This window comes from Lampris incognitus, chromosome 5 (assembly GCF_029633865.1).
Source record: "Lampris incognitus isolate fLamInc1 chromosome 5, fLamInc1.hap2, whole genome shotgun sequence".
Classification (NCBI taxonomy): domain Eukaryota; kingdom Metazoa; phylum Chordata; class Actinopteri; order Lampriformes; family Lampridae; genus Lampris; species Lampris incognitus.
Genome location: NC_079215.1, coordinates 54,273,103 through 54,344,028, shown reverse-complemented (window position 1 = coordinate 54,344,028; position 70,926 = coordinate 54,273,103). Strand labels below are relative to the sequence as shown.

General features: G+C 47.3%; 4 protein-coding genes and 1 pseudogene across 4 annotated transcripts; 2 read left to right on the top strand and 3 right to left on the bottom strand.

Moving 5' to 3' along the window:
• LOC130113049 (uncharacterized) overlaps window positions 1–8,786 on the bottom strand; it is a 10,398-nt pseudogene extending 1,612 nt beyond the window's left edge.
• A 5,930-nt stretch (window positions 8,787–14,716) lies between these two features.
• trim25 (tripartite motif containing 25) lies at window positions 14,717–31,744 on the top strand. The gene is made up of 11 exons (XM_056281114.1): window positions 14,717–14,746; window positions 15,096–15,706; window positions 15,796–15,891; window positions 16,094–16,327; window positions 19,938–20,106; window positions 21,714–21,791; window positions 21,953–22,045; window positions 25,926–25,979; window positions 29,028–29,168; window positions 30,998–31,057; window positions 31,185–31,744. Exons 2-11 carry the CDS (start codon window positions 15,107–15,109, stop codon window positions 31,715–31,717), a joined length of 2,058 nt encoding a protein of 685 aa, XP_056137089.1. The 5' UTR covers window positions 14,717–14,746; window positions 15,096–15,106; the 3' UTR covers window positions 31,718–31,744.
• Window positions 31,745–38,623: 6,879 nt separating this feature from the next.
• Window positions 38,624–52,398, bottom strand: dgke (diacylglycerol kinase, epsilon). Its single transcript, XM_056281113.1, has 11 exons — window positions 51,510–52,398; window positions 45,418–45,577; window positions 45,058–45,177; window positions 43,261–43,404; window positions 42,929–43,086; window positions 42,746–42,794; window positions 41,920–42,033; window positions 41,621–41,692; window positions 39,862–39,989; window positions 39,551–39,662; window positions 38,624–38,845 (listed from the first exon to the last, which is right to left on the bottom strand). The coding sequence occupies exons 1-11, from the start codon at window positions 52,301–52,303 to the stop codon at window positions 38,624–38,626; spliced, it is 2,073 nt and encodes a 690-aa protein (XP_056137088.1). The 5' UTR covers window positions 52,304–52,398.
• Window positions 46,013–58,882, top strand: c5h17orf67 (chromosome 5 C17orf67 homolog). Its single transcript, XM_056281115.1, has 5 exons — window positions 46,013–46,131; window positions 54,740–54,956; window positions 56,927–57,027; window positions 58,017–58,144; window positions 58,591–58,882. Exons 2-4 carry the CDS (start codon window positions 54,809–54,811, stop codon window positions 58,131–58,133), a joined length of 366 nt encoding a protein of 121 aa, XP_056137090.1. The 5' UTR covers window positions 46,013–46,131; window positions 54,740–54,808; the 3' UTR covers window positions 58,134–58,144; window positions 58,591–58,882.
• Window positions 58,883–59,999: 1,117 nt separating this feature from the next.
• On the bottom strand, window positions 60,000–63,082 carry cbx8b (chromobox homolog 8b). The gene is made up of 5 exons (XM_056280135.1): window positions 62,928–63,082; window positions 62,767–62,810; window positions 62,391–62,456; window positions 62,206–62,272; window positions 60,000–61,430 (listed from the first exon to the last, which is right to left on the bottom strand). The coding sequence occupies exons 1-5, from the start codon at window positions 62,994–62,996 to the stop codon at window positions 60,531–60,533; spliced, it is 1,146 nt and encodes a 381-aa protein (XP_056136110.1). The 5' UTR covers window positions 62,997–63,082; the 3' UTR covers window positions 60,000–60,530.
• Window positions 63,083–70,926: the final 7,844 nt, after the last annotated feature.

Sequence of the window (70,926 nt, the reverse complement as noted above, 5' to 3'; positions counted from 1 at the left end):
TTTATTTGTCTTACACACTGAATCCCACCCGCAGGGAATGGTGCTGAAGAAATGTTTCCTCTGAATTTTCCCATCCTCGCTGTCCTTCCTCCAGGGGCAGTGGGTAGCCCTTCTTACTTCAGCATCAAGAGACCAATTCCAGGTGGATGTCCAATGTCATGGCCAGAGACAGGACAACCTTCTGCGCGTTTTATTTGGGTTCTTTTTTTGATGTTGGAGGAAACCCACGTGGGCACGGGGAGAACGTGCCAACTCTACATAGAAAGGCCCTAGGTCAGGAGATAGCCCACCTGAGCACAGGGAGAACATGGAGCGTACACATAGACAGCCGCCCCACACCGACAGGCCTGGGGAGAACATGCAAACTCCCCCAGTGCCAACCATGCCCCAGGCAGGGAATCGAACCGTGAGGCAGCAGTACAATCACTACCCCAGCCAAGCCACATGGTCAGTATTTGGTCAGGTCAAATAGCTTGGTCAGTCCATCTTGATGCGCCATCTGGAAATCTGGTGACTGGGCAGCCCACTGCATGAAACTGAATTCACTGTTGAAACTTCTGTAAAACTGTTCCTAGAAAACAAACCTAGTGGCTTGAAACCAGGAAAAAAAAACTATTTGCATACGGAGACACTGATGTCTTAAAATGCGCACGGTTGGCAGTGTATCTCAGATATCCTGTGGCAATGAAAGGTTTTCAGGGTTATCAATGGCCCAGAGGGGGACATGAACGCACACCCCACCTCATTACACCTCCACCACCAGGCAGCAATAAACACGGCTGTTTCCATAGGGTGCAACAGCAGGAAACAGAGTTCATCACACCAGGTTATCCTGTCCTGCATGTAGAGGTTTCATTCCTTAGCCCACTGCAGTCACACAGAGTTATTTTCTAAATAAATAAATGGACAAAAGAATAAATAAACAACACATTCCTGTCAAAGTGCACTCCTTTTGTATAAAAGTCGGTGTATTCTCAAGGGCTGGTTTTGAGCTGGACAGTAGCTGAGCTTATTGTTGACTTTCTATGACTGTTGGTGTTGCGGACGTCATATCCGGAGTATCTCACGCCCGGCAGCTATTTTAGTCAACTCGTCTCCTCCCTTCTTCTGCGCTGATTAAGGTGGCTTAACCACGGGGGGAAATAGCCTGTGATTATCAGAGCTCTCACCTGGGTTTCACCTGGTGACTCGAATTTGATTAGCCAGCAGGCGACGTGACGTCATACGTCACGCCACGGTGCTACTGGAGAGAGAGACCTCCTCTGAAGTAACTCCACTTTATCAACCATTCAGCGAGCCATTTACAAAAGATACAGCCATCTTCAAGACACGAACAAATAAATACTCAAATACAAAATAGAAAACAGAGAAACAAAATTAGACACAGCGCATGCGTGTGTGGAGTGGGCGCGACAGAGAGAGAGCGCGCACGAGAGAGAGAGCGCGCGCACGAGAGAGAGAGAGCGCGAGAGGGGTAAAACAAAACGAGACAGCGCATGCGTACGTGAGACAGCGAGTGAGAGGGGGGGGTAAAACAAAATGAGACAGCGCATGCGTGCGTGAGACAGTGAGTGAGAGAGGGGGGGGGCAAAATGAGACAGCGCATGCGTGCGTGATGACAGACGAGAGAGAGAGAGAGGAGCGCGCGCATGAGAGAGAGAGAGGCGCGCACGAGAGAGAGAGAGCGCGAGAGGGGGTAAAACAAAATGAGACAGCGCATGCGTACGTGAGACAGTGAGTGAGGGGGGGTAAAACAAAATGAGACACAGCGCATGCGTGCGTGAGACAGAGAGAGAGAGAGAGAGAGAGAGAGAGAGAGAGAGAGAGAGAGAGAGAGAGAGCGCACGAGAGAGAGAGAGAGCGCTGAGAGGGGGTAAAACAAAATGAGACAGCGCATGCGTACGTGAGACTGAGTGAGAGGGGGGGGTAAAACAAAATGTAGACAGCGCATGCGTGCGTGAGACAGTGAGTGAATGAGTGAGTGAGAGAGAGGGGGGGTAAAACAAAAATGAGACCCAGCGCAATTGCGTGCGTGAGGACAGACACAGAGAGAGAGAGAGAGAGAGAGAGAGAGAGGAGAGAGAGAGAGAGAGGAGAGAGAGAGAGAGAGAGAGAGAGAGAGAGAGATCAGGGGCTTCGACAACTGGTTAGACGTTACGTTGCTACAGACTCGCCTGTGTTTTAACAGCGCACGTCAGTGAATTAAACCTCGAGGGTGTCATGGCAGCCAGAAACGAGCGGGGGGTCCTGGGGTGTCCTTCCCCAGGAAGAAAAAACAAAAAAAGGAAAATAATGACACGACACTCTGCAATTCAAAGACTTTGGGGGGGGGGGTGTATTTTAAAGCTTCTCTAAATCGGTTTTGTAGCTCAGTAGTCTCCCACTTGATATGAGGCTAAACACTATATTTAATTAACACATTATTAACCACATTTTCCATGTCAATATTTGCGCTGTTATGGTTACTGAAAATGACAACTGCCACTTTTCCTTGAAAAAGAGGCAAATCCTTTCCGCTTCAGCAAGGGCATAAATTCATATAAAAAGATTGGTAACGCTTTTACATTAAGTGGGTGTAATAAGTGTTAGTGGGGAGGTAATAAGTCCATTATAATTCTGCTGTTCTCTTTCAGTGTTGTATTCTGCAAGTTGTGTAAACACAGCATCCATTGCACGTTGTCCGTCTTGGGAGAGAGACCCCCTCCTCTCTTGCGCTCCCCTGAGGTTTCTTCCTATTGGGAAGGGTCTAACGACAGGAGGTGGTCTTGCTTGTCCCCTGAGGCATGATTTGTGATACTGGACTATACAGATAAAAATTGACCTGACTTAAAAGTCCTTATATTTAAGTTTCCTCTGTTAATCCCCTTGGGGAAATTCATTCACTGCAAATTAAGGCATCCTAGCTCTGATCCGTGTGGGGCTGCCGCCTTCATGCAGCGCCCGGGACCAGCTCCAGTTCCTTCCCATTGCCTTGCTCAGGGGCACAGGCAGGAGTATTAACCCTAACAGGCATGTCTTTTTGATGCTGGGGGAAACCAGAGCACCCGGAGAAACCCCACCGCAGACACGGGGAGAACTTCAAACTCACACAGGAGAGACGACCTCGGGATGAACCCCCCCCCCCAAGGTTGGACAACTCCGGGGTTCGAACCCAGAACCTTCTTAACTGTGAGGGAACCGCGCTAACCACCGGGCCACCGTGCCGCCCAGTGGTTATAAAATGCTTATTAACATTAACGTGTGTTAATAAGACAACCAGGGTTAATACTAGCGTCAGAAACACGTCATTGGCCACTAGCGGCGCTTGCAAAGTTTACAGAACCTACTTGCCACACTTCTTAGGCTGTAAATCCAATCTGCATAAAACTTTACAAGTAGCATATTTAAACGTTATTAAACGAATTTTGATAGTCCACAAAATGTAAACGTTATGTCTTATAAGGGCTTTATTACCTATTAACTAAACACTTATTGACTGATTAACGCTTAATAACGTTGATAAGTATTTTATAAGGACTTATGAGGGCCTTATTACATATTAACTCATATTTATTACATGCACTTAAGGCAAAGCGTTACCAAAAGACTCTGTCCACAATGCAAATTAATTTAGAGAACATAGATAACAAAGCCACAGACGAAAGCAGCCCGCCAACAACCTTTTCAAACACAAGTGGCGTGAGTACAGATGGGACCGTGCTGACGTCACACAGCAGCGTCCGCGCCAGTGCCAGGAAAAGCTCAGTGTGAGCAGTGGTAACCCATCTTCCAAACTGCTTAGTCTCCTTGAACGATCCATCATCACCACCAGCCTAAGCACATATAACCTGTACAACTAGAGAGGGGGGGGTGACAGCCAAGTGTAGGATTTTGACGTCTACCTGAACGTCTTTCTGCAAGACTCCAAAAGGGATCCCCAACTCTCTCCATGTTCACCTCCCGGGTTGTCTTTCAGTGAGTGTAGATGCAGAGATATCTGGAGTTTTGCTTGTGTACAGGAACAAATCTATTTGGTTATGAAGAAATGTTACAAAATCGTCATTTGATAGCGAGCAGGTTTTCGAATGCCACAAAAGGGTGTGGGTTATCTACATCTCTAAAACGAAGATTCCCAATGAGAGGGGCACGGCCAGATATCAATATCGCATTGTATGAGCATGAGCTTACTGATGAGAAAACTCTGTCATCAGTGAGAAAATCGTCGATACCTGTAAAAGTGCGGTGTACTCGAGAGAAGCAAGAATATTTCCTGCTGTTAGGATTAAGGTGTGGCCAGGGGTCAGAGATAACCAATTCAGACTAAGTTCTTATGTCAACTGTCGTAGCCGATTTCAAAAGCGAGGTAGTCTCCTTAGAGGAGCAAGCCAACAATTAAAATTTCTTCCAAAATAAGGAACTGTGAAGACATATCAGGCAGGTCGGGGAACAGCTGTTTATGGACTCTGTCGTTATCCCCATTAGGGGCATAGACGTTTACAAGGCGAACATTACAGTCATCCAAAGCGACTTACAATAAGTGCATCATTTAACGTAGGAAATCAGGAGAACTACTAGTCATCAGAGGTCATAAGTGCATCTAAACAAGCATCCAAGAGCAAAACCAGTGCTAAAGTGAAAGCGCAAGGAAGAGATTTTATCTGTTTTTTTTTAAATGAGTGAATACAATAAGTGCTAAGAGCAAGCAACAGGGTAGCAGTTCTTGAAGGGGTGAGAAGAGGTGAGAGAACTGGAGAAATTATGGAAAATTTGAAGGTTTTATTGAATAAAGACTTGCTACGGGTTGTGCAGGAGGACCCAGACGACCACACGGAAGGCGGGCTGCTCCTAGTAACGTTTAATGAAAATTAAACAAAGGGAAAAAATAGTAGGGGAGAGAGAAATGCGGGATGTGTATGGTGCTCAGATAGTTGTTGTTAATGTTGTGTGTGAATATGCTATGTGTAGTGACAGGCGGTAATGTGTCTAGCTATGTGTTAGTGTAAATTATCCTAAGTGTGTGTAAAATGTGAATGGGCCGTTGTGTAAGTGTACCAGCCAAAGTGGTAGTCCAAGGAGGGAGGGAGGTTGGTTGGTTGGTTGGTTGGTTGGCCGGCTCTGCGCAACAGGTCAGAGGTATCCTATGGGGAGATCTGGAAATGAGTTTGAGAGAAGGCCAGGTTCTTGTAGGGGTAGACGTGATTGTAGATGGGGAACAGCGAAGGGAAGCCGTGCTGCCGGTCTGCCAGCAGATGGCATCAGTGGCGCCGAAGGGCGCGCCGTGCCGGTTGGGAGGTGCTGGGGACCTCAGGGTCTGGGTCCGGTGATGGGGAACGTGAACGCGCCCCAGCTCTGGTGGTGAGGAGTGGACACTCAGGCGAAGCCGAGCGCCGTGGAGGTCCAGGGGGAACGGAAGCGGTAGGTTGCGGGGGTTGTGAAGGTGAAACCATAACAAAGACTATCAGAAAACGAGAAATTAAAACTAATGCAACTCCAGAACAAAATAGATAAATTATATGTTGATGCTGCTAAAGGAGCCCTCACATGATCCAGGGCAAGATGGTTAGAAAATAGTGAGTAAAACGCCAGCTTTTTTTTGCATTGGAAAAATTTAATTGTAAAAGAAATAATATTTTGACATTGAAAATAAACAACAGCAGATTGGAAGATACATCCGAGGGTGCACTGGGACATACGTATCATCAGTGATGTTTCCTGAGGTCCTCAAGTGTTTCGGTTCTTTCAACTTCATACTCTTTCAACTTCATACACTCTTGCTCAGACGACACAGCCATAGTTGATCAGGCCCTGGCTTGTGTCCCAACAGCATTGGCCCACAGATCACCCCTTCTGATCCAAAGCCATCTGGAGGCCCTCTCTGCAGGCTCTGTGGAAGACTTGATGGCTTTCCTTTTTGCAGCCCCAGTGATGCCAAGTAGAGTGTAGACCTTGCACAGTGAGTGGCCAGCAAAGCCTCTACACCCCACTTGAAAGGGCTCACAATGCACCTTCCAGCCTCTCCTCTGGCACTGATCCACCAGCTCCTGGTACTTGGACTGCTTCCGCTCATTTGCCTCTTCCATCCGGTCCTCCCAGGGAAATGTCAGCTCTATAAGGAGCACCTGTTTTGAAGAGGCTGATGATAGCACTACATCTGGCCTCAATGAAGTTGTCATAATCTGGTCCGGGAACCTGAGTTGCCCACCAACTCGACTCACAGCTTCCAGTCTGATGCAGAGGTGAGGAGACCGGCTGCTGATCTGGGCTGTGACTGAGGCTTCTCACCAGCTCTGACAAAGGCAATGGTCCTCTGTCCGTGGACTTGCTTGTTGTTGGTCACGGCTTTGGAGGTGGCCTCTGTGACTGTCTTCAGTCAGCACCTAGTAATTTTGCCAGTGGTATCGGCCCTCCCCCAGGGCTGACGTGCAGCTGCTGAGGATGTGCTTGAGTGAACCTTTTCCAGGGCACAGAGGACAAGATTTAGAACCGAGCTTGGCCCAGAGATGCAGGATTGCTGGGCGAGGTAGAACATCATACATGACTTGTACCATGAACTTGATCCGCTGCAGTTCTGCCTGCCAGATATCGGCCCAGGATATCTTCCTCTCCAGCCCACCCTCCCACCTTGTCCATGCTCCCTGCTGCTGCATGCCCACCATTCTGCTGGTCCTTTCCTCCTTAACACCTGCCTGTACCTCCTCCAGGACTAGATGGCATTTGTCCTTGCCATGGGCCTTATCATAACAAGGTTGTGGGATGGCTCCCAGCCCTGCCCATCCAGTTGCCATCGTGCCCACCAAAGCCCTGTGTCTCAGCTGAGACTCTGCTATCTCCAGGCCTTCCTGGGCTCTTTACTTCCTCCCTGTCTGCACCATAATGCCTGCTGAAGCCACTCTAGAGTCCCTGGAGTCCCGATAGAGCCTTGCCTCTCTTGTGCAAAAAACCCCGACCTTCTTGTTGAGGCTGCTGATAGGGAGCTGGAGTATGTTGCTCCTCCCATACAGTGCTGCACTGCTAAGGCTACACAGCAGACCCAGCCATCTCTGGAGGTGGCTACTGATCTTCCTCTCCAAGGTCTCCACTGTCGACATGGTTACCTCATAAACCAGCAGAGACCAAAGGACTTTGGGTAAGATGCCCTGTTGGTAAAACCAAGCCTTGAACCTGCCAGGTAGGCCAGACTTGTCTACTGTGGTGAGCCAAGTCTCAAGCTCCTTGATGGTTGCTTGGATTGCCGCTGTATCCCTAAGGCTACAGTGAAATATCTTGTCTAGACTCTTGACTGATTTCTCAGTAATGGATGGGATTGCAATGCCATCTAAAAAGAAACAAAACCAGTCCACCACTTTGCCCCTCTTCAACACCATGACTCTGCATTTGGCTGGTTTAAAACTCATCCTCGTCCAGGAGATGAGCTTCTCCTGGCCCTGGAACAGCCACCCACCACCAGGCACCGATGATGTGGGGACAGTGAGGTCATCCATAAAGGTTTTGATGGGAGGCTACAGAATGCCAGACTTGGACAGAGGGCCTCTGCACTCAATTTCAGCTGCCTTGACCACCATATTCATGGCAAGGGTGAAGAGTGTAACTGAGATGCTACTTTCAGTTATAATCCCCTTCTCAAGCCAGTGCCAGTCAGATGTTGTGTTCTCAGAAATGGCTCAGAGCTTGAAGGTCCTGTAGTAGTTTAGGATGAGGTCCTTGATGTTACTGGGTACATGGTGTCGGTCCAGGGTAGTCTCAGTCAGTATGTGGGGTATTAAGTCATATGCATTGGCAAGGTCAAGCCAAAGCACAACTAGATCACCCTTCCCTTAGTGTGCCTCCCTGATCAGCTGGGTGACAACTCCGGTGTGTTCTAGGCACCCTGGAACTCCAGGAATGCCACCTTTCTGTACCGAAGTATCAATGATGGCGTTCTTATGGAGGATGTCTGTCATCCTTCTGGATAGGACACTGAATAAGATTTTCCCTTCCACACTGAGGAGTGAGATGGATCTGAACTGCTCCAGCTTGTTTGAGTACTCTTTCTTTGGTATCCAGACTCCCTCTGCCTTCCTGCACTGGTCCACTACAGTTCCCCTGTGCCAAATCACCCGCAGAATTTTCCAGAAGATACTGAGGAGCTCTGGGCAATGCTTGTACACGTTATATGGTACTCCACTGGGTCCCAGAACAGAGCTGGCTCTGGCTGTAGTAACCAGCTCCTGGACTTCCATCAAGGTGGGCTTTCTGGTGCTGAACTCCACCGTGGTGGCTGGTATGTCCAAAAGGGCTCTGTGGGCCCCTAGCTCTTGCTCTCTATCAGGGTCACTCAGAGTGTTATGCAGGAAGTGGTCTACCTCTTCTTTGCAGCAGGAAAGATGACTGCTGCACTTCTGCCCTAACAGCTACCTTGTGAATTCAAATGGATCAGCTATAAACACAATACGCTTCCTGACTCGCTCTCTCCTTGGTCTCCTGTGGCATTCTGCTCTGCACAGGGTCATGAGCTTCTTCCTGTTAATGTAATGGAGCCCAGCTAGTGATGGTTTCTCCTCCTCAGTTGCTACCTTGAACTGCCTTCCCAGAGTCCGAAGCTCTTGCCGCAGTTGGTGGATCTTTTCTGCCCTTCGGTTCATGATGTAGTTGGGTCTGGTGGTCTTGCCCTCTTCAACACCAAACCTCTCTGCTGCAAAACTGACAGTGATGGTTGTCATCATCAGAAGTCATCTGTCTGTGTCTCCCTTTGCTGTTGACATGATGATTCTGGCTGCATCCTCGTCAAACTGGCACCACTCTCTGTGCTGGCTTGCTGGAGGCCACTTGATTTGACTCTGCTGAACTACTCTGCTTGGAGCCAGAGAGCTTAACACGTGGAGGTTCTGGGCTCTGTGGGGTGTCTCCAGGCTGGTCTCCTCCTGCATCTCACCAGGAGTGGATCCTGTGCATTGTGCTGCTCCACCCTGCACCAAACATTTCATTCGGGCCTGATGGATTTTAAGGCTATGCGCGTTCTTGCATTAGTACTAATCCCAAAGAAATAGCAGAATATATAGGATCTTTTTATTAAAATATATATATATATAAGTCCAGGTTTAAACCAGAAGATTGTGGTGAATTCTTAAATAACATTAAAGCATATATATATATACACTACCGTTCAAAAGTTTGGGATCACATTGAAATGTCCATATTTTTGAAGGAAAAGCACTGTACTTTTCAATGAAGATAACTTTAAACTAGTCTTAACTTTAAAGAAATACACTCTATACATTGCTAATGTGGTAAATGACTATTCTAGCTGCAAATGTCTGGTTTTTGGTGCAATATCTACATAGGTGTATAGAGGCCCATTTCAAGCAACTATCACTCCAGTGTTCTAATGGTACAATGTGTTTGCTCATTGGCTCAGAAGGCTAATTGATGATTAGAAAACCCTTGTGCAATCATGTTCACACATCTGAAAACAGTTTAGCTCGTTACAGAAGCTACAAAACTGACCTTCCTTTGAGCAGATTGAGTTTCTGGAGCATCACATTTGTGGGGTCAATTAAACGCTCAAAATGGCCAGAAAAAGAGAACTTTCATCTGAAACTCGACAGTCTATTCTTGTTCTTAGAAATGAAGGCTATTCCATGCGAGAAATTGCTAAGAAATTGAAGATTTCCTACACCGGTGTGTACTACTCCCTTCAGAGGACAGCACAAACAGGCTCTAACCAGAGTAGAAAAAGAAGTGGGAGGCCGCGTTGCACAACTGAGCAAGAAGATAAGTACATTAGAGTCTCTAGTTTGAGAAACAGACGCCTCACAGGTCCCCAACTGGCATCTTCATTAAATAGTACCCGCAAAACACCAGTGTCAACATCTACAGTGAAGAGGCGGCTGCGGGATTCTGGGCTTCAGGGCAGAGTGGCAAAGAAAAAGCCATATCTGAGACTGACCAATAAAAGAAAAAGATTAAGATGGGCAAAAGAACACAGACATTGGACAGAGGAAGACTGGAAAAAAGTGTTGTGGACGGATGAATCCAAGTTTGAGGTGTTTGGATCACAAAGAAGAACGTTTGTGAGACGCAGAACAAATGAAAAGATGCTGGAAGAATGCCTGACGCCATCTGTTAAGCATGGTGGAGGTAATGTGATGGTCTGGGGTTGCTTTGGTGCTGGTAAGGTGGGAGATTTGTACAGGGTAAAAGGGATTCTGAATAAGGAAGGCTATCACTCCATTTTGCAACGCCATGCCATACCCAGTGGACAGCGCTTGATTGGAGCCAATTTCATCCTACAACAGGACAATGACCCTAAACACACCTCCAAATTGTGCAAGAACTATTTAGAGCAGAAGCAGGCAGCTGGTATTCTATCGGTAATGGAGTGGCCAGCGCAGTCACCAGATCTGAACCCCATTGAGCTGTTGTGGGAGCAGCTTGACCGTATGGTACGCAAGAAGTGCCCATCCAACAAATCCAACTTGTGGGAGCTGCTTCTGGAAGCGTGGGGTGCAATTTCTCCAGATTACCTCAACAAATTAACAGCTAGAATGCCAAAGGTCTGCAATGCTGTAATTGCTGCAAATGGAGGATTCTTTGACGAAAGCAAAGTTTGATGTAAAAAAAATCTTATTTCAAATACAAATCATTATTTCTAACCTTGTCAATGTCTTGACTCTATTTTCTATTCATTTCACAACATATGGTGGTGAATAAGTGTGACTTTTCATGGAAAACACAAAATTGTTTGGGTGATCCCAAACTTTTGAACGGTAGTGTATATATATATATATATATATATATATATATATATATATATATATATATATACTATACACACACACACACACACACACATATATATATTTATTCCTACCATTTCAGAACAGTTCAAAACTAATGTGAAACACCTGTTTTAAACTATGAAATTGTGGATGCCTTGAAACATGAAAACTGGGAAATCTCCTGATTGATGGTTTATCTACTGAATTTTACTTGTGCTTTTGGGATGTTTTTGAAGCCCCATTGATGGAAATGTACAGAGAATGTATCAATAACATGACAACAACAATGAAACAAGGATTAATTAATTTATTACCTAAACCGAAGAAAGATTCTCTGTCGATAGAAAACTGGAGAATGATCACACTTCTAAATGTAGATTATAAATTATTTGCGCGTATTTGCTAGACATCTAAAAAGAAATCTTGAAAATATTATAAATGAAACCCAAACAGGTTTCATGGCTAATCGTCATATAAGTAACAATATAAGATTGTCTTTAGATTGACTCGACTATTCAGAGTATGTGGTGTCACAGGTGATCATTGTATTTCTCAACTTCTATGAAGCGTTTGGTACAGTGGAACACCCATTTATATATAAAGTTTTAGATTTGTATGGGTTTGAGGAAAACTCTATCTCGTGAGGAAATCAACAGTTATTTAATCAATGATCTATACCTCCAAAAGGTTTCCTGTTTATAGATCAGAGCATCATGGCTGTCCAATCTCTCCCTTTTTATTCCTAATTGCAGCAGAGTTACTTTCCTTAAAGGTTTTAAACAGTCCCAATATTTCAGCAGGAAATTCAAATTACACAACTAGCAGATGATGCAGCTTTGTTTCTGAAAGATTAACACCAAATTAAATTAACTATATAACCGATTAATGGGTTTTTGAAGGCTTCAGGTTGCATGTTAACATGGGAAAATGTGACATCTGATGCCTAATTAATACAGATGATGAAAGAATACGCAGCACGCTGGTGAAGAAAACTGTCAAATATTTAGGTATTGATGTAAGTAAAGATATATGTCAACCAGACAACAACTTGTCTATTTCTGGTAGAGTTTCTTCACCAAGGCCGAAGGTATTTCAAGTTTATCTTCCTCTATCGATGTTTGTCCAAGACTCAACATGTAAGGACATCAACAACATATTGCTTGGGGACACGACCATCTAAAAAAAAAAAAAAAAAACTTTCAGGGCCCAGACGAGAAGGTGGATTTTATTAAATTTTATCGCTTTAAATAACACACTTAAAGTAAAATGGATTAAGGAATGTAATTAAGCCCCAATTTTTATTCGGTATTTTAATTCCAAACAATATATTTGGAAAATTTGGTGGTATTTATTTTCTACTTCCAAATCAATCACAATACTATTCAAAGTCAAACATCTTCTAAATCAAGCTTCACTTTACACCTTGTACTGTTCCCTCATACTTCCATACATCACCTACTGTGGAAGTGTGGGGGAACACATATAAAACCAACACTGATTCAATCTTCATTATTCAAAAAAGAGCCATAAGGATAGTAAACAAAGCCAATTACAGAGAACCAACAAACCAACTCTTTATCAAACTAAAAACACTAAAATTCAAAGAGCTAGTGGACTTTAAAACCGCTCAAATCATGTACAAAGTGTTAAATCATAAAGTATCCAACAGTATCCAGGGGCTGTTCCAGTTGAGGGAAAGCAGTTATGACCTGAGAGGAATTTGTACGTTTAAACAAAACCTGGTAAGGACAAATGCAAAATATCATTGTGTCACAACCAAAGGAGTCAAGATATGGAACAATTACAGTGATGAAATGAAAACATGTGAAACAATAATCAAATTTAAAAGACTCTTTAAAAATAATGTTTTGTTTACTTTTTCTTGTCTGTACCTGCCCCCCCCTTTTTTCTTTTTCTCTTGATGTTGTCTATGTATTTTTTATCTTTATTTGTATTTTATGTATTTTTATGTATGTATGCCATTATTTATTTATTTTCATTTATTTATTTTTCCTTCTTCAGGGGACTGTGTTGTTGGGAGGGAGGGGGATGTGATGGGGGGACTGTTATATGCCCCCTCTGTTCTTGTTTGTTATATTTTGTCTTTTAAAACCCAATAAAAAAATTACAAAAAAAAAAAATATATTTTGAACAGATATGGGATGGAGCTGTGACACCTTGTTTGAGTTGTTCTTGAGTTGTTTAAACGTTTGCTTTGTTCTTGTTCTGTTGAATGAATTGTCTTTGTTTGCTTTGCTAGACATCATGGTCACTGGTGGTAGAAGATCGAGTTTTCATTTAAATCACACAGTTCACTGTTGAAATATTAAAACAGAAAAACGGGGTAGGACTAGAAAAGTTTTTAACTTCTGCCTACCCCTTTTCAAACTGATTTGAAACAAATGTTTGATGAGGATATCGTTTGCTTGTTTTGATTTTTGTTAAATTTAAATTTCTTTTTTTTTAACGTTCGACATAAACTGAATAAACTAAACTAAACTAAAATAATGGTAGTTTTAACATTACTAAATTGCCTATAAAAATATCTAAATTTTATCAACTGACCCTGCTAGCTCGGAAGTTATGTTACATACATAACTTTACCCCACATAAAACCATCATATTGAATAATGGAGACATAATTGTTGGGGGGAAAAATTCTATCTTTAAGCGAAATTGAGTTGATAAAGGTATTATTCATGAAAGTGATCTCGTTGATGCCAACTGTTTTTTGTTTAGTTATGAACGATTCCTTCTATTTAAATCCATTCCTGTAACGAGAAAAGAGTTTAATTATGCAATGAAAGCTATTCCTAATGGTCTATCCCATCTAATGAGACGTCATCTTCAGTTTCAAAACCCTCTGGTGATAAACGGTATTGACGTTATGAATGCTAAACGAAACAATAAACATATATATATATAATACATTCTATGAAAAAAGGGAAATTACTGCTAGTGGAAAATCTTTTTGGGACATTTTTATAGGTACTGGTTGTCATATAAATCCAGTATTACCAACAAGATTAAAGAAGTACACATCAAAATTTTACGCAATATGTATCCAACAAATCTATTTTCTCCAAGTTTATTGAAAACAAATGGATTTTTTGCAGTGATGAACCGGAATCGTTAACGCGTTCATAGTATACATTCAGTTACTTTTTGGACACGAATGAAAGATTATATATTGTGTCAAACTAATCATAATATTAAAATCAAGTGTCAAACTGTCATTACACATTTTGAACATGATAAATTTAACACCGAATTCATTGTAAACCCACTGTTTCTGTAAATTTAACATATGCAAAATAACAAAAGTTACCCCCCAATTTCTCTGTATTTTTACGTGAATTTAAAAAAAAATTATTAAGACTCTCAAACTTATAAACACTATAAAAGCAATGAAACTGTCAAACTGTACAGTGAACTCTTTAAAAAAGAATAATCCTTATCACAATTTATATTAAATGAAGTTATCTGAATGCTGTTTCTTTTTAAAATATTATTATTATTTATTTATTTATTTAAATTCATATTCTTGCTCCTTTGTACGTCATTATATTGAGCACACGTCTGCGCCGTTTGCGCACTTGAATATTCCCTAAATGAAGACGGGGGGGGGGGGGGGGAGAACAACAACACGATGTGGAGTTGGAGTTTCTGGAAGAAACCAACAGCGCGGGGGGGGGAAAGGGGTGCGGGACTTTTCGTGGTACGAGCTACGACTGTGATTTGAAGAATCAAGTTTGAGTCACAATCTAAGACGACCGTGGCGTCTTGTAAGAAATAACGGTAATAAAATAAAACAAAAAATGTAGAAAAAAATAAAATAAAATAAAAAAAATCCGGATATTCAAAGTAAAAAGTGACGGGGCACGCGCGCGCGCCCCGTCAGGTCGAATGGGCGTGACTCGTGTGGAAAAAAACCAAAAGTCTGGTTTCCGCCAGAGACGCGTCACTCCGCTGCCGTCCGACCCGTCCGCCGCCCGAACCCCGGAGGAGAGGTGAGTGCTCCGGATAAGAAGTTTATCGCGATAAGAGAAGTCAAGCGCTAAACCCGACACTTGTTTCCGTGCGAACGTCTATTCATTCATATAAGCCATCGGTTGGTTATTAGACGCGCGTATTTGATCCAAAATTGCGCGGCTGCCAATTATACATCCGCGGCCGTTATAAGCCTCCAGAGCGGATCCGTAAGCTTCGTTAGCGGGGTACGATTTCCAGCTTCGAGACGAGGCGCAAACAGACCCGCGAAATAGACCCAAGGCTTGGACCCTCTGAAGGGGAGAGAGCTTGTAGTCGGATCCCGCTGGTTTCGTTTTCTGCTCCTTAAGTTTCGTTTCTCCGTCACAGCGCTCATCAATATGGCCGAGTTGGACGTCGACCCCAAGCTGTCGCTTCTGAGCCTGGAGGATGAGCTGACCTGCAGCATCTGCCTCTGTCCCTTCTCCTACCCCGTCACCATTCCCTGTGGGCACAACTTCTGCCAGCACTGCATCCTGGCCACCTGGAAAAGCGACTACATCTGCCCCCAGTGCCGCACCCAGTTCGACACCAAACCGGCGCTGAAGAAGAACACGGTCCTCAGCACCGTGGTGGAGGCGTTCACAATGCGATCTGCCAAGACCGAGGTGCCCCCGCTGCCCGCCGCGGAGGTCCAAGGTGAGACGGAGAGCGAGGTGTTGTGTGACACGTGCATGGTCAAAGCGTCCAAGACCTGCCTCACCTGTGTGGCGTCCTTCTGCGAGGATCACCTGAAGCCTCACCTGGACAACCCCAACCTCCGAATCCACCAGCTGACCGAGCCGCTCAGAGACCTGCTGGAGCACCTCTGCCCCAGCCACCACAAGCTGATGGAGTTCTACTGTGTTCAACACGCCCACAGCATCTGCAGCCTGTGCCTGCAGCACGTGCACAGAGGGTGCACCTTCTCCACCCCCGATGAGCAAAAGGGCTTGAAAGAGGTGTGTGTGTGCGTTTGTGTGTTTATATGTGTTTGACGCCCTCCGGGGATTGAATAGTGTCACTGATGACAATGCATTTCTCTCTACAGTCTGACTTTAAAAACAAGTTGCACTTGTTGGATGGAAAGATTGAGAAGAATCAGGCGATTATATCTCAAATAGAAGACCTGCAGACCAAACTGAAGGTAACCCCACATCCGCTGTATCATGCACACAACTTCTTGGCAAACACAGGGCGAAGTACTGGCCTGTAATCAAGGCGGTCTCTATAAGGAAAAGAAAAAAGTGACGCTCCCTTTATGCCATAGCATAGATTTTAGAAAGGGCAATGATAGAGAAATTATCTTAACTATCCATCTATCTGCCCTTCTGTCTGCCTGTCTGCAGGATACTGCGGAGAAGAAGAAGAGAGCATTTGCGGCTGAGTATCGGCAGATGCGGGAGATACTGGACCGTAACGAGCACGAGGTAATGTGCACGGTGGACCGCGAGCAAGAGAGCTGTCAAACCAAACTCAAGGGGCTCTTGACCAAGTTCATCCAGAATGTGGAAACGATGAGCAGTGCCAAGGATTGCATCAACAACCTGCTGGAGCAGTCCCATTCACTTGCCTTCCTACAGGTGAGATAACCACTGCTACAGAAAGAGGAGGCGGTCTTCGGCCTGCTCAGTGCTTAAATGTCTGCACGTTTGTGAGCAGCTATGTTGTACTGACACTGACGTGTGTGTGCATAGGTGTTTGCCTTCAGACTTGTGCATATGGCATTTGGCTGCAGGGGCACCACCTGAGGTTTCGGGCCTCTCGTAAAATATCCCATTGGCCCATAAAAAGTTATTAACATTATGTTTTAGTATTTTTTTTGAGGGCCTCTTGTCAGTCAGGGTCCCTCACTCACATCAGCCAACACGTTCTCCTCCCATAGCGTCATATGTTGACACTACTGAAAAAGTGTCGATATGTGACGCAGGAGGTTCTGCATAGAGACGCGGAGGGTGTTCCATGGATTCAAAGGGTGAAACTTTTGCCCTTATCTTTGAATATTAATCACATGCAGGTTAGGTAGTGTTTATGTGGTGGCTGAGGTGAGAGAGTGTCCCGTACAAACAGCAAATGGTACTTTGGTACAACAAGAGTTGTCAATATGTGCTGCAATGGGATGAGAATAGACTCAACCCCCCCCCCCCCCAAGAAAGCCCTCTGTGCTGTGTCACAATGCTGAGATGTCAGTGCAAACGAACACAGAAGCATGCAGTCTCCATGTATCACACTAACAAGGTGAATCCAAGTGAAAGCCAGCAGAGCTTATGGATTCAAAAATAGAAAGAGCAAAAGTGGAGCTGAATATCCCCGTGTTACCTCCAGCTCGGTCGGGCGTCCCCTACAGACACAACTGGCCATGCTTGTGGGTAGGATGCCGGATGTGAGTATGTGTCCTGGTCGCTGCACTGGCGCCTCCTATGGTCGGTCGGAGCGCCTGTTCGGGAGGCAGGGGGAATAGTGTGATCCTCCCACGTGCTACGTCCCCCTGGTGAAACTCCTCACTGTCGGGTGAAAAGAAGCGGCTGGTGACTCCACATATATCAGTCTGCAGCCCTCCCCCGGATCGGCAGAGGGGGTGGAGCAGTGACCCGGACAGCTCGGAAGAGTGGGGTAGTCGGCCATGTACGATTGGGGCTCAAAAGGGGGAAAACGATCCCCCCAAAAATGGAGCTAAATGTATGGTTGGAGAGGGCAAAACTAGATGCTGAATCGCCTGGTGTGTGGTGTAATATGTGTATATAAGCACAACCGTTTGAATTCAGTTTTGTATTTCTTCTCTCTGTAAAAGAGCTCCCTCTTGTTCAGCTTCTCAGGATGGGAGCAAAAATAGGCCAAATGTTAGAAATCCGACGAATTGTGGTTAACACTTGGAGTTTAATTGCTATTGTTGTCAGCTGTTGCAGCTGCGATGGATTGGAGTTGTTTTTTTTTTTTTTGTAATTTAAAGGTTCAGCTCCATGTCGCATTGACAGCCATGTCGCGTCGACAGCCAGGCCAGTAGAACCGCCCGCTGGAGGCGGTGGAGGGTCTTGGCGTTCCCAGAGTGCCCTGCCCCCACCAAGCCATGGACCATCTGGGCACGGAGCACACGGGACACCTATAACTGCAAGAGGCCACTCCCTCGTCTGGGAGCTTGACACCTCCGGTACACAAACCCGCCATAGAGCTCAAAGTTGCCTTACTGCGAGTGGTAGGCCCCCGCCTTGGGCTTCAGCACTGAGACCTCCGTCCACTAGGGGTGCCACCCTGTCTCCAGCCAGCCCTTCACCAGTGCAAGGGCCACATCTGCCTCCTGCTGCTGTGTGGTCAACGGGAACAACCTCACCTCATTGTTGCTGGCGGTCTGGACAGCTGCCACTGTTGGCGTCATCTGGCCCCGCTCCTCCTGCCGCTGGCAGCAGTGGCACTCCAATGCCACACTGGGGCTCTAAGACTGCTGAAATGCATCGACGGTGGCGGGAAGCTGTTCGTCGGCGCTGGTCCTCCTGGCCTCCAGGGGGCAATCGGCGGCAGCAGGGAGCATGCGTTCCCCAGCGCTAGGCCTCCTGGCCTCCAGGGGGTGGTGGAGCCGTAGTGCACTGGAGCCATCAGGTCTGGCTGGAAAACCTCCGGTCTCTGGCGAGCTCCGTCTTTTGCCACGCCAGGTTTTCCCAGGCGCCAAAGGGTCTGCTCGATGACCCTCCCCCACTCAATCCCACTTCTGACACCAATGTGGCAAGCTGGCGTGGCAGAATAGCGGGATAGAGATCTCTTATTTGCATCTCTCGTGTCCCATACGCCTGTGGAGTACAAAATGTACTCCATATGCACTCCGTATGTACTATGTAGTTTTCCACTTCTCTGTGTGTATGAAACTTCTCACTCACTGCAGACACACATATCAACTGTTATCATGCTTGCATCCGATGGGGCCACATACCAACTGTTATCATGCTTGCCTCCCCATTGCCGCATCCCAGGAACTGCCCGGTGCAGCAAAGACAGGTGCAACGGACCCACAGACACACACCGGACACAGGACATGATTAACGTAGATGTTTCCCTGCATTCCTTTGTAAGACAACACCTTGGTTAATGCAAGGAACATAGGGTATGACGCGACGGACTGCTCTATAAAAAACCACTACCTCCAGCTCAAGTGAGAGCATATCCTCACAGACTGACTTCTGTGACTATATGACTCTCCATCTGCAGAGGCATTAAAGATTCTCTGTTTGCTCCAATATTTGTCCGATGATTATTCTTCCCGGAGGTTGCTGGGGCAAGAGCCCATTAAAAAGGATAAGAAAAATCCACAACACGCCACACGAACTGAATGGAACTGATGGGAAAGGAGAGGCAAAAGGCAAGGATGCATTTTAGACTCCTGTGTCTCATATACCACACGACTTGACTTGACCCCAGGAGTTCTCCTTTACTCTGCCCCTCCCCAATAGTGGCCCAACAATGGCTTCCCCTAACAAGGCTGTGATTTAACATACAGGTATCAGTCATGGTCCAACAGTCAGTCAGTCAAATGGTTGTCTAACCGGTCCGAGTCAAACTTCCAAACAACAATCGAAACGCGAACACAACATTTGAACACATAAGTAACAATTACAACCTGAACATAACGGCACCGGTAGCCATTTTCAACCTGCTGCAGCCACAGTTTTTTTGATGCATTCATTCAACCACTCGTTTACGACCGCTCGTTTTCAAGTCTGCATCTGGAAATGCTCTGTCCGGAGGACTAGATGAGCACTAACCCTCCATCCCAAAAAAAAATTCCGACACCCTACACCATGCTTTGAGGACACAAAATGGGGCCTTGGTCGCTACACCTTGTTTTGTACTTCAAGTAAATCAGCTGCAACAAGTGCAACTATATCACAACACTGTTGTCCTGTAATACGGATTGTCTGTCCAACAGAATTGGTACATTGTCATACTTTTTCAAATAGATAAAATTCATTGAGACAATTGGTGGATGGCGGCTTTAATTTCATAACACTGTAAAATAAATGTATTGCTCTGTGCATCTGGTTTGTTCTGTCTCATCTCATGCCACGTAAACTTCTCTTCCTTGAGAAATTCTTTCCTGAATTTGCCCCACCATGGGTAATCATATTATATTGTTGCTTTATTTACTTTATTGTCTTATTTACTGACTGTCCTGTCAAAATGTTTTTCCATCCACATCTGGTGAAGGCTTCCGTTGACCTGCCCTCAGTTGTAAATTTTGAGCCCCACACCCCCCGATGCAGCTTGGACACTAAGACGCTGAGCGCAGCTCAGGACTTTGCTGCTGCTCTGAAGCACTATCTGACTGAGCTCTTCAAGCAGAGTGTTGAGGCTCGGCTGCAAATGCTCCAACCAAGTGAGTATGCAAGAGTGTATTTGTTACAATGAGAGCTGGTGTTCTGTATGTGAAACCATACAAGTCTGTCTTCAGTGCGGAGGTGTGTCTTCGGTCCACGTACTTCAGATCCAGGGGGGCAGTACTATAGGCAGAGGCATGGATGTGCTATGGGTTCCCCAGTCTCACCTGTAGTGGCCAACTTGCATATGGAGGAAGTGGGAAAAGAGGGCACCACCTAGCCTTTGGTTCAGATTTTAGGACGACGCCTGTGGTAAAATTAAATGTCAGGATGTACCACATTTCACTGACTACATTAACTCTGTGGACAACCACATCAAGTTCACCCGGGAGCATGTGAAAAATGACAGGTTAGCCTTCTTAGACTGTGAAATTGCAATTGGTGATGGGGGACATTTGATTGTTGGTGTTTACCGCAAACCGACACATACTGGTCAGTACTTAAGGTTTGACTCTCATCATCCACTGGAGCACAAACTAGGAGTCATCAGGACGCTGTACCACCAAGCTGACAACGTCCCCACCTACACAGCGGCCGGGGAAGGGGAGAAATCCCACATTATTCAGGCCCTGGTTAAGTGTGGTTGTCCTAACTGGGTGTTTGTCGAAGCCAGGAAGGCGCCCAAACAGTGCACCAGCCGATCGAAGACAGGAGAAGGACGACAGCTGTCTAAGCGTAAACCTGTGGTGATTCTGTATGTGGCGGGAGTGTCGCAACGGCTGAGACACATATTTTCCACCAGAAGTTGGTCCACCCCAAGGATCGGGTCCCCCGGCACAAACAGAGCAATATAGTGTACACTGTTAAGTGCCAGGAGGACTGCCGTGACTTGTACATCGGGGAAACCAAACAGACGCTGGCCAAGAGGATGACACAACACAGAAGAGCTACATGTCAGGCCAGGACTCAACAGTCTACACCATCTACAGGCCAGTGACCACTCTTTCAAGGATGAGGATGTGCACATCCTTGATAGGGAGGAACGTTGGTTTGAACGGGGAGTCAAAGAGGCCATCTAGGTTAAGAGGGAACAACCATCCCTGAACCGAGGGGGGGTCAAAAGTGGGGGGGGGGGCTAAGAGTACATCTGTCGCCATCTTACAATGCTGTGATTGCAAACATTCCCCAATCCTCCAAATAGTACACCCGGCCATCGAAACTCTAGTTAATGGTCACGCCCATATTTGCGAATGAAACTGGTCATCGGTTCGGTCGTGATGCAACTGTATTGTTTATAAGGGTGGGGATGCCTGCAGTCAGTTTTGACTGAAGATGTCACTTAGCTGAGTGATGACATGTGTCTGGCATTAAACATTGTATCCAGGTGAACAGATTCAACCTTCTTTGATGGGCTTACCTGGATTATTAAGCACGCATAAACAGAACACTGAAACCACGTTAGTGAAGTCTGGTTTCATTACAGAACCTGACACTGGCATGTTTGCACTGGGTAAGTTGGCATCAAATGAAAACTGAAATCAAAACAACCATTTCCTGAAATTGACTTTTCAGATGGGTGACAAATTTGGAGGTGGTGGGACAGACATTTCAGCTCTTGTATGAGAAAACATATTCAATGGCAATGATCAATTTGGCATCCCAACAGGTGAAAGACCAGGTCCAGCGCCTCTTCTTGGGTTTGGTGTCTTTCCACCTAGGAGACCTTTTCCTGAAATGCCGTATGGTACGTTTATCTCCTACTTCGTAACAAGCACGTAATGTATGTTTGAGGAGTTATAAGCATTATGTAATAGCAACCTCTCTGCCAAGGTAATGATACTGTTTGTAGAGTTGCATAATGTGTTGATTAACCTTTGTCCCTTCTGTCTCCATCTGTCTCTAAAGCACAAGTGCCGAATCCTTTCAAACCAGTTCTACACCTCAGGTCTCCCAGTCCAGGGGCTCCAATCAAGATGGCCCAAAAGAAGAAACCTCAAAGTGAGACAATGTCCCCAAACACCTCAATAACACACTCCCAAACCACATCACTTCTCTTAATGGGATCATCAGACTAACCTGATCATGCTGTTTCTATCCATAGGAGAAATTAATTTTGACCCATGACCTTTTTCCTACAATATCTCCTGCTCTTACCCCCCCCCCCCACTGCATTTCTGAATGGTGTCTTGCCCTGAAGACTACAAGGGCAGTCTGTTATTCACCTGCCTGCTGTAGTACGACCAATAGCAGCTGTATGTAGACAAGCTCGGTGGCTTCCATAAGATTTTCTGATCACTTCACAAGCTTTCAATTTCAACGTAACAGTCATTCAGCCATTTTGGTTCGGTGTTTGATTTTGAAAGGACCTTACTTCAGTATCAGCTTGCAGTCAGCCAGCGGATAAGAGGACCAGTGTGTTTGCTCTGTAGACCGTCCACATTATCTGACTGCACGGCTCTGAGTCCAGGACGAGAAATGGTGTCACACCTCTCTCGCAAACCTTCTGTTTATCGCTGTGTCTGAAAAACCCGTCAAATACTGAGTGTGAGCTGCTGCTTTATGGCAAAAAGTAATTCGTAAGACATATTACAAGTATTTTTTTTTTATCTCAACTGCAAAGAATGATAATATGTCCTGTCAATGATTTGGGGAAAAATTTAAATTTTATGGCAGTTATTCATTTTGTCACGAGGTCTACATGGGAGTCAAATTTAGCTCTCGTCTCACCCAGTCCCTCCCAGTCTCTCCCAGCCCCTCTCATAATTCTCCCATCTTGTCCAAGTACAGCAACTCCTTCAGTATTTGTATCAGGTGTCTTCCCGTATTGGGAGTGCCGACTTCTGTACCGTCCCAATCTGTGCAGACTTGAACTACCTGCAAATCATTCTGCAACAAAGTTGTGCGTCTGTGGCATGCACATGTTGCATAGTTTATAGAGATGAGAGAGAGAGAAGCAGGAGACTTTAGTGTGTAACCTAACATCAATCACAACTCAAAGAATGTTTACCAAATCAATGCAGGGTTGTTTTAATTTTTTTCATTTCTATTATTATTATTATTATAGTTATTGTTTTGATTATTTCAAGTAATTAAATTTATTTCATTATTGTAAGTTGTGTTGGTGGACACCTTTTTGTTTTACTCTGTCGATCATGTGGAATAGCGCTTCCATCCTGTCCCACTCCGGCACATATGTCAGATTTGCTCTGACCTGTACCAATGGAGACTCTAAATAAGCTGTTAAAAAACGGCCGATGTGGCATTATACTGCATGTGTTAATTGTTGAAAATGAGGTGACAAAATGTGCTTGTGCACGTCTTGAGTTCGCAGTGCTAGTCTGAAGGGTAAATGGCCGTCTGGTTGCTTCTTGCTACCCTGGGGTTATGAGCGCCATGCGCCGGGATGGAGGAGGGACGGCAAAAGGAAAAACTGCAGCGTTATCACCTTGTCCTCTTTGACAAAATATAGAGATTGTCTTGCTGTATGTGAGGAGACAAATGTGCTGCCCCTCGCCCACTGGCAAACACTCTACAAACATTTCGTGATTGGACTCTTGGACGGTTTTTTTTTCTTGAAATTAAAAATCTGAGGATTGTCATCTTTTCACTTATAGGGAGCGGGAGATTGACACCGCCTGTCAATTGGTGCAGCATCAGTAGTAATGCGGACGTTGTACCGGACCGTTGTGGTGAAGAGGGAGCTGAGCCGGAAGGCAAAGCTCTCAATTTACCAGTCAGTCTTCGTTCCAACCCTCACCTATGGTCATGAGCTTTGGGTAGTGACCGAAAGGGTGAGAGCGCAGATACAAGCGGCTGAAATGAGTTTCCTCCGTAGGGTGTCTGGGCTCAGCCTTAGAGATAGGGTGAGGAACTCGGAGATCCGGAGGGAACTTGGAGTAGAGCCGCTGCTCCTTTGCGTCGAAAGGAGCCAGTTGAGGTGGTTTGGGCATCTGATTAAGAGGCCCCCTGGGTGCCTTCCTCTGGAGGTTTTCCGGGCACATCCAACTGTGAAGAGAACCTGGGGTAGACCCAGAACTCGCTGGAGGGACTATGTCCAGTCTGGCCTGGGAATGCCTTGGGATCCCCCAGGAGGCGCTGGAGGGCGTTGCCACCGCGACCCGACCCCAGAGAAGTGGCTGATGATGAGATGAGGATTGTCATCTTTGTGTAACCTACTGACAAGTATGGTGGCACGTGGTAATTGCAGTGGTGTTGGAACACTCTGGATCCCAGATGCCTTCAACATCAACCGGAGTTGCCAGTTTTATTACATCGCCGTTTTCTCAACCTCTAACCAAATAAAGCACACTTGGACCTGGGGTTTGGATCCAGATGTTATAGAGCCTGTTGGCGTCTTCTACAGGTGTGAGCTGACCACAGCAACTCGGCCTCCTCCTCATATGAGCACATATACTGTCATACCTGTCTTCTCCTGCATCTGGCTGCCATGTTGGAGGTGTAAAGGAATACACACCAAATCATTTTACCTGTGAAAGTCCTAGCTGATAGCAGACGTTAAAATGAGCAACTACAAATACATTTATTATTTGGTTGTTTTTGAATGCATGTTGAGGTCGGGCCCATAAAAAAACCACGGCAGGAGCGTCCGGGTGGCGTGGCAGTCTATTCTGTTGCCTACCAACATTGGGATCGCCAGTTTGAATCCCCGTGTTACCGCTGGCTTGGTCGGGCGTCCCTACGGAAACAATTGGCCGTGTCTGCAGGTGGGAAGCCAGACGTGGGTTTGTGTCCTGGTCGCTGCGCTAGCGCCTCCTCTGGTCGGGCAAGGGGCCTGTTCAGGGGGGAGGGGGAACTGGGGGGGAATAGCGTGATCCTCCCGCGCGCTGCATTCCCCTGGTGAAACGCTTTACTGTCAGGTGAAAAGAAGCGGCTGGCGACTCCACGTGTATCGGAGGAGACGTGGTAGTCTGCAGACCTCCCCGGCTCGGCAGAGAGGGTGGAGCAGTGACTGGGATGGCTCGGAAGAGTGGGGTAATTGGCCGAATACAATTGAGGAGGAAAAGGGAGGGGGGGTCCCAAAAAGAAAAAAACCCACGGCAGGAGTGAATGTACATACAATCTAGGGAAGGAGGGCTGTGAATCCTACCTGTCTGTAGATGTGCACTTCCTGTGAAATGGATTGATTGATTGATTGATTGATTTCTGCAAGAGAGAGAGATGTTCCAACCATAACCGTGTACTCCCAACGTGAACTTGACCGGATAAACGACCTGACAGCCCAGAGCGATTGTTTCAAGGGGAGATCTGAGAACTTCTCGCATGTGCAAACACCAGGAGAACCGTAGGAATTCACTGCACAGCATACGCAGTTTTATCAAAACCGATATTATCAAACCGCAAACAAAGTTCATAGTGACATATAGCTTGTTTAAAGCAGCTGAAAATGTACGATACTACACACATCGGTTTCGACTGAAGGTGCGTATCTCCACGAGAAGGGACAGGCCAGAACGGCTCAGTTCCCCACTGAGCTTCCCTCGAACGCACAACTTGTGGTTGTGATCCAGTCTTGGGAGCCCATGATGGACCTCTAAATCTGTGGATTATATTTTTTCAACAAGCACCTCTGTCCACAAAATGGAAAAGCCACATAAGTAGCGCCGTCACACAGCATTCATAGCTGTTAAACTCCGCCACAGTTTTGGCTTTCCAAACTGGTTGATCAGTCAGACTGAATGACAGTCTGCCATGGTAAGCGGATTTAAAGATAACGCCTCATGACAAGAACGGACCTTCCGGTGTTGAGGAAAACCTTCACACTCTTAAATAGGGGGGGGGGATTTCCCTTGTCTTGTCTGTTTAAATGAAGCACACAGCTTTAAACTGACGACGCTGTCTCTTTCAATTTCTCCCTCAGAAAAGAACCGTGAGAACGATGGGAAAACTCCGTTGACGGACCAGAGACCTCAAAGTAAGAAATTTGTTACTCTGCCTTTCTCTACACGTTGAATGTCTTCTTCTCGAACAGATTTCCCACTGGTCGTGCACAAAGTAACCAGGCTTTCTTCTTGTTTCCCAAACGTCATCGGTATATAAACAGCCCAATCCACTTTTTAGATGTTTGAATGATGCCAAAAAAACTTCTTGAGACTGGGGACCGGGGGTTGGCGCCCCGGTCTCGTCAGATCCGACTATGGCCGGACTCGATGAAGCAGCAGTAATCGGCAACGCTGTCTTCGGGAGGGGGGCGGAGTCGGCTTGTGTTTGTCACACGAATGCGTCTCTGGGTGTGTGGGGAAAAAGCAGTGGTTCGGCCTGGAGTCGCCTTGTCACAAAAGTGGGGAGGCGTCTCCTTCGAGACTGCCGGCCGGAGAGATGCAGTTGGAGAACGCATGCAGTACGAGGGTGGGTGTTTGAACTAAAATAGGGATCGATTGGCCACTACATTGGGAGAAATCATAAATGAATAAATAAATAAACTTCTTGAGATGATTTTATTCATCTCTACACTGTGAGAAACAGGGAAAGGTGTGGCGACTGTGTGTCAGACCACATCTCTTCCAACTGATTTACCCACATTGGCGGCACGGTGGCGCAGTGGATAGCGCTGTCGCCTCACAGCAAGAAGGTCCTGGGTTCGAACCCCGGGGTTGTCCAACCTTGGGTGGTCATCCCAGGTCATCCTCTGTGTGGAGTTTGCATGTTCTCCCCGTGTCTGCAGTGGGTTTTCTCTGGGTGCTCCTCCGGTTTCCCCCACCATCAAAAAGGCATTCACGTTAGGGTTTATACTCCTTGTCTGTGCCACTGAGCAAGGCATGGCAAGACGAGTTGGTCGCCGGGTGCTGCGCGGCAGCTGCCCACTGCTGCTAGCTACATGGCTAGGATGGGTTAAATGCAGAGGAAGACTTGCCCCACGGGGATATTAATAAAGTAGTGGGGGGAATAAAGTGTTAGAACTGCAACCTACAGGATTAGAGTAGTTTAGATAGGATCTAATCTACTCGAATCCACAATGTAATCTGCAAAGCAGCAGTAACTGAAACAGGTTGATGTGTTCATTTTATTTTTTTATTTTTTTAAATTTATTTCTGATTTTTCCCTTTTTTCTCCCAATTTAGTGGCCAATTGATCCCTATTTTAATTCAAACACCCACCCTCGTATTGCATGCGTTCGCCAACTGCATCTCTCCGGCCGGCAGTCTCGAAGGAAAGCGCCTCCCCACTTTCGTGACAAGGCGAATCCAAGCCGAACCACTGTTTTTCCGACACACACAGAGACGCATTCACATGACGAACACAAGCCGACTCCGCCCCCCTCCCGAAGACAGCGTTGCCAATGATTGCTGCTTCACCGAGTCCGGCCATAGTCGGATTGATGTGTTCATTTTATGACAGTACATTTGCTACTTTAGTAACTCTACTTTCATAAAATGAACGCGTGAACCTGTTTCACAGCCGATGGCTTCTCTGTTCATTAACAGTACTTGCAGGTAGTCAAAGAAGGTTGAATCAGTTCTGGATACAACGTTTATTGAATCCGTTCTGGATACAACGTTTATTGAATCCGTTCTGGATACAATGGTTATTGAATCCGTTCTGGATACAACGTTTATTGAATCCGTTCTGGATACAATGTTCATTGAATCCGTTCTGGATACAATGTTTATTGAATCAGTTCTGGATACAATGTTCATTGAATCCGTTCTGGGTACAACGTTTATTGAATCTGTTCTGGGTACAATGTTTATTGAATCCGTTCTGGATACAACGGTTATTGAATCCGTTCTGGATACAACGTTTATTGAATCCGTTCTGGATACAATGTTCATTGAATCCGTTCTGGATACAATGTTCATTGAATCCGTTCTGGATACAATGTTCATTGAATCCGTTCTGGATACAATGTTTATTGAATCAGTTCTGGATACAATGTTCATTGAATCCGTTCTGGATACAACGTTTATTGAATCCATTCTGGATACAACGTTTATTGAATCAGTTCTGGATACAACGTTTATTGAATCAGTTCTGGATACAACGTTTATTGAATCCGTTCTGGATACAACGTTTATTGAATCCATTCTGGATACAACGTTTATTGAATCAGTTCTGGATACAACGTTTATTGAATCAGTTCTGGATACAACGTTTATTGAATCAGTTCTGGATACAACGTTTATTGAATCAGTTCTGGATACAACGTTTATTGACAGAAACGTTTCATCACTCATCTAAGTGACCTCCTGCAGGTTTCCCCACCCTTATAAACAACACAGCGGCATAACGACCGAAACCAACCACCAGTTTCATATGCAAATCACCGTGACCATTAATTAGAGTTTCAATGGCCACTTGTACTGCTCACAGAGGATTGGGGAATAGTTGTAATCACAGCATTGTAAAATAGTGACAGAGGCGCTCTTAGACCCACCCACCCCCCAGTTCAGGGGATGGTCGTTCCCTCTTCACATAGATGGCCTCTTTGACTCCCCGTTGAAACGTTGTGTCCAGATGAGCTGATTCAACCTTCTTTGATTTTCTTACCTGGATCATTGATCCTCTTATGACCTACGTCACGCATAGTATGTGCGCGCATTTTGGCAGCAAAAGGGGCAACTTCTCCATCTCCAGTCAATGCAGAGTGCAAGTGGATTTTTGATCGATTGATATTTACATTTTTAAGATGTTGTGTTGCGGGTTGCCAGAACAGGTCTAGCAAAACTAAAGGTATTAATTTCTACCGCATTCCATCGGGGAAAAGACCGTTTGATAACAGGGGGCCAGATTAGGGTAAAAGCATATTCGTCCTGATCTGGTCACAGCAGTGTATTTTCTCACTCCCCAGTTCCAACTAGAGTCCAGGGCCAGCTCTTAATTTTGCTGCCAAAATGTGTGTGCATACTGAACCTTGTGATCACTGTTTACCAACTGTAAAAGGGTCTATTGAGCATGCATCGAGACTACTCGCAAACAGGTTGTTACTGTAGAGGTGCAAACGAAACTTTCCACTTGTCTTTAGAGCAAACGGCAAAGCCTCCCCAGCCTCCGAAAGAGAATAAGAAAAGCATGAGAGAAACCCAGTCAATGGACAACCTGCTGGATATCAGTAAGGAGGACAAAGCCATGGGCCAACCTCCCCTTGAGCCCACACAGACACCTGGTAAATACTGTCCACCTGACGTGAAATCACAGACAGCCATCCATAACCGTTGACGCTATGTAGCATGCAGACGGGGAGTTTTCTAATTTCAGTTTTTCAGCTCTTAATTCAAATGTTCGTCTACTATGTGTTTGATGCTCTGGATCATCCTTTTACGACTTATGATAGTAATAACAGTAACCAGTCCCCCCAGGATTTCCCCGGAAAAAAATTGCAACGTATGTTCCGATGTTTTTAGCTGGGGGGGGGGGGGGGGGGTTCCTTTTTTTTTTTTTTTTTTGCAAATAAATTGCGGGAGCGAGTGAAAATTGAAAAAATCTCTGCAATTTTTTATTTTTTTGCAAAATTCATTCAAAATCAAAGGTGACTTGTTCCGGTGAGAATAAAACCACACTGTTCTGAGCGTTATAAGTAACCTTGCCCAAAAAAGGCTTAGGGTTACACAAATTCTACCAAAATGTGGTTCATTTGTAAATGAAGAAGTGTTCCTAGGGCAGTGGTTCTCAACCTTTTTGGGGTCCTGGACCCCCTGCGTATTTTTGATCTACCCTGAGGACCCCTCCACCTGATCTTGGGGGAGGGGGGTTGCAATTTGATAGAAACAGTAGAAACTGCATTTTAAATTGCATTATAGCATTTATTCACTCTTTGGGGCAAAAATAAGAGCTTTCAGTTGTAACTTAGATATAGTTAACAAAACAGAATATGTATTCAGTAACTTTCAGATATATGTAACAAAACAGAATATGTATTCAGTAACTTTCAGATATATGTAACGACAGAATTTTTATGCAGTAACTTTTAACAATGCAAACGGGGGCGAGATCTCTTACTAAAATACAATAAATTACACTTGTGAAACAGATGTAAGTAGAGAAAAAAGTCCTGTTACCCTTTATAGTTTCGGTAGATAAAGGTCTCAGTCACATTTGAGTAAAATAATCCTATTTCTATAAATGTCATAGGATCTTTTTTTAAAGATATTTTATTTTCACGGACCCCTTGAAATCACACCACGGACCACTAGGGGTCCGCGGAGCCCCGGTTGAGAAACACTGACCTAGGGGGTATTCCACAACAGGCTCACGTGCGCAGAGCCTCGCCGCGGGAAACTACGATGACGATTGGTCAAATTTGCGGAACAGTGAATTTGCGTTGACTGTAGCAATCGGGACATGGCGAAATCCTGGAGGCACTGAATAACAAGTGTGACTACTTGTACTACGCACTACTACGATGACTAGTAGCAGAGGTGGAAAAACCCGGTCCAGAAAGTAAAAACCCTAACTGTGTCTTTACTCCACCCATGTGCTAAACCAGGGGTCCCCAATTACTTTTCATAGCGGGGCCACTTTTAGGGCCACTTTTAAAACCACGGGCCACTCAACCTCCAGCAGCATGTTGTTCGTTAGTTTGTTTCGGTGTCGATACGTTGCAGGTATTATAATTTAAACAGAGATTTTTCCATCTATTTTTCGATATATTACTAGTCTTACTTTTACTAAGAAATTAATTTGAAAAAAAATGTTTTGGTAGGGAAATAAAAAAAAAATCTTCCTTCTGGCATTTCTTAAAAAATTCTCGCGGACCATAAATCAACCCGTCACGGGCCGGACGTGGCCCGCGGGCCGCCTATTGGGGACCCCTGTACTAAACCATCAGATTGCACTGACTAGTTTCCCAAATTAGCTGGTTTAATACATGGATGGAGTAAAGACACGGTTAGGGTTTTTCACTTTCTGGACCGGGTTTTTTCCGCCTCTGACTAGTAGTAATATCAGTAGTCGTTGTAATAACGGTTCATGGCTTACTTTTCCTTTTTGTTTTAGAAACCCCTGACGTCCCACCAAGCATTACCTCAGCCGAGAAAAGACACAACCTGCTGAAGTGTACGTGTGTGTGTGTGTGTGTGTGTGTGTGTGTGTGTGTGCGTGTCTGTCCCTCCCATGGCATCATGACATTACAATCGGCAGTTCTGTTCTCTGGACTTAACTCTCCTCTGGCTCTCCAAAACAGACGGCGCCGCGCTCACGCTGGACCCGAAGACGGCCCACAAACGCGTCAAGCTGAGCGAGAAGCTGACGAAGGCCTCCGTGTCGGACGAGACCATGGACTACCCGGACAACCCCGCCCGCTTCTCCGCCTGCTCCCAGGTACTCGCCTCTAAAGGCTTCGCCAAAGGCTGCCACTACTGGGAGGTCAAAATGAACAACAACAACTTCATGGGGATCGGTTTCGCTTACAACAGCATCGACCGGAAGGGCCCGGCCAGCCGTCTGGGTCGCAACGCCCAGTCCTGGTGTGTGGAGTGGTTTAACGTCATGCTGTCGGCCTGGCACGCCGGCAGCGAGACGGTGCTGGCCAACCCCGGCCCCAAGCGCGTGGGCGTGCTGTTGAATTGCGACGAGGGGACGGCTACCTTCTACAACGTGGCAGATAGGGCCTACCCCTTCCACACCTTCGTGTTCCCGTTCGCTGAAACTGTGTACCCCGCCTTCTGGATCTTCTCCTCTGGCTCGTCCGTTACTTTATGCAGCCCGCAGGGGTGACGGGGCATCGGGTGTGCACGAGCACGATGCATGCAAACACAGATCTTGCACACACACACGTTGTCCTTTCGCATACACACACACACACACACACACGTACGAGCCACCAACACACACGCATACACACAGCCTTACTATTATGACTTACTTATTATTATCATTTTCATCTAATAACTGGGGGTTTGGAAGTCAATACACAGCTTGATTGAAATGCTACACGTTTTGTAAATCAGGTTTTGTGTCAGATTGAGTGGGGCGGCCGATCGCCAGAACGCATCGACGAGTCATCGGGCCGCCTTTGAGAATAAGCAGTGACTGGCTAGTCCAGCGTTTCCCAACCCAGTCCCTCAAGGACCCCCTATCCTGCAGAGTTTCACCCTAACCCTGCATAGCTAGCCCTGCTTGTACTTACTCAACCAGTCATCTCACAGCACTTAATTGTGCGAGGTGTGCAACATCTAAAATAATTCATTGCGGATTGGTTGAATAACTACTAACAGGTACCTATTGAGGGTTGCAAAGCAAATCTGCAGGATAGGGGGTCCTTGAGGGGACTGGGTTGGGAAACACTGGGCTAAGCGAACCCTGTCTTTTGAGAAGACATTGTCATCTAGTCATGGGTAGGTTCAGAGCATCCCAGCGAGAGGGAACTTGGGCTTGGTTGAATAAATGACGAACCGAGAGTGCCGTTACCCACACACACGGTGTTTCCTGTGATGTACAGTCCGCAGTCACCACAGCGCTGGATAGAAAGCCTGGAAGTGACGAGATTTCTGAACTTCGGAGTTCAGGTCTTTGCTGCACTTCTGTTGTGCCCCTTCGCCCAGCTGGCTGCTGTTTACAGCCGGGAATGCATGACGTGTTTTAACGGCACACATTTCCCAGAGGTACTTTATCTGTTGTTTGACGACACAGACTTACTAAGGCCAGTCTGTGCAGGATCAAGACTATTGTGCACCTTAGGCCGGCCTAAATACTGGTTTTAGGTGCTGTTTTAGGTGCTCAGAGCCGAGGTTAATTTCTACATGGTTCTAGATGTAGGGCAGTGTAATTTGCGACGTGATAGTTAGCATAGACGGTGCTGCCACTCAGGATGCCCTTACCGCGACCGCAGCAGCATCAGGTTGCAGCGTTGTGAAGAAACGAGCGTGCATCCATCTTGAAATTTGGGCGTCGTCCCCTTGTCTTAAACCCGACCTTGACCCACGGCAGTCACACCGATTCAACTTGACAGGTAGATTACCCAATGTCCCAAGTGGAGAATGGATGGTTGCCGGGCAGCACAAGGCCATCGTCCTCACAGCCAAGGTTTGGACATGTGGGGTGTTTGGCTCATGTCCTGTCTCCAAGTGTCCTACAATGACTCAAGGATGAGTGTGTAAGGCACACGTTGGCTGCTGTAGGGATTGAATCGGAGGCCTTTTGGGTATGGAAGGGTCTTGCTATCGGGGCTCTCCTGCTGACCTGATTTCGGTACCAAGCTCTGTTTTTTTAAGACTGGATGACCATGCCAGTCCCTACCTACAGCCTTAAAATACGGCACCAACGAACCACACCGCATCTCAAGTCCACTGCTGCAACCCCTCAGCTGCTGGTTGGTGATCCGCCCAACAAACCACGATCGTCTCAACCTATAGACACGTTTAAAACGCATGTTTCATATACACGTTTCATATACACGTTCATTATCGCCAGCTCTCACCGCCTGGAGATACGTATTCAGTTTCGAGTGCTTTGGGATGGGGTGTTAACATATGCTTTCCAATATCAAGTCTGTGTTAAAAGTCTGTTATCGAATGTTATTTTGACCTTTTTCCCCCTTTTGAAATTAAGGTTAAATGACTTTATCTGGGTTTGAAATGTTTGAATAAAGGCCAGAGATTTGTGTAATCACACTATTTGTTTACAATTCATCTTAAATGTATCTGTTAAGGGCATCCGGGTGGCGTGGCGGTCTATTCCGTTGCCTGCCAACACGGGGATCGCTGGTTTGAACCCCCGTGTTACCTCCGGCTTGGTCGGGCGTACCCTACAGACACTATTGGCCGCGTCTGCGGGTAGGGAAGCCGAATGTGGGTACGTGTCCTGGTCGCTGCACTTAGCGCCTCCTCTGGTCGGTCAGGGCGCCTGTTCGGGGGCGGGGGGGAATAGCGTGATCCTCCCACGCGCTACGTCCCCCCCCCTGGCGAAACTCCTCGCTGCCAGGTGAAAAGAAGCAGCTGGCGACTCCACGTGTATCGGAGGAGGCACGAGGTAGTCTGCAGCCCTCCCCCCGGCTCGGCAGAGGGGGTGGAGCAGCGACCAGGACGGCTCAGAGAGTGGCGTAATTGGCCAAGTACAATTAGGGAGAAGAAAATAAATCTTAAAATCATCCAATAAGTTGAATGGGTGACTCAGTGGTGTTGAAGTCTTAACGCTTATAGGAAAAGTGAAGCTTGTTGTATGAGCTGGCTGCAGGGTAGACCGCATCAGACCACATGCGGGGCTTTGGGATCTACCTGGTGTTTAGATTTGACATTCCATAATTGGGGAGGGAGGAGAACGCTGTGGTAGGAGGGGTTCACCGGTCACGATGTGATGTCGCACAACTTGTATTTCAGCTCGGCTTTGCCCGCATGCACCCATCCACCTAAGATGGCGCCGCATGTGTCAGTCAGGCCGTTTGATTCATTCCAGCTATAAGAACCAGTGCGGACGTTTGAAGTTGTGTTGTTATGAAAGTGTCTCAGCATACCTCTGAATTATAAGTGTGTAATTAAAACGTGCGTCGGCCGTGTGTGTGTGTGTGTGCGTCTTTGTGGAAAAACGTGTACAGAACATCTCCAGTCACCGTGATTACATTCAGCTCGATCAATACCAGCTTTATTATATCGTCGGTAGAACATTTAATAAATCGTTTACATGACCGATTTTCAAAACATGTGTTGCCGAGAAAAGCTCACTTCAGCGAAAACCACTTCCCCTTTATTTGTTTCAACAGCCCCGCCGGTTCTAACCGTTCTTCAGAAACCCATTTTGTTAGTAGTACAGTGTTTGGAAGGCAAAAAGTAAAGCATCTGCAAATATATTGGAAGTCGATACCTAAATCATTTTCCATATACGCGCACGACACAAGGAAACGGGGAATGGATGAATAAGAGTAACCCCGGATCTCGGCCTTAACTTGTTTAGGATCTGCCAGGAGGCGATACAGCGGGACACACATAAGCGTATCGGTCGGTCAAGATCTGACACGATCGACCGGGTGAGAAGTACCGATATGTAAACATTCAAAGCAAATGACATCACAGCCCCGTCCCCCTTTGACCTGGTCTGACACGACTGTGAAACCCCTCACCGGATCTGTGTGGCGTAGAATTGCCCCCCCCCTTCCCCCGCCCGTATCAATGAAGATATCTTACACCCGCATACGTTCAAAAGTCAACCAAGTGTCCATGAGCACTGACGTTCACTACAGACACTTCAAGGGGAGGTTAAACCATAAGGATTACTTAGCAGCCAGGGAGCTGCACAGTCCTTAACGCAGCTTTATAACCTGTCTGACACCTGCTCAGCCTTAACGCAGCTTTATAACCTGTCTGACACCTGCTCAGCCTTAACGCAGCTTTATAACCTGTCTGACACCTGCTCAGCCTTAACGCAGCTTTATAACCTGTCTGACACCTGCTCAGCCTTAACGCAGCTTTATAACCTGTCTGACACATGCTCAGCCTTAACACAGCTTTATAACCTGTCTGACACGTGCTCAGCCTTAACACAGCCTTATAACCTGTCTGACGCATGCTCAGCCTTAACACAGCTTTATAACCTGTCTGACAGTGCTCAGCCTTAACACAGCTTTATAACCTGTCTGACGCATGCTCAGCCTTAACACAGCCTTATAACCTGTCTGACGCATGCTCAGCCTTAACACAGCTTTATAACCTGTCTGACACATGCTCAGCTTAACACAGCTTTATAACCTGTCTGACGCATGCTCAGCTTAACACAGCTTTATAACCTGTCTGACGCATGCTCAGCCTTAATGCAGCTTTATAACCTGTCTGACACCTGCTCAGCCTTAACGCAGCTTTATAACCTGTCTGACACCTGCTCAGCTTAACACAGTTTAATAACCTGACAGTGCTCAGCCTTAACACAGCTTTATAACCTGTCTGACACATGCTCAGCCTTAACACAGCTTTATAACCTGTCTGGCAGTGCTCAGCCTTAACACAGCTTTATAACCTGTCTGGCAGTGCTCAGCCTTAACACAGCTTTATAACCTGTCTGACGCATGCTCAGCCTTAACACAGCTTTATAACCTGTCTGACGCATGCTCAGCCTTAATGCAGCTTTATAACCTGTCTGACACCTGCTCAGCCTTAACGCAGCTTTATAACCTGTCTGACACGTGCTCAGCTTAACACAGCTTTATAACCTGTCTGACAGTGCTCAGCCTTAACACAGCTTTATAACCTGTCTGACACCTGCTCAGCTTTAACACATCTTTATAACCTGTCTGACACATGCTCAGCCTTAACACAGCTTTATAACCTGTCTGACAGTGCTCAGGCTTAACACAGCTTTATAACCTATCTGACACCTGCTCAGCTTTAACAAAGCTTTATAACCTGTCTGACAGTGCTCAGCCTTAACACAGCTTTATAACCTATCTGACGCATGCTCAGCCTTAACACAGCTTTATAACCTGTCTGACGCATGCTCAGCCTTAATGCAGCTTTATAACCTGTCTGACACCTGCTCAGCCTTAACGCAGCTTTATAACCTGTCTGACACGTGCTCAGCTTAACACAGCTTTATAACCTGTCTGACAGTGCTCAGCCTTAACACAGCTTTATAACCTGTCTGACGCATGCTCAGCCCTAACACAGCTTTATAACCTGTCTGACAGTGCTCAGCTTTAACAAAGCTTTATAACCTGTCTGACAGTGCTCAGGCTTAACACACCTTTATAACCTATCTGACACCTGCTCAGCTTTAACAAAGCTTTATAACCTGTCTGACAGTGCTCAGCCTTAACACAGCCTCACACACCACTCATTCAAATGGCTGAACATTCAACACAAAACTGCTGCCAATCTGAAAGAAAGTGCGACACTATGAAGACTTATGTAACCATTTCGGTCTCAACAGGGTCAAAGGTCAACAGGGTCAGTTGAAAATAACTATATTGTTATAACAATACTTTCAACAGGTAGGGTACTTAAATTCAAAAAACAAATGACAATATCTAAGCCTTTGACAGTAAATAGTACAGAAACAATGCAACCAACAAAGACATCCATCCATCCATTATCCAAACCGCTTATCCTGCTCTCAGGGTCGCGGGGGATGCTGGAGCCTATCCCAGCAGTCACTGGGCGACAGGCGGGGAGACACCCTGGACAGGCCGCCAGGCCATCACAGGGCCAAAAAAAAAAAAAGAAGACATTATTGTCACAAAATTGTGTGACCTGACCATACAAACGTGACACATGCTCAGATAGCATCGTGTGGTAACTTGAGGGGTAAAACGGTGTATCCGGGACACCGTTCTGCCAGCCATTGTTGCAGGCAGCCTGAACAGGGGAAGGACGGTTCAAAACACAACACAAAGAAACGCACAAACCTGAAAACACAACGGGACAAATGGAAAAAAAGACGGCACAATTTCAGAAGCACTTTCACTTGAATTAATTTTACGGTAACGATGTTAAACGGTAAACTCCTTTTGTCCTCTTTCCGTGAGACCGTTGGCGGCGCCGTGCAAGCTATGCTACAGTGTGAACGTAAACAAATTAAATAAAATAGAAATACTCTGTGGCAGCAATGGTCACATTTTCAAAGCGGAGCTGGTATGATTTACCGTGTGAATATACCCCCACATTTGTTTATTTTTCTGCAATTGTCACCAAAATATGTGTAAGCTATCTCTTCCGAAGAGCGCCCCCGTTCGGCCAACTTCTTGTGACAGTGTTTCTGAGAGGTAAACAAAGCAAACAGATGTCCAGTTACTGACAAATATAAATGGTCATACAGTGCAAATCCATAGCAGGTAGAGACACGGGAAAGTCGGCAAAGCACTCGGCACGCACTTCCGAGGAGGAGGCCTGCCGATGTAAACGCTAACGCGGGAGGGGGCACCGTGATGCCGGGGCGGGGGTGGGGGGGTGGGTGAAAATGGGATTTTAATGCACGCGGTGCCACACACACATACCTCCCACCCACAGCCTGAGTCCATCAGCACCAACTTTTATCAAATATTTTTGTGTATTCTGCAGTAGTCCGACTGTCAAAGACGACTTGTTTTATGCTTCGCTTGCCTTTTCGGCGCTAATTTACACCTGGCTTGTGTGTAGGGTCAAAGTTCATACGATCTGCTGATGCAGCGTGGGCCATCTGTGTGCAACTCTAGTATATGCATTTACGTACTGCTGTCATCTTAACTATGGCACAAGGGATCAGTGCAAATAGACAGCAGTGTCATTTCAGAAACATTCACTTCCTGTTGATTTGCCCACTCTCACTAAAAGGGAACTGCCTGAGCTCTTGGTTACAGTATATTGCGGAGTGCAAAAAGTTATCCGCCCAAACAAAATAAATACTGAATTTGCACGCCGGCCCTATTTCAGACTAATGTCTGGACTCAACCGTGTCATAAGTTTTGCTGTATTTGCAAAGATATAAAATGGCCATATCAATTTAATAGGAAACCTATGATGGGTTTTCTTTTTTGGCCCCACTTGAGGTTAAGTTGTGCGTCACAAAACCAATCGTGTACTTTTTGGGTGTTTGGGAGCGGAAGCACTAAGTGCTCAATAATAGGATGCTTTCTAAATGGAGGTTTGCTGCAAACTGGGCCTAAGAAAAACCAAGGTACATGAGAAAAGAGGAGCCTCAGAGCAGGTGACACTTGTTGCCGGGTCACGCCCGGGCCAGTGCGGGTCCCGGGGGCCTGGGCGAGTCGTGAGGGGTGGGGCTCTCTGTTTCTGAGGCACTGGACTCGTCCTCGTCATCGTCCGTCTGCTCGGCGCTGTGGTAGAGCATGAGAACCTGGGTCTTGTGGGTGATGGTGATTGTGCAGGGACCTTGGGCCCACGGTTCTCCATCTACCTGCATGGGCATTCTGGAGCTCTTCAGCACCAACTACAGGAGACAGAGGGAAGGTCAAAGGTAAGCGATTCCATTTTTCTGCTGGTGTATGATGTATACCTTTGGCGAGTGATGTGTTCAGTCGCCTGCCCGCACTGCTTCTCACACTGTGACACTGCACGGGGTGCGAGATGCTCTGCCCCATGGGTCTCACAACAATGTGCCTGGTGAAGAAAGTGGTTCGGGTATCGAAACATTTAGGATTTCCACTGTCAAGAGTGATGTGGTGAGAGAGAGGAAAAACCTAACAGACTTGCCTGCATGAGCAATGCAAAAAGCCTTTTTCAAGTTAGCTGAAATTAGATTAGAATCCCCCCCCACCCCCCTTTTTGTCCCCAATTGCACTCGGACAATTACCCTGCTCCACCCCCTCTGCAGACTACCACATGCCTCCTCCGGTACATGTGGAGTCGCCGGGCGCTTCTTTTCACCTGACTGTGAGGAGTTTCGCCAGGGGGACGTAGCACATGGGAGGATCACGCTATTCCCCCCTCGAACAGGCGCCCCAACCGGCAGCGACCAGGACACATACCCACATCCGGCTTCCCACCCAGAAACACGACCAATTGTGTCTGTAGGGATCCCTGACCAAGCCAGAAGTAACACGGGGATTCGAACCGGCGAGGGTCCAAGAGTCTCATGTTTGCCCATTGTGTGTGTGTGTGTGTTTGTGTGTGTGTGTGTGTGATGGCACCTCACCCTGACTGTGTGAGCCTGGCCTAGCCTTACAGGGTTGGCTAGCTTGACTTGGATCTGAGCACAGTGGAAGGAGCCAAAAACTCCCACCACCTCCAGCAGGCCGTCATCCAGCCTGGGACAGCACGACGGCACAGGGGGACAGATGGACGGCACGGGGGAGATTGTAAGACACAAAACCACTGAGAGTTAGCAAGGCAACCGTCAGCACCTTGTACAACGCTTCATGAAGACGTGGTGTGAAGGTCCGGGTAAAAGGTTAACTTGTCTGAACGACTGACATAGTTCTCCTATATGAAAGGTGCTGGTCTTACCTCGTAGGGGGACAGGGCTCATCTCCCATACCCTCCCAGAGGCGACAGCCCCCACCCCAATAGCCTATATTACAGACGATGATGCCCTCCAGGCTCGGCAGGGCCACCCTCTCCCCATCGAGCTCTAGCTGTGGGGAAAACACACACACACATACAGTTAAAATCAGGTTCAAGTTTTTCCATTGGGGGTCATTTAGGTTTTAGGGTCACACACACGGGGAATTTGACTTGGCTTGACTTCAGCAGAAAGAAAACCAAACAAACTTGTAACAAAACGTTCTAGACTAGGAGGACTATCACAGTAACTCGGAGACTCGACAGTGAGTTTATGAGTACCTGAGGATATCCAAATAGACAGGTAAGTGAGAAATATGTGAGTGATATTCAGACAATTCAGAGGTTTGACATGGAGATTTTCTCATTCTTAAAGGCCACAACTGTCAAAGAATCAGCAGACAGGAACACTTTATTTGTCAATGAAATATCGTTTCCCCCAGCCGACAGCAGTGCAACACAAAGACAAAAACACATATCCAAAAACTACAAGAACACACGTACTAACTAACACAGATATCGAAACTAAAAAAAAAAATCACCATCCAAGAGAGCAAATGCCAGGATGGCTGTCGGAACTGCCGGTCTGCAGCGGCGGCTAACCGTGTGCCATGGAGAGCCATGGGTATGCAGGTTTTCATTCCAACCTGACTCCACACCAGCTGATTTCACTGAACACTCTTCCTCTTTGGTTGCTAATCGGTGAAATCACCTGGTGTCGAGCCCGGCTGGAATGAAAACCTGCATACACATGGCTCTCCATGGCACACGGTTAGCCACTCCTGGGCTACCAGTTAGCTTAGCCTGCCCCGCTTCCTCGTCCTGTCAGACCGCCCTCGGTGTTTTCTCTTCGGGCGCAGCTCCAGGCAGGGGCTGTGGTCCCCGGGCCCACTGGACGCAGCAGACCAGGCTCCCTCAGCCGATCCAACGCCAGCTCTCCCAGCCAGACACCTTCGACACACCTCCCCGCACTCCACATGACAGCAAAAACACCACAGTCAACGCCAGGCGAGGCCGCCGCCAGACCATCCTCGGTGTTATCAGAACTGCCAGTCTGCACGGGCTAGCAGTTAGCTTAGCCTGCCCTGCTTCCGCGTCCTGTCAGACCGCCCTCGGTGTTTCCGCTTCGAGCGCAGCTCCAGGCAGGGGCTGTGGTCCCCGGGCCCACTGGACGCAGCAGACCAGGCTCCCTCAGCCGATCCAACGCCCGCTCTCCCAGCCAGACACCTTCGACACACCTCCCCGCACTCCACATGACAGCAAAAACAGCCACAGTGAACACCAGGCGAGGCCGCCGACAGACCGCCCTCGGTGTTATCGGAACTGCCAGTCTGCACGGGCTAGCAGTTAGCTTAGCCTGCCCTGCTTCCGCGTCCTGTCAGACCGCCCTCGGTGTTACTTCTTCGGGCACAGCTCCAGGCAGGGCCGTGGTCCCTGGGCCCACAGGACGCAGCAGACCAAGCTCCCCCAGCCATCAAGCGAAGACACAACTTAAACGCAGATGTGGACAAAGACACTGCATGGACGGTACTGGGCGAGGCCGCCGCAAACGTGAATACGCGCCGCCATCAAGAACTATGCAGGAAATATCTGACAATTCTGTTTGCCCCTTGTCAGATTGCATGAAGAAACAAATAGAACAAGACAAAAGAAAGTGTATTTAGAAGGAGAGAAGCTGTTTCATCACATTAAGTGTGTTGCTTACCTCAATCCTCTTATCCAGATCCTTACATTCCTGCACCAAGCAGTCTTTGGTGCCGTAGAGGAAATACACCGCCTGGGGAAGGAGGGACGGTGCTATTATTATTATTCACGCCAGCAAAATAAGTCACATGTTTTAGAAGTAACACACTTTGTTGAGGTGTTTTTGACAGTAAACAACACAACATACAACAACCTTTTTGCACACCACAAAGCCAGAGTCACGTCCTCATTCTAACATTCAAATTCCCCTGCGGTCACATTTGCATATGGAAATGTATTCAAATAGGGACGCCGTCTAACTTTATTTATGATGCGGCTGGAGAAGAAGGAGGGCGTTTTCTCCCGGTGCGTGTGGAAGTTGAGCGCCATCAGAGCGTCCGGCCCCACCGAGAAGTAGTTATTCATGGACAAAACCTAATGAAAAGGACAAAAGCAGTAACATCGCAGTTAAAAAAAAAAATTTGTTTTCTTATTGATTTTATGTGATTAGTACATCTTTCGATTTTTAGTTTTTTTTCCCCCCTCTGGATGAAGAACGAGTCTAACAAGTGGTTTGGGTTGAATCTTCTACTACCACAGTATTTCTGATTTGCATAAATGAATTGTCAAACTCTAATGATGAGAGCCAATTTTTACCCCCCCCCCCCTTTTTCTCCCCAGTGGTACTTTGCCAATTACCCCACTCTTCCGAGCCGTCCCGGTCGCTGCTCCACCCCCTCTGCCGAGCCGGGGAGGGCTGCAGACTACCACACGCCTCCTCCGATACATGTGGGGTCGCCAGCCGCTTCTTTTCACCTGACAGTGAGGAGTTTCACCAGGGGGACGTAGCGAATGGGAGGATCACGCCATTCCCCCCAGTTCCCCCTCCCCCCTGAACAGGCGCCCCGACTGACCAGAGGAGGCGCTAGTGCAGTGACCAGGACACATACCCACATCCAGCTTCCCACCCGTAGACACGGCCAATTCTGTCTGTGGGGAAGCCTAACCAAGCTGGAGGTAACACGGGGTTCGAACCGGCGATCCCCATGTTGCTAGGCAAAGGAATAGACCGCTATGCCACTCGGACGGCTCGAGAGCCAATTTAAAACTTGTGAATATTCAACTCAAAGCTGAGATGGCCCCTCACCTTTGGCTTACGAAAGTAGAGTCCCTTCGACGCTACCTGCACTTTCCATCTGGAAAAGATGGATGGAATAAGGAACGACAACGCTGCCATGCAAATGAAAACAAAAGTTGGCCGAAATGTGAAATAAAAAAACAGATTACTGCGTCTGAAGCACAAGAATAAAGCCAGCACCGACGCCCCTACCTGTCCATTTTGACCACCTCGGCATCCAAGACGTTGCGGAGAACCTGCTCCACGGGGATCTCCCCGGCATATCCAGCCCCCCAGCCCAAAGTGTTGGACAAGTCATTCCCGGTCCCCAGGGGCAGGATGGTCACCCTTGGGATGAACTGATCCTGACCCTAACAAAGAGATGCGCACACACACAAAACACTAAGAACAGTAGCCCCAATGGAAGCTGTGTCACGCATTCCCAACTTGTCGGGGAAGAACACGAGATGAGGACACCATCATCAAATTCAATGACGTCTCAGTTTCGTAGGAAAACCTGAGTCAGCTCATAAAGAGCACCTCACCTTGAGCTTCATGGCATCAATGGCGTCCAGCACCCAGCCCACGGTGCCATCTCCCCCACACGCCAGCACCCGGACGCTGCCGGGTGGGAGCAGGGTGCACAGCTGGAGGGCCTTGGGGGGAGCCAGCTCTGACAGGTCAAACACCTGGAGAAGAGAGATAAAAACGAAGAGAAATGAAGGGAGGAGAGCAAAGATGTGGGGGAGGGCGACTGAAAAGAGACATGTATTGGTGAAAGACCATGAGTAAAAGAGAGCGAGGCTGCTGGAGTCTGGAATGCAGACGATTTCCTGAGATCATGGCTGGTCCGGAGAGTCACGCAAATGTTAGTTTTCCTGATGAAGACTCATCTAGTTTGGAAAAAAACAACTTTAATATACTACCTATGCTCACATCACTGACAAATATGGCTTTCATGAAAGAGTAGGCACCCATTTCCAGCCTTTCTACATCTGCTAACATTCTGAAAAAGAATAAAAAGGGGTGTAGATGTAGAGGACAGGGATGGTGGTGTCCATGTATAAAGGATCTAAAGGGGTGTAGATGTAGAGGACAGTGATGAAGGTGTCCACGTATAAAGGATCTAAAGGGGTGTAGATGTAGAGGACAGTGACGAAGGTGTCCATGTATAAAGGATCTAAAGGGGTGTAGATGTAGAGGACAGTGATGAAGGTGTCCATGTATAAAGGATCTAAAGGGGTGTAGATGTAGAGGACAGTGATGAAGGTGTCCATGTATAAAGGATATAAAGGGGTGTAGATGTAGAGGACAGTGATGGTGGTGTCCATGTATAAAGGATCTAAAGGGGTGTAGATGTAGAGGACAGTAATGGAGTTGTCCATGTATAAAGGATATAAAGGGATATAGATGTAGAGGACAGTGATGGAGGTGTCCATGTATAAAGGATCTAAAGGGGTGTAGATGTAGAGGACAGTGATGAAGGTGTCCATGTATAAAGGATATAAAGGGGTGTAGATGTAGAGGACAGTGATGGTGGTGTCCATGTATAAAGGATCTAAAGGGGTGTAGATGTAGAGGACAGTGATGGAGGTGTCCATGTATAAAGGATATAAAGGGATATAGATGTAGAGGACAGTGATGGAGGTGTCCATGTATAAAGGATCTAAAGGGGTGTAGATGTAGAGGACAGTGATGAAGGTGTCCATGTATAAAGGATATAAAGGGGTGTAGATGTAGAGGACATTAATGGAGGTGTCCATGTATAAAGGATCTAAAGGGGTGTAGATGTAGAGGACAGTAATGGAGTTGTCCATGTATAAAGGATATAAAGGGATATAGATGTAGAGGACAGTGATGGAGGTGTCCATGTATAAAGGATCTAAAGGGGTGTAGATGTAGAGGACAGTGATGGTGGTGTCCATGTAAAAAGGATCTAAAGGGGTGTAGATGAAGAGGACAGTGATGGAGGTGTCCTTGTATAAACGATACAAAGGGGTGTAGATGAAGAGGACAGTGATGGAGGTGTGGTTAGACTGAAGGTGTCGGTGTTTTAGTAGAACATCTCGTCCCAGCTTCTCTTAAGTCTACCCAGAGAATTTAGCTGGCTAACGCCGTTGTGTCGCCATTCTTCCCGTCTCATATTTTATTGTTCCAACACGCTGGACGCCACATGTATTGCCTCCGTCACATGGTTCTCAATGTCAATGAGGGGTTTATTGTAACGTGCCTTTTCGGTTCAACCACCCTAGCTAGGCCATACCAATATGTTTTCAGCTCAAAAAATGTCAACCCCCCCCCCAAACTATAGTTTAACAGTAAACGGGGCAGGGTGGACTAACCTGGACGGGGTTGAGGATGGTGCGAAACTCTCCCAAAAGAGCCTCCCCCATGTTGTTACCACTTCTCGTGTTAGCCAGGACCAGCACCGGAGTCCAGCCGCTACCGCAGGAAGATGCTAGCTAGACAAACAAAGCAAAAACTCACTTAACACACACATATGCAAATAAAATGAAATAAACCCATACAAGGATAGGCCCACACATGGGCACAAAGACGTCATTCCAGGACCTTCTTGTTACGAGGCCACGGCGCCAACCACTGCGCCAGCGAGCCGCCCACACTCATAATAGAAACTCGAAAAACACTCAGAGACGCCCTGCCCCACCCACCCCTACGGTTTCGGGAACAACTCTGCTGACCTTGCTAAACTCCTCCGGGTGTCTACGGCGGAGCTTGTTGACATGGTGGAGATAATTGGGAGGGATGATGAGGCTTCGGAATTCGCCCAGGTCACAGCGGTCCCCCTCCGCCAGGCCAAATATGCAGTCATCATGCACTGTGCTCTGACACCACACACACCTGCAGAGGGAGGGACACACACAACAACAACAACAACAAAATCAAGAACAAGCTAAGCAAAAGTTAAAACACGCATGGACAATTTTTTTTCAGTCAAAGTAGGTAACTAATACTGGTTATGACCGATTCATAAAAGTAGGTAGCTAAAATAACCTTTATTTAAACATGCTCATAGATCAGTGTTCCTCGGGTACCAGCAGTACTTGTTCTATCTGGTAGTTCATTACATCACCTGTTATTCCAGTTAGTCAGCCAAATCACCACTGGCAATCCCCTACATTCCTTCGTGTTGATCTTTCAGCATTTAAAATGAACGGGACATGGCTAAAAACACGTGACTCTACAATCGAAAGTCTTGTTTTGTTTTTGGGTTTTTTTTTCTTCAGATTCTGGAAGGCGCTATAATCTAATACTCTCAAGCTCAGCTAACCAATTAGGCCACTGGTTTTCCAACTTAATATATTTTTATACGCCAGCTTCCGTAGCCATCCCTAAAGAATATTGTTTCTGTTGGCTCAACGGGTCGCCATCAACACGACGTTTCAACACCAGATGTGAGTAATCGCTTATTTGAATAAAATAACTTATATCTAGTATGGACACTGTACCTATCGAAATGAACAAATATACTTCCAGCAACCCCAGTTGCCCTCTCATGGTGGTGTACCATTCATTCAGGCTAATGTACCTTTGGTTGCAAGCTCTAGTCAGGGATGTTTTAGACCTGGAACAACAGGTGAATACAATGAACTACCTGTTGGAATAGAAAAGGTAACCTGAGGACCGGCTTGAGAACCAGCATTAAAAACGGCACAGAGAGCTGAAATATAAAGCAGGTGCACATTTAAAGGCACTGTATACCAACAGATTCACCAATTGACCGATTCAAAGTCCGCCCCCCCTTAGTTATTGTTGCTAGGTCAGACAAGCTTGACAAAAAGAAACATGGCGACACCAGTTCCATTTAGCCGGGTGCTGCTTGCTGTGTGTATTAGATACCAGAAAGTTGAATCAGTTCATCTGGACACAACGTTTACTGGGAGAAACATTTCATCACTCATCTAAGTGTCCCCCTCAGTCTCAACTGACTGCAGGTATCCCCACCCTTATAAACAATACAGTGGCATAACGACCCAAACCAACGATCGGTTTCATATGCAAATTACCGTGACCATTAACTGGAGTTACAATGGCCATGTGTACTAATCACAGAGGATTGGGGAATAGTTGCAATCACAGCATTGTAAGATGGTGACAGATGTACTCTTAACCCCCCCCCCCGGTTCAGGGATGTTTGTTCCCTCTTCACATAGATGGCCTCTTTGACTCCCCATTCAAACCAGTGTTCCTCCCTATCAAGGATGTGCACAACCTCATCCTTGAAAGAGTGGCCACTGGCCTGTAGATGGGTGTAGACTGTAGAGTCCTGGCCTGACGTGTTAGCTCTCCTGTGTTGTGCCATCCTCTTGGCCAATGTCTGTTTAGTTTCCCCAATGTACAAGTCATGCCAACCCTCCTGGCACTTAACAGCGTACACTATATTGCTCTGTTTGTGCCGGGGAACCTGATCCTTGGTGTGGACTAATTTCTGGTGCAGCGTATTTGGGGATTTGAAAGCAACTAAGACGTGGTGTTTGGAAAAAACGCGTCTCAACTGTTCCAACACTCCCACCATAGGTTTACGTTTAGGCAGCTGTATTGGCTGGTGCACTGTTTGGGCGTCTTCCTGGCTTTGACAAATGCCTAGTTAGGATAACCACACTTAACCAGGGCCTGTTTAATGTGGGATTTCTCCATTTCCCCGGCTGCTGTGTCGGTGGGGACATCGTCCGCTTGGTGGTACATCATCCTGATGACTCCTAGTTTGTGCTCCAGTGGATGATGAGAGTCAAACCTTAAGTACTGATCAGTATGTGTTGGTTTACGGTCAACATCAACAATCAAATGTCCCCCATCACCAATTGCAATTTCACAGTCTAAGAAGGCTAACCTGTCATTTTTCACATCCTCCCTGGTGAACTTGATGTGGTTGTCCACCGACTTATAGTGGTCAGTGAAATGTGGTACGTCCTGAGATTTAATTTTAACACAGGTGCCGTCCACAAATCTGAACCAATGGCTCGATGGTGTCCCTGGATAGGACATCAGAGCCCTCTTTTCCACTTCCTCCATAAACAAGTTGGCCACTACAGGTGAGACCGGGGAACCCATAGCACATCCATGCTTCTGCCCATAGTACTGCCCCCTGTATGTGAAGTATGTGGACTGCAGACACAGCTTCAGGAGCAGACACAGTCAGTGTTAAGGGTGGTCCTATTGCAAAGGGTGGGGTTGTCCTGTCCTAACATCATAAGAGGCCATTGTTTCATCCGCCTTCATAACGATGTCCCTCACCTTATCCACGAAAACCATAGTGATCTGAACATGATGTTCATTACTGCCTACCAACGGGTTAAGAATAGATGTAAGAAACTTAGAGATGTTATAGGCCACTGAGTTAATCATACCAACAATAGGCCGTAATGTCACATCCTGTTTATGTATCTTAGGTAAACCATACAGACTAGGTGTAGCTTCCCCTGGGTATAATCTATGGTACAAAATTCTGTCAATAGCATCGTCCTGTTCTAACAGCTTCAGACAATCTATCACCTTTTTCTTCTAACCACTGCCTGGATCTCGTTTCAGGGGCTCATAAGTATTTATGTCACTAAGTAATGTCATAAATTTCTCATGACAGTCTGTCTGGTTTAATAAAACAGTGCATCTGCCTTTGTCCACTGTTAGGATGATGACGTTATTGTCCTTACTGAGAGTTGTGAATGCATTCCTCTCATCTCTGCTGATGTCGGATGGTGGCGGCTTCGCATTGCTGAGGCAGGCTGAAACTTTCGTCCGCAGTCGCTCCGCTTGCGGGTCTGTGATGTTGTTGTTACGGATCAATTCCGTGGCTGTGATCAGTTCCACTATCGGGACATCTTCAGCAAGGATGTCCTTCTCCGCTCTTGAGTTGTCTGTCGGACAGTTTCTTCACCTTCTTGTCCACATCGTTGCCATGTGTCTGGTGTCCGTCTCTCTGTCTGCCATTGAGGGCACGGTCTGTTGTCTGCCAATGTCTCTGGTGTGCAGCAAGTAGGTCAAACTTCTTTTTCTGGCTGGTTTTCTACCTACCATGTTCTGCTAGACGAGCCGTCGCTGTGAACTCAGTCACAATGTCGGAAAGTGGTCTCATCTAGACGTGGTGTAAGTCTCTGTTGGATCTGCTCCTCTTTGGCTTTCCAAGTGTCGATAGTAAAATCAGTTTGACTCACCCAAACTGCTGTCTCTGTACCTTCTGGAGGATCTTGTTAGCTCGGTGGCCCTTGACTGAAGATTTCATTAGTAGGTTCTTCAGTGTAATCCCACTCTGTCTGCATCTGAGGCTGAATCTCAGTAATCTGACATCTTGCGCGCCGTTTGCTCATAATCATGTACAAGTTCAAGGCAATTCTCACCAAAATTAGTCAAAATGTCTTGATACATGTTCAATAATCCAGATAAGTTAATACCAGAAAGTTGAATCAGTTCATCTGGATACAAAATTTACTGGGAGAAACATTTCATCACTCATCTAAGCAACTTCTTCAGTCTCAACTGACAATTGGCAAATCGGTAATTTGCATATGCAACTCAGCGTTAATTTCAGTCATTATGCAACTGTCTTGTTTATAAGGGGGGGGGGATACCTGCAGTCAGTTGAGTTGAGACTGAAGAAGGCACTTAGATGAGTTATAAAACATTTCTTCCAATAAAGGTTGTGTCCAGATGAACTGATAAACTTTCTGGTATTTCCTTACCTTATTGAGCATGCAACAAGACGTGTATTAGATAGTTTCTGGGCGTCAGGCAATATAGCTTCAAGAAGCTGACAGCAAAGACTACAGTATGCCATGGAAGGATCTATTCAAAATTTTAACTTTTATGAACAAGACAAACATCCTGAATCGAGGCAAAGTCATTCCGGTCTCAACGAAAAAAGGCGAAGGCACACATTCTTTGCGTATAGACGGAGACTATCAAGACAAGACTATCAATCAACATTGCTCCTGCACTAGATGATAACTTTTGCTAAGGTAACTTTTCCTGTTGAGATGCGAGACATCATGTATATCCAAATAAATAACATCAAAAGTTACTTTGGGGTGGCACGTAGCCTTACAGAGATAATATTAAACAAAGAAACATAAGCCTTGATCTTTTCTGGCTCCCGATAATTCATGTGGTGCATGATATGTATGAGGGCAGTGTGACGGTGGTGCGGTGCGGTTGGAATGATAGATGGGTTCAAGGTGGAGGTGGGATTACGTCAAGGATCGGCTCTTAGCCCTTTCTTGTTTGCAAAGGTGATGGACAGTTGACGGATGAGATCAGGCAGGAGTCTCCGTGGAATATGATGTTCGCTGATGACATTGTGTTCTGTAGTGAGATTAGAGTGCAGGTTGAGGATAGCCTGGAGAGGTGGAGGTATGCACTGGAAAGAAGAAGAATGAAAGTCAGTAGGAGCAAGATGGACTACAGATGTGTGAATGAGAGGGAGGACAGTGGAATGGTGAGGATGCAAGGAGTAGATGTGATGAATGTGTGCGAGTTTAAATACTTGGGGTAAACTCTTCAAAGTAATGGAGAGTGAGGAAGACAAGTGAAGAAGAGAGTGCAGGCAGGGTGGCGTGGGTGGAGAAGAGTGTCATGAGTGATTTACAACAGAAGGGTACCACCAAGAGTTATAGGGAAGGTTTACAAGATGGTTGTGAGGCCAGCTATGTTGTATGGTTTGGAGACAATGGCACTGATGAAAAGACAGGAGGCGGAGCTGGAGGTGGCAGAGATGACGATGCTAAGATTTTCATTGGGAGTGATGAAGAAGGACAGGATTAGGAACGATTATATTAGAGGGACAACTCAGGTTGGACGGTTTGGAGACAAAGCGAGACAGGCAAGACGTGTGGAGGAGAGATGCTGGGTATATTGGGGGAAGGATGTGGAACATGGAGCTGCCAGGCAAGAGGAAAAGGGGAAGGCCGAAGAGGAAGATGCGGTGAGGGAGGACATGCAGATGGCTGGCGTGACAGAGGAAGATGCAGAGAACAGGAAGAGATGGAAACAGATGATCCACTGCGGCGACCCTTAACGGGAGCAGCCGAAAGTAGTAGAAGTAGTCGAATTCGTGTCATCTTAAAAATGTCACCAACCTACCTGTCCCTTTCCAAATCTCTTTAACATTACCACATGAATGAGGAGGAATAAACCTGGCTGATGTTGGTGACCTGACATTAGGCTAACTCCTCTTGACGTAGCTATACATTAGCTAGCTAGTTAGCTAGCATTTTGCTAACATTGGGTAACTTAAGATATGAGTATATCACAATGTAATGTGACTTTACATAGCCATGTCTTTATGCCTGCTGAATGATCCAGGTAAGAAAATCTGGGATTTAATGTTACTTTTGAACAGACGTAGGTGCGCTTGGTGATGGTGTTGCTGATCAGCTGATGGAGAGGTTTACCTCACAGCCCAATCGACTCTTTTCATCGGACAAAATTTGTTTGTTTCGGAAATGGGGATGAACACAGTGAGGGTATCGAGTGTCGCTTTTACAGGTCCCCCCCCCCCCCAGACACGTTTTTTTTTCAACCAGCTTCGAAATTTGGTTTTCTTTTCAACACAGACGAGCCTAGCGCGGCAGTATAACAGAAAAAGGGGGGGGGGAGGAGTTGGCCGAGGTTCCGCCGGGCACCAATCTCGCCCAACTCTTATCGGGCGAAAAGGCGGCCTTCCCGCGAACAACACGAGCGGTCTGCCGAGTCTCTCTGCGCACGCGCGGGTCACGGGCTCGCGTCTACGCTCGAGCTTGCGTGACAAAGCGAGCCATTTGCGGAGGACGGCGCTATTTACCTGAAATCGCAAAGTTTGGGCTGCGTCCCGCACTGCTGTTTGCACACCACGCAGTAGCTGGCGAGAGGGACGTTGCCTCGGACCCAGTGGTGCTCCAGCGTGCCGTCGGGCCGACTCGGGGCCGTGATCTCCTTGCACACTTGGCTCCGGTCGGCCCGCGGCAGACAGGGCTCGTCGGCGCACAGCCCGCAGCAGTCGCAGAAGGCTCCCTGGAGGATGTGCTGGGAACACACGCAGCAGTACGTGGGCTTGCTGAACAGGTCCGTGTAGTGCCAGCCGTGCTTGCTCTTGCGGAAGAAGTCCTTCATGTGGATCTTCCGTTTGGAGCGCTGGGCGCTGCACCACAGCGTGATGATAACGGGCACGACGACGGCCAGCGACGTCCAAAACAGCAGGGTCCACTCCTCCCGGGAGTCGCGGTCTTCGCCCCCCTCGTCCTCCTCCGTGTACATGGCGTTTGACGCAGCGACGTGGGAAGGAGGCGATGAAAACTCAATTAAGCCGCGACTTATGTAAACAAGACGGCCGACTGCACGGGGGGGGGAGGCACGCGGGCTGCCCGTGCAGCGCTCGTTATCATAGTGACAGACGGCAGCGGGACGAGGTTCGTGCGGAGCGAACGAAGAGGCAGCGGCAAAATGGCAAATGTCTCGTCGAGACGTCAAAGCGGGATTTAAGCCCCCCGCTCCTGACGCGGACCGCCGCAGCTTTAGACCGACTGCTCGTTGGAGCCGATCCCGGAAGACGCATGCGCACTCCTGTGTGCGCGTGGGTTTTCGCGTTCGTTCGGTCATAACACGTCCGACGGCTGGGAGATGAGGCGACGCGACGTGACCGCGCGGCAACGCGTCGGTCCGTCGGCTCGGGACAGGGACACGAGCGTCCTCGGTTTATATGCGGAAACGGAAACAATGACGCGGTGTGACGCGTGCCTCTGATGTCGAAAGCGGCGCTCCGGCCGTAAAACCTGTAATGTGCCGGAAAGAGAGCGTGATAGAAGTCAGGCGTTAGAGAAATAAAACCCAAGGCATTTTTGGTCTGCCGGATGTGCACCTTTACAAGAAGCTCGCGGAGAAATAAATATAATGAATATGATAATATTGAAGATCGGTGTATGGGGAGATTGGGTACTGAAAAATTGAATTCCTTCTTCATAAACTGAACTAGACTCCTGCTTGATCTGTTTTCCCAATATCAGACAAAAAGCTCACGCAGGCCACGTTTAACGACACTACGTTGTAACGAATGGAAAAGCCCATCAATGTGAGTCTGAGGAGGGTGTGTGCGTGTGTGTGTGTGTGGGTGTGGGTGTGGGTGTGGAGGATATTGGCTCAAAGTAAGGAGAAATTGCGAGCCCCTGACGGTCACGTTCTCAAATAATAAAATCTCCATGAAATGCAGAGATTTATAAAACACCTTAACATTACAATTTATGAATAGTTGATTACACACACACACACACACACACATATATAAAAAAAAATTTGAACAGGGTATCACCATTTTACCAGGGTGGCGCAGTGGTTAGCGCGGTCGCCTCACAGCAAGAAGGCCCCGGGTTCGAGCCCCGGGGTAGCCCAACCTTGGGGGTCGTCCCGTTTCGTCCTCTGGATGTTGTCTGCGTGGGTTTCCTCGGGGGGCTCCGGTTTCCTCCCAAAGACATGTAGGTCAGGTGGCTCGGCCATACTACACTGTCCCTAGGTGCGAATGGGGGCAGGAATGGATTTGCAGGTAAACCCGTAGCCCCCAATTTCCCCCCTCAAGACCACGAATCATTCCTGTTTCAGTGTTATACCCTTCTAAGATGTTTGAGTTTATTTGTTTTTTTGGTCTCCATGGTGATGGTGGTCGCGTGGCTCGGGTCCTGGGCGGTTCCAGTGGCGTCTGGGCACTGCTTGGCATCCTCCTCGTCATATTCCTCGTGTAATTCCATTATAATTCTGTTACCCTCTTCCAATGCTGTATTGTGTAAAGTTGTGTAAACACAACATCCATTGCACCATGTCCGTCTTGGGGGAGAGATCCCTCCTCTGTTGCTCTGCCGGAGTGTCTTCCTATTTTTCTCCTTGTTAAAGGGGTTTTTTTTGGGGGGGGGGGGGTGTTCCTTGTTCGATGCGAGGGTCTAAGGACGGGATGTTGTGTGTGGCAACACAACATCAAACTTGTAATTTGTGATTAAAAATGAATAAACCGACTTGACTTACTTCGCTCGACTGAGAGCAGGAGAAGCGGGTCGGATAACGGATGGCTGGATGGACTTACTTCGCTTTGAGCGCCCCTAGTGGTCATTTTCAGAGTGGCGTATCCTTTGTTCGGGCTAAAGTACCTTTGACCTCGTCGCCTCATTATAATACCACAGATTATGTCGCGTTCTCAGATATAATTTTGGAGCAGGAAATTAAGAAGGAAAATATCAAATAGGAATACGGTGGATGAAATATCTCAATCCAGCCTTTACATTTATTTATTTCTCATCTGAAAGGATGTTAAACTGGAAAACAAAATGGTGGTGAAATTGAATAATGTAAAATATGGAATAAATTCGTGATTTAGAAGTAAAATACGAAATACATCAAATTAACCGTGGAGAAAATATAGATAGAAATCCTTATTTATTTATTCATTTGTGTCGATTCATTTTTTCTAAAATTCAAACGTTAACGTGTTTGTAAAAAAAACACATATAGTTGATGCTGGGTTGTTTTATTTTTGAATGTGACCCCCCCCGCTGCCATATACAAGAAGCAGCCTATTCCAATCCATCAAAACGAAATGTACGACATGTATTTGTAATTCAGCTATTGATGTGATAAACTGACCATCTGTCTGAAAGGATTCCCAAAAAAAGTTTTTAAAAAAATCATCTGGGGATACCTTACACCTATTCTCGTGTTTAGATATAAATACACATGTTATCAAGTCTCGGCTTTTTAAAATTGCTTCCTTCCCGTTTATTTCTATGGCGGCCTGTTCTGAAAACCCTCCAACGTGTTTATAGTGACGCCTAGCGGACAACCCAGCAATTGCACTAGCGTGACTTGTAGAGCAACGGGAATGAGCCAAAACTGATAAAAGTTTTCCACAGCGGAATCTTCTTCCGGTTAAACAACGTGTGTTTCTTTTTCTTCTTCTTCTTCTTCTTCTTCTTCTTCTTCTTCTTCTTCTTCTTCTTCTTCTTCTTCTTCTTCTTCTTCTTCTTCTTCTTCTTTTGTGGAAATTCATGTAATTAGAATAGTAAAGGCAGGCCTGCAGCCCGAGTTGGATCCGACCTCTTTTAGCAAATATTGGATCTTTCATAAATGTGTGACGTAGGCAGAGGAGAGCCCCCCGGCCGCTCGGAGCGGGGCGTCAGTGCAGCAGAGGATCCGCGGGCAGGACGGGAGAGGATGATGAAGATGAAGCTGGTCGTGTGTTGCCTCTGTTTGGTGCTGTTGGCCGTCTGCGCAGGTGAGATACCGACGCCAAATGCATGGGAAGTGTAAGGATGGGGTTTCTGCTATTACTTAGTTTTACAGAAATAACGAAAACGGAGTCGTGAAGCTTTGTGAATTATCGCGAATGTAACTGAAAGGTGAATGATCCTGAGCTGCTCCGTTATGTTGCTATATCTGATCTGGCACCTAACAGCTGCAGGGCAAACTGTGGGGCAGAACCGAATGTCTCATTCTGTCGAAAAATGCACCGATTGTATCTGGCAACTGTGTTTTTTGCACACATTTCTTATTTATTTATCTATTTATTTATTTCAACTCGTAAAATCTCTGCGCGAGCACACGCCGCTATTGAGCCAAGAAAACTCCAGCAGGTCCTTCGTTTGCCGGTGGCTGGTGTGTGAAAAGGTGAATGGGTCACCCGGTTTTGCCATGTTGCCGTGAGAAGAGAGAGACAGACAGGTAACCAGTCCACGTTGCACTTTGTATTTGCAGGAGTTTGGTGGATTTCCCCCCCCCCCTCGCGCAACTTGCCTCAGATAGAGAGACAGAGGGCCCTTCCCGAGGGTCACGTGCTCCGCAGGCCGGGCTCCCTGCAGAGGCCAGCATGAATGGACACTTTGTTGCCTTCCACCGAAAAAAAAAAAGAAAAAAAAAAAGGAAAACAGCTCTGCAGCTCCGGGTTAGGTAGAGGGAGACGCACACAGAGGGCCTTCACTCTGTCGAGACTGGCATTTCTCTGTGTGCGTGCGCGTGCGCGTGCGCGCGTGCGCGTGTGTTTGTGGGCAGCGGAGGTTGACACCCGCTCCTCGACGAATTGGGAATAAATAGCCTCACATGAACTAGCCAAAACTACAGCATGCCCTGCTCCCCCAACACACACACACGCACACACACACACACACACACACACATGCACGCACACAGAGACACATACACACATACACACGCACTCACACACATTTGCACACATACACACACGCACACATACACACACATACACACACGCACTCACACATTTGCACACATACACACACGCACACATACACACACATACACACACGCACTCACACATATGCAGACATACACACGTACACACACGCACGCACACATATGCACACATACACACGTACACACACACACACATACACACACATACACGTATGCACACGTACACACATACACACACACATGCACGCACACAGAGACACATACACACACATACACACGCACTCACACATATGCACACATACACACACGCACACACACATATGCACACACGCACGCACACATTTGCACACATACACATATACACACACACATACACACACATACACACGTATGCACACATACACACGTACACACACGCACACATACACGCACATATACACGTATGCACACGTACACACATACACACACACGTGCACACATATACATAAACACACAAACACATGTACACACACATACACATACACACACAAATACATATACACACACAAACGCACACACATACACACATACGCACGCATACACACATACACACACATACACACACATATGCACACACGCACACACATATACATAAACACACAAACACATATACACACACACGCACACACATACACATACACATAAACACATGCACACACATACACATACATAAACACTGCCACTGCGCACACCTGCATGCCCTCTCTGCAGAATAAAAGGTGGGTTCTGTCTGAATTAGCCAATACACCCTGCACCCTGGTGTACAGCTGCCATGTGTAAGAGGATTTTAACACAAATTAAACAACAACAACATAGAGAGACCGGAAAAAACAGATAAAACCACTAAAATGTGCAAACACAGAAGATCCGCGTTGCGGCGTTTGTGATAAGGCAGCGGTCCAGACCTCTTTGATAACGATGACATGTGGCCATGGCCACATTTTGAAAGGGGAAGAGCAAAATTGATTTTTTTTATTTTTTGTGCCCTCTCAACAGACGCCAACCCCATCATCAAGGAGAGCTTCGCTAAACAACTGCTCCGCAGCAAGAGGCAAGAGCGCCCCATGAAGGCCGGACACCCCGACGAGCCGATGAGGGTGAGCCCCGCACGGACGGCCGCAGACGCACAAAGGCCCCCGTTTACCGGGACTATCGTGGCCCCCTGCGCGAGAGTCGGAGTGACAATAAGTTGACTGCATTTTCAAGTTAAACCAGCAGCCCACCAAAACCCCTAGCAAACGCGTGACGCGGTGGTTTCCGGGACGGTGAGAATTTTCACCACAACGTTATTTCAGGCAGAAGAGTGATGCACGCGATGACACCTGCCACTCACAGCATAACGCGCGCGCGCGCGCGCGTGTGTGTGTGTGTGTGTGTGTGTGTGTGTGTGTGTTCTATGGCAGTTTACATGACTCACACAGTAACCCGCTGACTTAAATGAGGAAGGAAACCACCCACGCTGCTGGGCTGCTCCGCCAGACATCTTGCAGGGCTGGGGGGCTATAATGCACGAGATCCCCATCATATAGTGATTAGTGGGCTGCTCGGCACTTGCGTCATCTCTGTATTGGATAAAACCTATAAACTATATCATTTTATTTTATTTTATTTTATATTCTCCTGTAATCTACTGGTTCCGCGTCCGATGTGGTTTTGGTGTTCTGGTGCCCCTCGCTGTTCTGCCAGTGGAATATGACCGAGTTTGATTCGTCCCCCCCCCCCCCGTCGAGTTTCGTGCACGCGCCGACTCGGAGCCGGACAGGCAGCCAATCACAAGCTCTCTCAATTTCAGACATCCGTTCTGTTTGATTCTGAAGTTCTCGTTTCTCGTGTTTGCCTCCGCCTTCTTAACGCTCTTCATCTCCCACCTCTCTCTTCCTCTCTCCTCTTTGTCTTCAACCCCACTCGGCTGGCCCGCTGGGGGCGCCCTTACGCGTTCGCTCATCACCGCCCCCCCCCCCCCAACCATCTCTCTCTCTCTCTCCCTCGCTCTCTCTCTCTCTCTCTCTCTCTCTCTCTCTCTCTCTCTCACACACACACCCACCCACCCACCCACACCCACACTTTCCATCCCTCCTCCTACCAGGAGCATCTGCTCCACATGCAGGTGCTGGATCAGAGGGCCCAAGAGACCAACCTGGAGCACTGGCTGAACCCCCACTGCTACCCGCGCTGTAACCGGAACTACGGCCACCCCGTCTAGTGACGACACAGGTAAATACCAACCACTGTTGGTGGAAACCCCGGCCACCTTACGTGCGCGTAGTTTCGATAAAAAAAATTAAAAAAAACCCTGCAAAATGCCCGGGGGAATTCAGCACAACGCACGCGCGCGCGCACGCACGCGCGCGCACACACACCGAATAACACCCTTCTTTGCCTCACTCCTCACTCTCTTTCTATCACAATTAAATTTCTCAAACGTGAACATTTTTCCGTTTTTGTTTTTTTTCCCCCTTCTGTGAAAATTTGCATTTTCATTCTGTGGCAAAGTCGTCGAGCAAAATCAATATGCGCTCGCGGGCTCCAACCTGGGCTCCACGTGAAATATCATTATTAGGCCAACAAGATTCGAAGACTCTGGTTGCCTTCAAATAATCATAAATACTCATGAAGTTCTGAATGTGTGAAGTAATTGGTGCCCCCCCCCCCCCACACAGGGTGATCGACTTGTCAAGCGGCAACGACGGCGGCGAGGGTGAGTCGGCGGTGACGTCACGCAGAAGGTCCAGCATGCAGAAGGTCCAGCGTGTTCTTGTGTGAGCCGTGGGCAACAGGGCCACACGGGGCACATTGGTGACTCTGGATAGAAACTCACTGGAGCGATGTAGTTTGCAGTTAAACGTAGTCCGTAGATATTTCAAAAATATTGTTCCTTAGAAACCTGTAAACGGTACATATTAGAAAACAGACAATAAATATAAATGCACGAAGCGTTTAGCTGTGACGATCTCTTTATTTGCCTGCCAGACTCGTCGAGTGAACATGCTGATGTGGCTCAAAAATGCCGACAAAAAAAGCGACTTTCGCGAATCCTTCGACCTCGGACACTGGGGCACTTCCGAAAAAGGTCCCGTGACGACTGAGCCCGGGTTCGATCTTTTCGTGAACTCCGACCTACGTCAGAGCTGTTGGAAAAATAAATGGAGCCTCATCTTCAGCGCGTCCCTCCTGCCTGCTGGCTCCCCCCCTCCCGGCGTGACGTCATCTCTCCACAGGTTGAAGATCTGCGCAACCTGCCGAGGCCTCAGCATCCCAGCGGGGCCCACAGAGGAGTGAGGTAGAGGAGGAGGACCGGCAGGGTGGAGCTATTTGAAGAGTTGCCAGTTTCAGTTAGCTTAATTCTTGTCATCGATTTTTTGTTTTTAAAAAATCTGTCGGTGCACAATCTGGCGCTTTCTTGGTTTCAATTTTTACAAAAAAAAAAAAAAAACGCCTCAAAACACAAACCAGACTCGGATGGGATGCTTATAACGACTGGCAGAATTAATTCCTAAAGGTTTCCAGACACGCGTTTTGTTAAATGAAGCCGGCGTGTTGTGTTGTATGGGTTTGTTAAGACATAGTGGGTTAACGTGGTCGTATCAAGGGGTTTTGGCGAGTCGGGCGGGCGGTTCCGCCATTGAAGCTGGTGCAATGTCACAAGGCCCGTCGATGATGTCAGCCGGCGCGCGCGCGCAGAAGCGCGCGCGTCCTTTGCCGGACTCTTCCGCTATAGGAAAACGACACCCGGCAGCATCAAAAATCTACAAGGCTAAAATAAAACCGAGACGCGGCTTGTTTCGTGCCCGCGCCGCTGAGCGCGGGGTGTAATAAAGCCCCGCGCTCCGACACGCGGACCGGATGATGACATTCCAGCGGTTTATCGGAAGCGAGCGCAGGCTCGCGTCACCGCCGTCAGATCGGCGTATCCCCACCCGCGCTCATCCGAGCATGAGCGCGCGCGTCGCCTCGCGCCGCGCCTGGCTGACCCGGCAACGCCCGCTCGGAGACACCGTGGCCTTCGCTTAGCAACCGGTGTCCCCGGCGAAACAAACAAACAAAAAACAAAGCGGAAACGAAGTCTTGGGAAACATCTTTATTTAAGAAAGGTGCTAGAGGAATTTTTTTTTATATCTTTTATTTTATTTCTTCTTTTTTTTAAATTTGGGACCTTCTTCTTTAGTCTCTCGTGTGAATTCACAGTGAGATATTTTAGTCTCCAAGTAGGCCTCAGTTTGCTTTCTCTCAGCGGACCACGGCAGAACTCTACACTCCACACTGGGAAGAATGACGTCAAAAAATGTTTTTTGTTTTTTTTTAAAGTTGAACAATTTTCAAAACAAAATAGAAGAACCTCCGCGCACGGGGGCTGGCGAGCTGCCGCGGAGGATATTTTTAACAGCCTTTTGAGAGGGGGGGGCGGGGCTCCATTTGATTTGGTCAATACATTAAATAGATGTCAAACTTTATAATATGTACACATATACAGTCTAATTTGTTTCTCTATATATTACATACAAAAACATTTTATAATCACTGTATCCTATAAACTTCAAAAGGATTTTGATACAAGTTTGAGAAAAGGGGCGAATGCAAACAAGTTCTGAAATGAATCGGATCATCTTTTGTCTTTGAAGAAGCCTTGAGAAGTGCTGCTCTCTTTGATGGTGACCGTCAGGAAGTTGGTGGTCACATCGGTGACCAGGACCTTCTCGACGTTGCCGAGGGACGGCCTCCATGTCACTTCATCTACGTCGGTGACGAACCGGGTGGGGGACGGCCTGTCCAGAAAGGAGGGTTTCTCTGTTTGCGACAGCTCGCCGGGCTGACTCTTACTGGCGTTCCAGCAGCCCGCGGAGCGGTGTCTGAAGTGGGCAGGGGCCAGGTAGCTGGGGCCATCTTTAGTCCTGTGTGTCTCTGACTCTGTCCTGTGTGGATGCAGGCCCCGGTCTGGGTAGGGCTGCTGCCGGTGGCTCATGCTGGACAGAGCCCGCATGTGCGTGGTGCGGTGGTGGTGGTGGTGGTGGTGGTGGTGGTGATGGTGGTGATTTTTATGGGCGTAACCGTGGTTCTCTGGTTGTCGGTGGGACAGTTTAATCAGCCTCATCTCGGAGACCCTCTCTTCATTCCCTTGAATCTTGGCCAGTTTGTGGGGATTGAAACTCAGCTGCACATCCGCTCTCCTCTTGTGGGGCTCGGGGACTTGATGGCTGCTGGGGCCGTCTTTGAAGCGGAGCTTGGGCTTGGGCCCTCTCTTTTTGGGGATGTGCATGAATCTGTCTGGGCTTGCTGGCTGTAGGCCAGGCGGCCTGTGTTCGCGGGTCGGCTCTAGCGGCCGGCTGCGTACACTCTCCCCCCTGTTGACAGTGCTGGGTGGGAAGATGGTGGGGACGACGGCTCTCAGGCCCTCTCTGGCCCTGGGGGTAACAACGGGCTCCGGGGTCGGGTAGGTAACGCACATCCCTCGGACCGCCTCGCTCCTGAACTCATACGACTTGGCTTTAGCCTTAGCCTGTGCCTGTTAAAAAAAAAAAAAAAAAGAAAACAGAGTGTAAAATTTTAGAATCACAGACAGGGCCCACTTTAAAAAAAAAGAAAGTGAATTATGAAGTTAGCTTGACTCGTCATTCTCTGCCAAATGAGAGGCATTGGGACTCGGTATCCTTAAATTGGGGTCAACTACCAATAACCACCAATAATCAGAAACCTGCTACTCAGCCCCCCCCTCCCTCCCCCCAGGAAAAGGCCTTAAAGGCCTGTGATTGTTACAATGCTGAAAAACAATCGATAACCAGCAAAACTTGCATTTAATAAATTGCATTGCTCAAATATATAAAGAAATCTATCGAGGGGGGGAAAAAAAGACTGCTGTTCTTAATCTCGAAAATTTATTAGGTCGCAAAAGCCTTTTTTTTGACCTGAAAAGCTGCGCATTTTATTTCCTTCAGCTAAGTTTATCCTGTCAAAGCGTTTTAAAAAAAAAAATCCGCATATGCCTTTTTGCGGCTTGTTTCGGAGAAAGACGCTGCGGTCAGAGAAACGCCCCGAATAAGCGTGTCGACGCGCGCTGAGGTGAATCGGAAAGTCCGACTCGCTCCGCATCACGAAGGAGAGGAGCGGCGGCGGCGGCGGCGGCCAAGGCACACTCGCGAAACACGCCTATCGCGCGGTGCGTCCGCGCGAGCCGAGGCGCTCGGACCGCTCTGCGTTGCCCGCCAACGTTCGGGATCGGCCCGAGCGTGGCAGCACCGCACCGGGGAGGAGGCTCCTCCGGATGCCAAATCTGACATTACCTTGAGCAGAAACGTCTTGGGTTTCGGTCCCCTCTTCTTGGGCCCGTACAGCTCCCGTTCGCGCTCCCTGCGGAAACAGCCCATTTTGAGTATCAAGGGAGCCGAGGACACCTTTTTTATTAATCGGCCCCCTCGCGTGTTGTTTTTCCGCCGTGTCTGCAACCGCCGGCCCCGGGACACCTTACCTCTCGTCGAAAGCGGCGAACAGCCGCGAGTCCAGGATATTCTCCTCCGGCTCCCAGGTGCTGTATCTGGGGGGGGGGGGGCATAAAAAAACCAGAAATGAGAACAGCTCAGTCGCCCCCTACACCACGCACCACCCGCACCACCCCGCACCGCACCGGGGTGCCTGCGCTGCGCACACAAGACACGCCACAGGCTTTAGCTACGCGGTCCTAGCGCGCTAGCATTGCAAGCTAACGTCTCCAACGTGCTACACCCACTTAGCGCTAGCGAGCGCGGCTGAAGGGACGGGCGCCGCGGGGGGAAAACACACCCGTCTCGGCAGCGCAGCCGAGCTCCGTGCAAAACGCGAAGTGACACAAGATAAGCAGGACTTACTTAGGAGACCAGCCCTTCCACTTCACTAGGTACTCCATTCGACCCTGCGTGCCACCAGAAACAGAGACAAACCGCTCGGTTAGCTGCCAGCGCATAACGCAAAGTGCAACATATGTCAAAGCTCTGGGAACAAAATGGCCCAGCACCGCCTCACGCCATACCCTCCTTATCCTCCGTTTGATGATCGACTCGGCGGCGAACACCCTCTCCCCGACGGCGGACAGCTCCATGTCGACTTCGGTCTCCCTCCCCGTTAGCCTTCTCGCTCGAACGCTAGCTATTTTCCTCCAGCCCCCCTCCGCTCTAGCGGACTGAATTCCGGACAGACCATAATACTCCCGAGCAGAAAAGACGTCATCGCATTTTTTTTATTTTTTTTACCGCGTTGCCAAGGAACCGCGGTCGGTGGACCCGGTTTGGAGAACGCCCATTGGTCGAGCCGTTGCTACGTGCCCAGGGGTTGCTAAGCGAGGAGGAGGAGCATCCTTCGCCCGACTCGGGGAAAATGGTGGTTGTTGTGCAGCGGCTCGGCTGGGCGCAATATTTTGGAGATGTGCTGGGGGGGAAAAAAGTCGCCGCGAAAGCGGCAGCGCGGAAGTTGGTCGCCCGTCGGAGACGGAGGCCCACGGATTCCGATTGATTCGAACGAAAGGGGCAACGTGACATAAACCAACCCCCACCCACCCCACCCCACCCACCCCCCGAGTCAATTGTTTGTCTACCCAGACGCGTTTATCAGCAAATTCAATAAACTGTATTTTGTTTTGGGGTTTTTTTTTTTAATTTAAATCAGCACGCGGACGTAAAAGCAACAGTTCGTGTCGTAGAAACGTCCGAGAAATTGCGGGCGCCAACGGTTTCGTTCGATTTTCGCCTCGTGCAGAGTAAGCCCGCGGTTTCAGTGGACCGTTCTCGCCAGGCCCGATTCGATTTGTACCTGTAACGACTCGTCACAGTATAGGTTCTCTCCACGGCGAGACAAGGGTCGTGGGGGGGCTAGACTGACCTTGCGACCAAGGTTCCGTTTAAAAGTGAAAGTCTCGTTTTATTTCGTAGGGGTTTTTTTTTTTCAACGATCACAATTGAAAACTTTCAAGGAGGACCAAAACTTGAAAGGCGTTTTGGAGGCTGTCCAAAAGGAGTTGAATCGAGCGCAACTGGACTCGGTATAGATCCGCGAATAGACCCAAGTCCGGTTGCGCTCGATTCAACTCCGTTTGGACAGCCTCGACCCGGACGAACGAGAACGTCCCCGGACATCTCGGAGGCTACGGTTTTAATCCCTAAACGCAGGGTCGTCCGGGGACTAAACCAAAACGGGGGGCGAGTATAGTGCAAAAGAACTGCGACGCCCCGTCTGCCTTTGCGCGAGAGAGCCTGTAGATTTGCGGTGCTTTGCGTGTTTGGCCGTTTTAAATAAATATAAATACGTAGGAAAATAAAAAAAGTGAGCTCAAATCCGAGGATAGAATAGTCTGCAGCAAGCCACGAAAAAGTTCCCCCAATAGAGTTTGAGATCACATGTTTAGTTAAACGGGCTGGATGACGTCGCTAAATGAAACTGTAACGTCACCGTCCCCAGCACGCGCTCCTTTATTATTATTGTTATTATTAGTAGTATTATTATAAGGGTTTTTTTTTTTTAGGGAGTTGTCCCTTATCCGATGAGAGGGTCTAAGGACAGGATGCCCACTGAGGCACATGTGTAATTTGTGATACCGGGCTACACGAATCAAACTGACCCGACTATAGGCGGACTCCCCTGTAACGGCGCGAAGCCTGCTTCTGTCATCCAGCTCCAGCAGATGAAGCTGTATCATTTTACAGTATAGCCGATATTTTGTTTATTGATTATGAGGCATTACCGCCTGAGCAGGCGTAATGGCAGTTATCTTCCAGGTATCAGACAAATAATAATAATAAAAAAAGGATGCCATAATATGTAGGCTACTCATTTTAACTCTTGGTTGGCCATGGGCTAAATGTCACCAAGAAAACGCGCAGGAAGCCATACCGGGTGTCCTCCGGGTGGGTAAATCATCCAGCAAGTGGGCGCACAGCCAAATATTCGGGCTTCGACGCCGAAAAGGGGGAATAATCCAGCAGGCCCACAGCAACACGTCCCACCTGGCTCGGTCGTGGGGGGGGGGGGTGATCTCACCGATTTGGCAGGCGTCTTATAAATAAATATAATATCCATTATTTTGTTGGACTACAAGTCATAGGCCGATCCGTCACTTTTAAAAACCGAAAGCAAGAAGTGGTGTCGGGCCATCAGGACGTCTTCAAAATGACTCCTAAAAAAAAAGTATTGGAGACAACAAATGTACCTCTAATAAAGAGTCACACGATATCGACGTCATTTTATTGCAATGAAATCAATAATAATAATAATAATGATAATAATAATAATAATAAAATAATAATAATATTTATATAAATGATCATGTAAAGGTTAATCCGATCCAGGATCAGATAATATGGGACATATTCAGACTGACTGCTGTTCGTTTGGGAATAGTTAGAGAAATAAATACTAGTTACAGACTTTAATGTATACTGAATCAGGTTTAGCCTGCAGTCTGCAGAATGATCGACAGCCCCGGTTAGGATAATAACAGTAACGGATGAATAACAGCTGCTATGAGACGTTATAATCTACACAGCGTGACGGCCCTATACAGCCCATGCATTAAGCCACATTTCTCCGTGTAAATCCCTTTTGCTTTTCTTCCCGTTTCTTTTTTCCTTGTAAATAAAAATTAGTTTCATAGCTCCAGTCGCCAATTATCTTCCTCTTTGCGCTCGCGATTCAGCTCGTGCGGCGGTCTGCGTCACCGCGTCTGAAGCGCGCTGGCTTCTGCCTGCGTCGCGTTTGACGCAAGAGTCGCTGGGTTTCGAACAGAGGACCCGTCAAAGGGGCCCCCATGCTGTCATAAGGATGGGTGAAGGACACTGGTCCCCCTCAGGGTCAGACCCAAGTCGACGACGTCACACCGAGCCGACGCGTTCGGCGGTGGTGCACAACCGAATTACGCTGACGCGCGTTTGAAGGCGAGAGGCCAAGAGCGAGGGTCTGAACAAACGTAGACCGGAAGTAACGAACAGCACAGCGAGAGTCTCGGGTGGAAGAGTTCAGCTGAGCCCAAAACTCCACCGCGTCCACCAAACATCTCAGTGCCAAGAATCCACAACTGCGTCCCGATTCATTACAACACTGAACACAGTGTAGTGTCCATAATGTGTTGAGCCATTGTTTTACTTTGTTTTTTTTTTTGTTTTTTTTTAATAGTTATTTCTTGGGAGCAGTATTGATTGCTATCGGAGTGTGAGGGTGTGAGCCTGCAGGAGTGTGAAATGGCGCGCGTCGTTACAACCTGTTAAAAAACCCAACCGGCGGTCGGTGCAGTGCGCGTGTGAAGGCGCGTGTCCTGGCGGAGCTTATCCGACGCTCGTGTCCGTGTCGCGACAGAAATAAAGCCACGATCCCCTTAACGTGAAGAAATAATTAACGACTCAAGCGTTAATCAGAAGTTCAGCGCCTCAAGTATCCATGCTCCTGTCACTCCCTGCATGTTAGAGACCCCTCAAATACAAACGCGTCAACCAACACCCCTTAATTTTTACCGGGACGCAATTAAGTCAATATTGGTGGTCGAAATCGGCCTATTTATCTTAACAACGCACGCGCAACAATTGGAGATGCTCGCGCTGGCCGTTGGTTTGCTCAACAACAACAACAACAAAGAAGCAAAATCGTGACAGCAAGAAGATCAGCTGAGGAGGCGGAAGGTGGAAGGTGGGGGGGGGGGGGGGAGAGAAATTTAGGCGCAGAATCGCCATCGCAACACGCGCAACGAGCGAGCTCAGCGCGAGCTGGAGAGATAAAAAAAAAAACCTGGGGAGGATGGAAGTCAAAAAATGCAACTGCTCCGCACCATCATAACTCTTCCATAGGGCGCAGAATCCTGGACTCTAACAAAAGCTATGGAGAAGAAGAAGAAGAAAAAAATACAAGCCTTTGGACTTCAGAATGCTGCAAACCCCAAACACAGCGCACGTCACCAACACTGAAGTGCTGAACAGAGTAAAGGGACCTATTGGTCACCATGATAAGTTTACTGACAATGGTTTAAAAAAAGAAAGAGGAAATTAAACTGGTATGGACACGTTTGCCGAACGGAAAGGGCACGTGCAAAGGACACCCTGCAAGGCCTGGTGGCAGAAGGGACTGGGAAGAGAGGGAGACCGAGAAACACCTGGGTAAACAACATCAGAGAATGGCTACAGATGAGCGTGATGGATAGGGGGGGGGGGCGGTGGAAGAGACTGGTCGAGGCATCAGCGGTGCTCCTACGGCCTCCATAGGTTACAGAACTGATGATGATGATGATGATGATAATGATGATGATGATCATATGTTGGCTGAGTTCCATTGAAACACCCGGAGAACTCCAAATGTGAAATGACGGCATATAATAACAAATAGAGCAGCAGCCCATAGTATCTAGAGAGCTATAGTATCTACAGAGTTATAGTATCTAGAGAGCTATAGTATCTACAGAGTTATAGTATCTACAGAGCTATAGTATCTACAGAGTTACAGTATCTACAGATTTATAGTATCTACAGAGTTGTAGTATCTACAGAGCTGTAGTATCTACAGTTATAGAATCTACAGTTATAGTATCTAGAGAGCTATAGTATCTACAGAGTTATAGTATCTACAGTTATAGAATCTACAGTTATAGTATCTAGAGAGCTATAGTATCTACAGAGTTATAGTATCTACAGAGTTATAGTATCTATAGAGCTTTAGTATCTACAGAGCTTTAGTATCTACAGAGCTATGATATCTACAGAACTATAGAATCTACAGAGCTATAGTATCTACAAAACTACAGTATTTACAGAGCTATAGTATCTACAGAGCTATATTGTCTATGTTGTTATAGTATCTACAGAGCTATATTGTCTATGTTGTTATAGTATCTACAGAGTTATAGTATTTAAAGAGCTATAGTATCTACGGTATCTACAGAGCTACAGTATCTACAGAGTTGTAGTATCTACAGTTATAGAATCTACAGAGATATAGTATCAAGAGAGCTTTAGTATCTACAGAGTTATAGTATCTACAGAGCTATAGTATCTACAGAGTTGTAGTATCTACAGAGCTATGATATCTACAAAACTACAGTATTTACAGAGCTATAGTATCTACTGAGCTATATTATCTACAGAGCTATATTATCTACAGAGCTATAGTATCTACAGAGTTATAGTATCTACAGATTTGTAATATCTACAGAGCTATGATATCTACAGAACTATAGAATCTACAGAGCTATATTATCTACAAAACTACAGTATTTACAGAGCTATAATATCTACTGAGCTATATTACGTTGTTATATTATCTACAGAGCTATAGTATCTACAGAGTTGTAGTATCTACAGAGCTATAGTATTTACAGAACTATAGTATTTACAGAGTTATAGTATCTATACAGAGTTATAGTATCTATACAGAGTTATAGTATCTATACAGAGCTATAGTATCTATACAGAGTTATATATCTATACAGAGTTATAGTATTTACAGAGTTATAGTATCTATACAGAGTTATAGTATCTATACAGAGTTATATATCTATACAGAGTTATAGTATTTAGAGTTATAGTATCTATACAGAGTTATAGTATCTATACAGAGCTATAGTATCTACAGATTTATAGTATTTACAGATTTATAGTATCTACAGATTTATAGTATTTACAGATTTATAGTAGCTACAGATTTATAGTATCTACAGATTTATAGTATTTACAGATTTATAGTATCAGAGTTGAATGAAACCACAGCACGAGCGCTTATCCACGCCTCATTGGCTATAACGTTGGGTTGTATCAAGCAGGCGGTAAACATCGCATTAGGGTCTAATTATGGATGATTTGCCAGGTAAACCGGTTGTTTTCACAACGGGAGCTGAAGCCCGCAGACCTTTTTGTTTCATTCGTGCGGAGAGAGAGGGATCGGACGCGGAAACGGAAAGGTCCAGGCAGCGACTCCCCGACCCGAGTCTCCGGTGATATCTGCGCACGGATTTTCCTGTTTGTCTCGCGCAAATCTGCATACGCGCCACGCGCGCGTGCGTTCGCGCGCGTGTGTATGTGAGAGAGAGAGAGAGGGAGAGAGAGAGAGAGGGGGAGAGAGAGAGACGGAGACAGGAGGACGGGCTGCGCACCGCAGTCCGTGGCAGTGGACGCGATTGGTCTCGGCGCGACTGCAGTGCAGCAGCGTTGCCGCCGTATATGGGAGCGCGGTCGGCCCGTTCAAAGATCATTGGCTCGCTGGTATCTGGGCAACAGCCAGCTCCCGGTGCGCGGGAGACGTACCGTGGATCCTCTACAGCACCCCCCCCCCCACCACCCCTCCCCACCCAGCGCGCGCCCGCCCAAATCATCCTCTTCAAAAATGGCACTTTGCTACAACACGGATTCAACCCGCCGTTTGACTGGTATTTCCCCCCCCCCCCCCCGTTGCAGCGGAATTCCTGCAGGCCTCACTCGACTTGGCTGTGCACAAAATGGCCGAATGGCGCAGGCTCCGAAATGAGTCATGCTTTGTAGGCCTGTGGTGTCTATCAAGCCTGGCTTCTATTCAGCCCGCACCCGCGGAAACCCGCCTGCCCCGTATGAACCGCAGGCCCCACCCGCAGGACTGTACAGATAGCGCGATATTACACTTGCACATCGCGCGCAATGCGTACGCCAAAAAATCCGCTTTTGCGCGCCGATGACACGCCGACCCTTGACGCGTCCAGACACCACGCACCTCGGTCCCATCTGCATTTGGATATGAATTGTGACAGAAACGGCCTAGAGATTGCTATTTATTTATTTGTTTACTTTGTTTGTTTATTTGTTGGTTTGCTGAAATCCGCCGTACAACAGCCAGTTGCGCTGCGCAGTTATAATCCAAATACGCAAGGGCCGGCACAGGTGTAAAGACGGGGAGGACAGGAGCAAACGAACTGTCCTGTCACCCATCCGAGCTCGTCACGTCTGCTCACTTTCTACAGAGCCCAGCTGTTCACAGGAGTACCCCATTTTTTTTCTTACCAATTAACATCGGCAGTGTAATAACAGCTCAGGTCGAGGTCCACTTTCAGAACGAAAGCCTTGAATACCATTGCGGTACGTTACGGCACATTACGGTACACCTGTTCAGGTTTTGCAGACACCTCCGTACAGAAGACAGAGACCGACCACAACCCCGTTTCGCGACGGAGCAGAAAGCGGGTAGGCTGTGGGGGGGGGGGGGGGCAGCAGGGCTCCGGGTCCTGTACCCGCGAACAGCGGTCCCGCAGGAAACGGACGAGACAAGCGGAAGCCTCGATCAGCTCGACAAGCAAAGTCACCACAATTAGGAAGGAGTCGCGCGCGAGGCTCCGTTGGTGGCACATCTGGATTTATGAGCTGCCTGAGCCGGGTTTTTTTTTCTTTTTTTAATGTCATTGCAGGGTAACCTCTCCCTGTGACGTCGCATAACAATTTAGTCCAAACTGATATTAAACGAGGGCTACTTGTGATACTTTGTGTCGTTGCTCACCCGGCATGTCAAAACCCCAGCCGCGGATAACGAGGCGAGCTGTTGCCCGCCGGACGGCCGCGACGCGAGCCCGCGCGTGCGGGGGTAGCGGGCCACGCCGCAGCGGGACGCGCGGCGATGGCTCGCAGACACGCAAAGAGCGCAGCCGATTTAAACGAGTCCTCTTCTAAACTTATCAGATTGCGAAGCAGGGCAGTTTTTAGTTGCAAGGCGGGCCGCGTGCCTGCTGACGAGGGCCCCGCAGTGTAGAATTACATTTTCCATCTACGCCGCCCAGGCTGCTCAATCCAATGTGCACCACCTTTCTCTCCCGTAGCCTAGATCAGGGCGAGTTATGTTTCAAATATTGATCTTTTTCCCCCCCCTTCCAACAGAAGGTCCTCACACCTCATATTTTGGGTAGTTCTGGGGGGGGGGGTATGTCTGCTTCACAAAGCGAGACACACACCTTGCACGTTGTGCAGATCCATGTGACACGGCCCGGGTGGAGATGGAGGCATCACAGGTAGCTCGGGTTGTCACCATGGTGCCGCAAACGTGTTCAC

Coding starts and splice junctions, on each gene's coding strand:
- c5h17orf67 (XM_056281115.1), top strand. CDS start 54,809: ATGTGTGACGTAGGCAGAGGAGAGCCCCCCGGCCGCTCGGAGCGGGGC. Junction 54,957..56,926: donor GCTGTTGGCCGTCTGCGCAG/GTGAGATACCGA, acceptor CCCTCTCAACAG/ACGCCAACCCCATCATCAAG. Junction 57,028..58,016: donor ACCCCGACGAGCCGATGAGG/GTGAGCCCCGCA, acceptor TCCTCCTACCAG/GAGCATCTGCTCCACATGCA.
- trim25 (XM_056281114.1), top strand. CDS start 15,107: ATGGCCGAGTTGGACGTCGACCCCAAGCTGTCGCTTCTGAGCCTGGAG. Junction 15,892..16,093: donor ACCTGCAGACCAAACTGAAG/GTAACCCCACAT, acceptor GCCTGTCTGCAG/GATACTGCGGAGAAGAAGAA. Junction 22,046..25,925: donor CCAAAAGAAGAAACCTCAAA/GTGAGACAATGT, acceptor TTTCTCCCTCAG/AAAAGAACCGTGAGAACGAT.
- dgke (XM_056281113.1), bottom strand. CDS start 52,303: ATGACCGAACGAACGCGAAAACCCACGCGCACACAGGAGTGCGCATGC. Junction 45,178..45,417: donor ACCCGGAGGAGTTTAGCAAG/GTCAGCAGAGTT, acceptor TTGTTTGTCTAG/CTAGCATCTTCCTGCGGTAG. Junction 41,693..41,919: donor CCAGCCGCATCATAAATAAA/GTTAGACGGCGT, acceptor CTCCTTCCCCAG/GCGGTGTATTTCCTCTACGG.
- cbx8b (XM_056280135.1), bottom strand. CDS start 62,996: ATGGAGCTGTCCGCCGTCGGGGAGAGGGTGTTCGCCGCCGAGTCGATC. Junction 62,273..62,390: donor TTCGCCGCTTTCGACGAGAG/GTAAGGTGTCCC, acceptor CTGTTTCCGCAG/GGAGCGCGAACGGGAGCTGT. Junction 61,431..62,205: donor CCAAGACGTTTCTGCTCAAG/GTAATGTCAGAT, acceptor TTTTTTTAACAG/GCACAGGCTAAGGCTAAAGC.